This window comes from Heterodontus francisci, chromosome 40, assembly GCF_036365525.1.
Source record: "Heterodontus francisci isolate sHetFra1 chromosome 40, sHetFra1.hap1, whole genome shotgun sequence".
NCBI classification, from domain to species: Eukaryota; Metazoa; Chordata; class Chondrichthyes; order Heterodontiformes; family Heterodontidae; genus Heterodontus; species Heterodontus francisci.
Window position 1 is genome coordinate 21,564,015 of NC_090410.1, and position 72,089 is coordinate 21,636,103.

A 72,089-nucleotide genomic window follows, 5' to 3' on the forward strand; every position below is an offset into this window, starting at 1 on the left:
AGCTCTTTCTTTCTCCCTTTCCTGAAAGTCTAATTCTCGTCTCTGTACCTTAGCGAATGTCACTTGGTCTGTTTCAGATTCTATGCCTGTCTCTAGTTCTTCAGTGTCAATTTTAAAAAGGTTGGCCACAGGTTTTAGGATTTCAGCCTTCCTAGCTTTTGGCCGGATAGTAATCTCTAACTGCTCAGCTACATTCCTCAACTCTTCAACAGATAGGGCTTTTAACCTGGCCCAAGTTACTTCACTCTATTCTAGGAAAGTACTGGCCTTGAACTTGGAACTTTTAGTACTCTAACACTGAAAACCACAAGAAAACCTGAATTGAAGTTTTCAAATTATTGTTTGGGATCAATTTAATTTCCTGCTTCCAATTTCCCATTTGTCCTTGGGTTTGATCCCCAACACTTGAGTCCCCAAATTTCTGTTATGGTCAAGTGAGAGGGGTCAAAGGGCTTCTCTCTTTTCCTTCTCTTGGTTTACAAAGAACAAAGAACAGTACAGCACAGGAACAGGCCATTTGGCCCTCCAAGCCTGCGCCGATCTTTACGCCTGCCTAAACTAAAACCTTCTGCACTTCTGGGGTCCGTATCCCTCTATTCCCATCCTATTCATGTATTTGTCAAGATGCCTCTTAAACATCGCTATCGTACCTGCTTCCACCACCTCCCCCGGCAACAAGTTCCAGGCACTTACCACCCTCTGTGTAAAGAACTTGCCTTGCACATCCCCTCTAAACATCACCCTCTAAAAGGGTGCCCCTTGCACCTTAAACCTATGTCCCCTAGTAACTGACTCTTCCACCCTGGGAAAAAGTTTCTGACTATCCACTCTGTCCATGCTGCTCATAACTTTGCAAACCTCTATCATGTCGCCCCTCCACCTCCGTCGTTCCAGTGAAAACAATCGGAGTTTATCCAACCTCTCCACATAGCTAACACCCTCCAGACCAGGTAACATCCTGGTAAACCTCTTCTGTACTCTCTCCAAAGCCTCCACGTCCTTCTGGTAGTGTGGCGACCAGAATTGCATGCAATACTCTAGCTGTGGCCTAACTAAGGTTCTGTACAGCTGCAGCATGACTTGCCAATTTTTATACTCTATGCCCCGACCGAATAAGGCAAGCATGCCGTATGCCTTCTTGACTACCTTATCCACCTGCGTTGCCACTTTCAGTGACCTGTAGGCCCAGATCTCTCTGCCTGTCAATACTCCTAAGGGTTCTGCCATTTACTGTATACTTCCCACCTGCATTAGACCTTCCAAAATACATTACCTCACATTTGTCCGGATTAAACTCCATCTGCCATTTCTCCGCCCAAGTCTCCAACCGATCTATATCCTGTTGTATCCTCTGACAATCCTCATCATTATCCGCAACTCCACCAACCTTTGCGTCGTCCGCAAAATTACTAATCACACCAGCTACATTTTCCTCCAAATCATTTATATATACTACAAAGAGCAAAGGTCCCAGCACTGATCCCTGCGGAACACCACTAGTCACATCCCTCCGTTCAGAAAAGTACCCTTCCACTGCTACCCTCTGTCTTCCATGACAGAGCCAGTTCTGTATCCATCTTGCCAGCTCACCTCTGATCCTGTGTGACTTCATCTTTTGTACCAGTCTGCCATGAGGGACCTTGTCAAAGGCTTTACTGAAGTCCATATAGATAACATCCACTGCCCTTCCTTCATCAATCATCTTTGTCATTTCCTCAAAAAACTCAATCAAGTTAGTGAGACACGACCTCCCCTTCACAAAACCATGCTGCCTCTCGCTAATAATAATAAGTTTGTTTCCAGATGGGAGTAAATCCTGTCCCGAAGAATCCTCTCCAATAATTTCCCTACCACTGATGTAAGGCTCACCGGCCTATAATTTCCTGGATTATCCTTACCACCCTTCTTAAACAAAGGAACAACATTGGCTATTCTCCATTCCTCTGGGACCTCACCTGTAGCCAATGAGGATGCAAAGATTTCTGTCAAGGCCCCAGCAATTTCTTCCCTTGCCTCCCTCAGTATTCTGGGGTAGATCCCATCAGGCCCAGGGGACTTATCTACCTTAATGCTTTGCAAGACACCCAACACCTCCTCCTTTTTGATAATGAGATGACTGGGACTATCTACACTCCCTTCCCTCGGCTCATCATCCACCAAGTCCTTCTCTTTGGTGAATACTGTTGCAAAGTACTCATATAGTACCTCACCCACTTCCTCTGGCTCCACACATAGATTCCCTTCTCTGTCCTTGAGCGGGCCAACCCTTTCCCTAGTTACCCTCTTGCTCTTTATATACGTATAAAAAGCCTTGGGATTTTCCTTAATCCTGTTTGCCAGTGACTTTTCATGACCCCTTTTTGCCCTCCTGACTCCTTGCTTAAGTTCCTTCCTACTGTCTTTATATTCCTCAAGGGATTTGTCTGTTCCTAGCCTTCCAGCCCTTACGAATGCTTCCTTTTTCTTTTTGACTCGGCTCACAATATCCCGTGTTATCCAAGGTTCCCGAAACTTGCCAAACTTATCCTTCTTCCTCACAGGAACATGCTGGTCCTGAATTCTATTCAACTGGCGTTTGAAAGACTCCCACATGTCAGATGTTGATTTACCCTCAAACAGCCGCCCCCAATCTAAATTCTTCAGTTCCTGCCTAATATTGTTATAATTAGCCTTCCCCCAATTTAGCACCTTCACCCGAGGACTACTCTTATCCTTATCCACAAGTACCTTAAAACTTATGGAATTATGGTCATTGTTCCCAAAATGCTCCCCTACTGAAACTTAGACCACCTGGCCAGGCTCATTCTCCAATACCAGGTCCAGTACGGCCCCATCCCTAGTTGGACTATCTACATATTGTTTCAAGAAGCCCTCCTGGATGCTCCTTACAAATTCTGCCCCATCCAAGCCCCTTGCACTAAGTGAGTCCCAGTCAATATAGGGGAAGTTAAAATCACCCACCCTGTTACCTTTACATCTTTCCAAAATCTGTCTACATATCTGCTCCTCTACCTCCTGCTGGCTGTTGGGAGGCCTGTAGTAAACCCCCAACATCGTGACTTCACCCTTCCTATTCCTGAGCTCCACCCATATTGCCTCGCTGCACGACCCCTACGAGGCGTCCTCCTGCAGTACAACTGTGATATTCTCCTTAACAAGTAATGCAACTCCCCCACCCCTTTAACATCCCCCTCTATCCCGCCTGAAGCTTCTAAATCCTGGAACATTTAGCTGCCAATCCTGTCCTTCCCTCAACCGTCTCTGTAATAGCAACAACATCATAGTTCCAAGTACTAATCCAAGCTCTAAGTTCATCTGTCTTACCTGTTATACTTCTTGCATTGAAACAAATGCACTTCAGACCACCATTCCCGCTGTGCTCTGCAACATCTCCCTGCCTGCTCTTCCTCTTAGTCTTACTGGCCTTATTTACTAGCTCCCCCTCATTTATTTCACTTGCTGTCCTACTGCTCTGGTTCCCACCCCCTGCCACACTAGTTTAAACCCTCCTGAGTGACGCTATCAAACCTCGCAGCCAGGATATTTGTGCCCCTCCAGTTTAGATGCAACCCATCCTTCTTGTACAGGTCCCATCTGTCCCTGAAGAGATCCCAATGGTCCAGATATCTGAAACCCTCCCATCTACACCAGCTGTTCAGCCACTATCTTCCTATTTCTAGCCTCACTGGCACATGGCACAGGGAGTAATCCAGAGATTACAACCCTAGAGGTCCTGTCTTTTAACTTTCTACCTAACTCCCTAAACTCCCCCTGCAGGGCCTCGTCACTCTTCCTGCCTATGACATTGGTACCGATGTGTACCACAACCTCTGGCTGTTCACCCTCCCCCTTCAGAATGCCCCCTGTCCGTTCAGAGACATCCTTGACCCTGGCACCAGGGAGGCAACATACCATCCTGGAGTCTCTTTCACATCCACAGAAGTGCCTATCTGCGCCCCTGACTATAGAGTCTCCTATAACTACTGCTCTTCTGCACTTTGTCCCTCCCTGCTGAACAACAGTGCGAGCCGTGGTGCCACTGCTCTGGCTGCTGCTGTTTTCCCCTGATAGGCCATCCCCCCCAACAATATCCAAAACAGTATGCTTGTTAGAGAGGGGGATAGCCACAGGGGATTCCTGCACTGACTGCCTGCCCCTTCTAGCGGTCACCCATCTATCTGCCTGCACCTTGGGTGTAACCACTTCTCTAAAACTCCTGTCTATGACGCTTTCTGTCACTTGCATGCTCCTAAGTGCATCCAGTTGCCGCTCCAACTGATCGATGTGGTCTGTGAGGAGCTGCAACTGGGTACACTTCCTGCAGATGTAGTCGTCCGGAATGCTGGAAGCGTCACGGACCTTCCACATCTCACAGGTGAAGCACTTCACCCCTCTAACTGACATTTCTGGCACTGATTAATAAATTAATTTAAAATAAATAAATACTTATTAAATCCTTACTAAATTGTTATAATTAACTATATGGTCCCTGGTGCTAGATTCCTACTATAAATATTAAATGGTAACTAAATACAGTAATCTCCTCCCTCTGGTTTAGTTACTCTACTTATTAATTAGTTAATTGGGGTTTTAATCAATTTTTATCAATGTTTTATTTTCAAATTCAGTAAAAAAAATTCCTACCAGCCAATCAGGTCATAGCTTTCCTGTGACGTCACTTTCAGTTTTTTTTACCAGAGGTAAGTTTTTTATACTTACCGGTCTGGAATTCCACCCTCCGAGTCTTCTCCAAGTCAGCTGTGCTCTTTGGAAGCTCTTGGCTCCCCTCACTCTGAGGACAGGTAGGAAATGAAAGGAGCTCCTCGCTCCCTCCTTACCGAACTTCCTCAGTTACCAAACTTCCACTGTAGCACTCTAATGCAACCCAAGTCAGCACTCCAATGCAAACAAAGATGGCTCACTTTTATACTGACTGACTCGAGCCCCTGAAAACTGGTTTAAGCCAATTCTCTAATTAACAAGGTGCAGCTGCAAGCAGAGCCTGAGTGAACCCTGTTTAAAGCTGGTCGAAAACTCACCTTCTCCAACTCTAACAGCAACTGTTAAGTTAATCTGCTAAATAAAAGACAGATTAGATTTAAGATAAAATTAACCCTTAATTATCCTCAGTTGCCAAACTTCCACTCTCGCACTCTAATGTAACCCAAGTCAGCACTCCAGTGCAAAAACAGGTTTGACCAAAACAGGTTTAATTCTTTCTTAAAGAGTAAGTATTGGCCAATTCAGTAGGTGTTTGATTACTTATTTGCCATGATCATAATAACAACCAATCAGACAGGATTTCTTGAGTTTACAAAGAAAGAGGTTAACTTTATTGCACCTAAACCGAACTAATAAAAATAATAAACAACGTGCCAACTTTCACTCACACGCACACTCTGGCTGTTTAGACACACACAAATAGGTTACAGAGTGGGGAAAGGTAGGTTGGTCGAGTTAGAGTCCATAAAAAAGGTTTACATTATCGCCGAATTTGGTGGTCCTGAGGCTTTTAGCTTAAAGAGATATTTGACTGGTTCGGTGTTTCTCTTGGAGACAGTGATGCGGATAATTTCCTCTGACAGGGTTTCTGATTGTAGCCAGAGTATGCAAAGGTGGCCAGTCAACCAGCAGTGTTTGAAAACTTTCAAGTTGGAATGGAGAGAGAGAGACAGACTCCCACCTGGGCCTGCATGTGTCAGAATCCAGATACTTTTCCTTGCTGCTGCAGAGAAACATCAGCTTAAAACTACAGATGGGGAAGGGCTTGTCACATGACAGGCACCCAGTGATTCAAACATAGTAGCAGTATTTCTCTTCTTGCTAAAAAGAACAGGCAGTTCCCTTAAACCTCCTGGGTCTTGGTTCTTGCTGGGATGAGCAGCCAGTTTGTCTCCCTCCTCACAGGCCTTGCAATGTGGGATACACTGTTGCGAATTAGGTGGCCATCTTAAGCTGCTAGCAAATACATTTTTTATCTGTTCTTTTTAAAATTTCTTCAAAAAATATAAATTCAGATCTCCAATCAGTGGATTAAAGAAAATTATCATTCAATAAAGCAAGTTGGCGTAACAATGGGAAGTTTGTTTTTTATCTTCCTGCCCATCAACAGCTCAGAAGGTGATAGTCCACACAACATCGGAGTAGATCGATAGTTAATCAATGCAGTTGGAAGATCTTGGTTCTTTTTCAAAAACGCATTTATGGTTCTTTCTCCGCTTTCGGCCTCACTGTTCGACTGAGGATATCGCGGTAAACCTGTGAGATGTTCAAATCCCCATTTTCTTGTGAATTGTGTGAATTATTCATTTGCAAACTGTGGTCCATTGTCTGACACGACTTCGTCAGGCATTCCATGCGTCGCAAAGATCACCTGCAAATTTCGGTTGACAGATTCTGTTGCTGTTGAGTACTTTTACTTCAATCCATCATGAGAAATGATCAATCATAATTATATAGGATTTTCCGTTGTGCAATAAATAAATCCATCCCTAGCAATGCCCAGGGTCTGGTTGGAAATGTTGCTGTAATAAGCAGATCTCTCTGTTCCAGTCTATGTAGTGCACATACTTGGCAGTTCAGGACCATGCTTTCTATGTCTTTGGATATTTCTGGCCACCACACTAGTGACTGAGCCCATGCTCTACACTTTGTTATGCCCATGTGGCCCTGATGTAGATGTTCTAAGATATCTGATCTGAATGACTAGTCTGTCATTATACACCAACAAATAGTCGATGATTGTGAAGTGCTTTCAGAATTCGTAGAAAGTTTTCATGATCTTACCACTAGGATATTCTTGAGGCCACTGCTGTTTGCAGTATTGATGTATTCCAGTACATTCTTCATGCTGTTTTTGGGCATGACGAATTTCTTGCAGTTTCTGTATACTTGCAGGCCACTGTTGTGCAGTATATTGTGACTATGACTCTATCTCATCCACAAAGTTCACATTATGTTGAGTTGGATGGTCTACTGTTGCTCTTTATAGTGCATCAGTGGAAGCTTGCATCTTTCTCTGAACATATACGGTCTCGTACGTATCGTCTGCTTGAAGGCAACTGTTTGACTTTGGCTGCTTAACTTCATCCAACTTTTTGAGTAGATGTAGGTCTCAGCATGCTTTTCTGCTTAAGAGGGAAAATTATTGTTTTTTTCAGAACATATAGGGTTACCATTATCTGTCTTCCTTTATGCTGGATAGGTGCTTGAAGCTTACCCTTCACCTTCAGTTGGATCCTTCCTGAAAAGACTTGCAGGTTGGTAGGTAAATTGGCTATTATAAATTGCCCCTAGTATAGGTAGGTGGTAGGGAAATATAGGGACAGGTGGGGATGTGGTAGGAATATGGGGATTAGTGTAGGATTAGTATAAAATGGGTGGTTGATGGTCGGCACAGACTCGGTGGGCCGAAGGGCCTGTTTCAGTGCTGTATCTCTAAAAAAAAAACAGTGTGTCCACTGGTTATAAGCGATGTCTCATCAACCATGGATCCCGATGATTGGCCGGCAGCTCAATGAGGCGGGACTTCCTCCCTCAAGCTTGTGGAAGTCCCGCCTCGGAACAATTAAAGCCCGCAGAAATGGGCTTGCCACCCACTTTTACATCTGCCCGATATAAAATCCAGCCCGTTGTCTCAAATAATAACCCTTTCAGGCCTTTACATTACAGGAGCCAGCAGAATACAGAGAGATCGCTTCTACAGGAATCAGGGGGAGACAAAAAGAGCCTGTGGAAGTCATTAGGAGACAGAGAGAGAGAGAGAGCCATTGGGAGTCAGCAGGACAGAGAGAGAGAGAGAGCGAGAAAGAGAGCGAGCCTGTGGGAGTCAGTGGGAGTCATGGAGAGCTTGTGGGAGTCAGTGAGAGACAAAGAGAGAGAGGGAGAGCCTGTGGGAGTCAGTGGGAGTCATGGAGAGCTTGTGGGAGTCAGCGAGAGACAAAGAGAGAGAGAGAGAGCCTGTGGGAGTCAGCGGGAGACAGAGAGCACACTGTAACAATAGATCAACAAACAAAAATCAAGGAGTGACAACACTTGGAAAGCCCGGAGGTAAAGAGTATGGACTTGAAGGAATTGGGGACAGAGCAGCAGAACAGAGTGAGTGAGAGCGTCACAGTAAGAAAAGGTAAAGGTAAAAGAACTAAAACTAAAACTACATCAGAACGAGTGGTGTGAGTATAACAGTAAGTGAATTAATAAGTGTATTAGCACAAAGCAGGTTTAGAAGCATGAATTAAAATTAATAATTTTCACAAGGTACTAACTAGATTCTAAAAGACGGAATAGAGATTTTGAGATCATGGATGGGCAGCTGGACCTGTTGCTTGCAATTCCTGCTCTATGTGGGAACTTCAGGACACCTCATGTGACTTGACGGGGGAGCAGCAGACCATTGCTTCCAGCTGATTGAGCTCGAGTTCAGGGTTTCCGAGTTTGAAGGGCAGCTGGAATCATTGTGGGGCATCAGGAAGGCTGAGAGATTCCTAGATTGTACGTTCCAGGAGGTGGTCTCCCACAGGCAGTGAGAGTTCAGGAAAGTAGGTGGGTGGACATTCGGAAGAGTAGGAAGAGACAGGAAGGGCAGGAGTCTTCGGGTGTGTGCTACTCTCAAACCGGTACAACCGGTACATGGACTGCAGCGGTTCAAGAAGGCAGTTCACCATCACCTTCTCAAGGGCAATTAGGGATGGGCAATAAATGCTGGCCGAGGCAGCGACGCCCACATCCCGTGAAAGAATAAAAAAAAAGCATTGGTGACGACAGAGAATGACAACACCTTGAAGGAATGCAGTTTAGATTTTGGCACCAATGGGGAAGGAACTGCACAGGAGGGAACAGGGAAGAGTAGAAATGCAGTCGTTATAGGAGATTCCATAATTAAAGGGACAGACTAGCATTTCTGTAACCATCATCATGAGTCCCACATGGCATGTTGCCTTCTTGGTGCCAGGGTAAAGAACATCGTAGTGACGGTGCAGAATATTCTGCAGGGGCAAGGGAGTGAGCCAGAAATTGTGGTACATGTCGATACCAATGACATAGAGTGGGCAGGTATTGAGGTCCTGCAGTCAGATTTTCAGGAACTGGGAGAATGTTAAAGAATGGGACCTTGAAAGTTGTAATCTCTGGATTACTCCCAGTGCCACCTGCTAGCAAGAGTAGGAATAGGAAGATAGGGAGGCTCAATGCATGACTTGAGGCATGGTGCAGGAGGGAGGGCTTCAGATTCTTGGGACATTGGGACCTGGTCTAAAACAGGAGGCATCTATTCAAAAAGGACAGTTTGCACCTCAACAGACTGGGACCAATGTCCTCATGGGGAGGTTCACTCGTGTGGTTCGGGAGGGTTTAAACTAAATAGGCAGGGAGATGGGCACTAGCATATAGAAGTAGAGAAGTAGAAAAGAGGAATAGGGTGCACAAAGTTAGAATGTTGGATAGTAGGAGAGAAGGAAGTAGGACTATATTAGATAGGAGCGGAATGAAAAGTACTACAAGGAATACAAAGACAGGTAAACTCACAAAGTGTGGTGAATAAAGCTGATGAGTTGCAAGCACAAATGTCCATGTGGGAATATGATATAGTGGCAATAATAGAAATGTGGCCTAAAATGATGAGAACTGGGTGCTTAATAAGCAAGGATACAAAGTGTTCAGAAGGAACAAAGGTCAGGAAGACATTATAGTGTTGGAAAGAGAGAATTTCCATGATGGCCCGCGGCGCCTCATGGATGCCCAGTTTTGCATTGCTAGATCTGTTTGGAATCTATCCCATTTGGCGCGGCGGTAGTGCCACACAACGTGATGGACGGTATCCTCAATGTGAAGGCGGGTCTTCGTTTCCACAAGGACTGTGCGGTGGACACTCCTACCAATTCAGTCATGGATAGATGCATGTGCGGCAGGCAGATTGGTGAGGACGAGGTCAAGTATGTTTTTCCCTCTTGTTGGTTCCCTCACCGCCTGCCGCAGACCCAGTCTGGCGGCTATGTCCTTTGGGACTCGGCCAGTTCGGTCAGTGGTGGTGCTGCCGAGCCATTCTTGGTGATGGACATTGGAGTCCCCCACCCAGGGTACATTTTGTGCCCTTGCCGCCCTCGGTGCTTCCTCCGGGTGGTGTTCAACATGGAGGAGTACTGGGTCATCAGCTGAGGGGGGGGCGGTGGTTGGTGGTCAGTAGGGGGTTGCCTTTCCCATGTTTGACCTGATGCCATGGGACTTCATGGGGTCCGGAGTCGATTTTGGGGACTCCCGGGGCAACTCCCTCCCTACTGTGTACCACTGTGCCACCACCTCTGGTGGATCTGTTCTGCCGGTGGATTGGGACATACCCGGGGATGGTGATGGCAGTGTCTGGGACATTGTCTGTAGGGTATGATTACGTGAGTATGACTATGTCAGGTTGTTGCTTGACTAGTCTGTTGGACGGCTCTCCCGGCTTTGGCACGGGCCCCCAGTTGTTGGTAAGGAGGACTCTGCAGGGTCGACAGGGTGGGTTTGCCATTTCCAGTGCCTAGGTTGATGCCTGGTGGTCCGTCCGGTTTCATTCCTTTTTTGGAGGTAATATATCGGCTGGGATTGAGGATTGGTTCACAAACAGAAAAATAGAGTAAACTGGTTGTTTTTGGGTTGGCAGGCTGTAACTATCAGGGTACCGCAAGGATCAGCACTTGGACCTCAGCTGTTTACAATCTATATTAATGAGTTAAATGAGGGGCAGAGTGTAACATATGCAAGTTTATTGAGAATACAAAATTAGGAGTGAAAGTAAGCGGTGAGGAGGACACAAAGATAGGCATTATGGTCGGCATGGACACGGTGGGCCGAAGGGCCTGTTTCTATGCTGTACAACTCTCTGACAAAGAACTGCATAGGGATATGGACAGGTTAAGTGAGTAGGCAAGAATGTGGCAGATGGGATTCAATATGGAGAACTGTGAAGTTATCCACATAGGCAGGAAAAATAGTAAAGTAGAATATTTTTTATCTAGTGAGAGACTGGGAAATGTTGGTTTTCAGAGAGACTTGGGTGATGGTGTACATAAATCACATAAATTTAATATGGAGGTACAGCAAGCAATAAGGAAAGCAAATGGTACTGTGTGCAGTTTTGGTTTCCTTATCTAAGGAAGGACATCCTTGCCTTCAAGGGAGTGCAGCCAAAGTTCACTCGACTGATTTCTGGGATGAAGGAGATTGTCCCATGAGGAGAGGGTTAAGTAGACTAGGCCTGTGTTCCCTAGAGTTTAGAAGAATGAGAATGATCTAATTGAACCTATAAAATCCTTACAGAGCTTGACAGGGTAGATGCTTTGAGCATGGGTGGATAAAGATAGACAAAGAGTAAAAGTTTTATATTAGGGAAAGGCCGATGTTACTAAGCTGAGATGTGATTTGGTAAAAGTGGACTGGAAACAGCTACTTGAAAGTAATCTGTGTGAGAGCAGTGGGAGGCATTCAAGGAAGAGATAGAGAGGGTTCAGAACAACTATGTTCTCACAAGGAAAAAGGATGGGACTCACAAATCTGGAGCCCACTGGATGTAAAAGAGCACACAGAATAGAATAAGGCAGTAAAAGAATGCTTATGTCAGATGCCAAGAGCTCAATACACCAGAAAGCTTAGAGGACTATAGCAAGCACAGGGGTGAAATTAGAAAAGAAATTAGGAAAAATATTGGCAAGTGAAATCTGGGAAAATGCAAAGATATCTTAAAAATATATGAAGAGCAAGAATAGGGACAACAAGAGATCAAAAAAGTAACGTGTGTAGAGGTGCAAGATGTGGGCATGGCCGTTAGTGAATACTTTATTTTCACAGAGAGGGACGAAGCAGACATTGTAGTTGAGGAGGCATGTGAATTATTGAATAGGATAAATATAGTGAGGCAGGAAATATTAATGTGTTTAACATTCTTGGCAGTGGATCAGGCCCAGATGAAATGTATCCCAGGCTACTAAGGGAAGCAAGAGAGGAAATAGCAGAGGCTCTGTCCAATATTTTGCAACCCTCTCTGGCTAGAGGTGTAGTGCTAGAGGACTGGAGGACTGCTAACATTGCACTGTTTGAAAGAGAGAAAGGTGGTGGAGGGAATGAATATTTAAGTTGGTGGATGGGGTGCCAGTCAATTGGGTTGCTTTGGCCTGGATAGTGTCGAGCTTCCTGAGTGTTGTTGGAGCTGCACTCATCCAGGCAAATGGAGAGTATTCCATCGCACTTCTGATTTGTGCTTTTTAGAAGGTGGACAAGCTTTGGCGAGTTGGGAGGTGAGTTCCTTGCTGCAGAATTCACAGCCCACGATTTTGAAAAGTGTAGATGAGCAGAGAGTCCTTAGTGTCCACATCCACAAAGTTGATAAGGTAGTTAAAAAAGCATATAGGTGTAGAGGAATATAATATAAATGCAAATAGATCATGCTAGAACTTTATAAATCAGCTGCAGGTGGAGAGTTGTAGACAGTTCTGGAGGCCACACTTCAGGAAAGATGTAAAGGCCTTAGAAAGCTACAGAGGCAGTTTATCTGTATGGATGAGGGACTTCAGTTATGAAGAGCGGTTGGAAAGGTTAGAACTGTTCTCCTTGAAACAGAGGTGTGAATTAGAGATTTCAAGATGTTGAGAGGTTTTGATAAAGTCGACAGATAAAAAATTATTCCCTCTTGCATGTGAGGTACTAGAGTATTGGAGGTCTGTGAATGTTGTACCATTGTTTAAAAAGGGTGCAAGGGATAGGCCAAATAATTGTAGGCAGGTCAGTCTGATCTTAGTGGTGGGTAAATTATTAGAATCAATTCAGAGAGATAGGATAAGCTGCCATTTAGAAGGGCACTGATTAGTCTGGGATAGTCAGCATGGAATTGTCAAGAGAAGGTCGTGTCTTACTACCTTGATTGAATACTTTGAGGAAGTAACAAGGAGGATTGATGAGGGCATTGCAATCGATGTGGACTACATGGATTTTAGTAAGGCATTTGACAATGTCACACATGGCAGACTGGTCAGAAAAGAAAAGCCCATGGGATACAGGGGAATGTGGCAAGTTGGATCCAAAATTGGCTCAGTGACAGGAAACAAAGGGTAGTGGTCAACAGATGTTTTTGCGAATAGAAAGTAGCTTTCCACAGGGCTCAGTGTTGGCTCCCATGCTGTTTGTGGTATATATTAATGATTTGGTCTTCAATGTGGGGGAAATTTGCAGATGACACAAAAATTGGCATGTAGTTGATAGTGAAGAGGATAGCTGTAGACTCCAGAATGATATCAATGGTTTGGTTGCGTGGGCGGAACAGTGGCAAATGGAATGCAATCTGGAGAAGTGTGAAGTCATGCATTTGGGAAGGGCAAACAAAATGAGGGAATGTACAATAAATGGGAGGATGTTAAGAGGGGTGGAAGATGGGAGAGACCTAGGAATGCATGTCCACAAGTCCCTGAAGGTGGCAGGACATGTAGATAGAGTGGTGAAGAAGGCTTATGGAATGCTTTCCTTTATTGGCCGAGGTATAGAATACAGAAGCAGGGATGTAATGCTGGAGCTGTATAAAACTCTGGTTAGGCCACAGCTGGAATGCTGCTTGCAGTTCTGGTCGCCATACTGCAGAAAGAACATAATTGCTGTGGAGAGAGTACCAAGGAGATTTACAAGAATGTTACCAGGGCTTGAAAGTTGCAGCTATGAGGAAAGATTGGATAGGCTAGGGTTGTTTTCCTTGCAACAGAGGAGGCTGAGCAGTGACTTAATTGAACCATCCCTAACACACTCCAGAAACTGGAAAAGAGAGAGGCAGCTACTGGAGGCTAGAAAAAAAGTAGAAAAAGAAAGGAGCCCCTCCCTCACTAGCTCCCACTTTACACTCTGTGCACTCAAAGTAGCTCTCAGTGCAGACAAATTTATTTTCTTAATTAATTTATAATTCCCCTCCTTCCCGAAATTCCTATCTTACCAAACTCCCTTCTTCACACTCTGTGCCCTCCAGCAGCACTCATTACAGACAAACAGCACTGAGAGTCCCCAGAACTGCTGTAGTCCTTCTTGTAAAGGTACACCCACAGTGCTGTTAGGGAAGGAGTTCCAGGATTTTGACCCAGCGACAATGAAGGAAAGGTGATATAGTTCTAGTTCAGGATGGTGTGCAATTTGGAGGGGAACCTGCAGGTGATGATGTTCCCATTTGTTTGCAGCCCTTGTTGTTCTAGGTGGTAGAGATCGCAAGTTTGGAAATTGCTGTCGAAGTAACCTTGCTTAGCTGCTGCAGTGCATCTTGTATATGATATACTCTGCTGCCACTGTGCGTCGGTGGTGGAGGAAGTGAACGCTTAAGCCGGTGCATGGGGTGCTGATCAAGTAGGCTGCTTTGTTCTGGATGGTGTCGAGCTTCTTGAGTGTTGTTGGAGCTGCGCTCATCCAGACAAGTGGAGAGTATTCTATCACACTCCTGAGTTGTGCCTTGTAGATGGTGACAGACTTTGAGGAGACAGGAGGTGAGTTACTCATCGCAGAATTCCCAGCCTCTGACTTGCTCTTTTAGCCACAGTACTTAGGTGGCTGGTCCAATTAAGTTTCTGGTCAATGTTAACCCCCAGGATGTTGATGGTGGAGGATTCAACGATGGTAATGCCATTGAATGTCAAGGGGAGATGGTTAGATTCCCTCTTGTAGGAAATGGTCATGCATCTGCTGCCCTTGCACTTCTCGGTGGTAGAGGTCGCGGGTTTGGTAGGTGCTGTCTAAGGAGCCTTGATGCGTTGCTGCAGTGCATCTTGTAGATGGTACACACTGCTGCCACTCCATCACTGGTGGAGGGAATGAATGTGTGTGAATGGGGTGCCAGTCAAGCGGGCTGCTTTATCCTGGATGGTGTCAAACTTTTTGAGTGTTGTTGGAGCTGCACCATCCAGGCAAGTGGAGAATATTCCATCACACTCCTGACTTGTGCCTTGTAGATGGTGACAGACTTTGAGGAGACAGGTGAGTTACTCATCGCAGAATTCCCAGCCTCTGACCTGCTCTTTTAGCCACAGTACTTAGGTGGCTGGTCCAATTAAATTTCTGGTCGATGTTAACCCCCAGGATGTTGATGGTGGAGGATTCAGTGATGGTAATGGCATTGAATATCAAGGGGAGATTCTTAGATTCTTGTAGGAAATGGTCATTGCCTGGCACTTGTATGGCTTGCACTTCTTAAAGGGGTGGCGCATTCAGGCTACAGCAGCTGGTGGAACTGTGTCAGAAAGTCTTTGAGGGAAGGAAGAAAACTGCCAATGGGGCAGTTGGCCAGAGAGAGAGTTCCCACATTCTCTGATGCTGTGCTGGAGGCCTTAGTCCAGGTAGTCGAGAGGAGGTCATGTTTTCACAGGAAGCCAAGAAGCCCTCAAGGAATAATTTGTGAGGGGAATGGGAGCAGGTGGCCAAGGAGGTGAATTCCTGGTCCCAAGGACTTGACTGCAGTGCCAGAAAAAAATTCAATGACCACACGAGTGTTCAAGGTCAGTGAATGCACCTTCAAATGACATCTATCCACCGCAGCACTAACCTCTCAAGCTGCTCAACGTATCAGCTCCATCACTCACCCATCAGCAATCAGAACTCATGCCTAACATTCAGCTGCTCCACCTCACCCCTACACACTTATCAATGCTGCCAGCCTCATACCCACCTCTCGCAGCTTCCACATACTTCCAGCTATTCAGCTCTGACAGGCACATCGCCCAAACACATTGCAACGCACTCACTGACATTCTTTCTCTGGCAGGACAAGATCACACATAACGTCAGGGAGCAGCAGAGAACCAGTGGGGGATAGGCACACCTGCATCTTCTGAGGCATTTAGAGGAGATGGTGCTCTGCATTATGGGCAGGCAGTGACTGAGGCCGTTGTATCCAGCGTCACTGAGAACATTCAGGATGACGTTATACTCCTGTCTTACGCACCTTCCCAATTCCATTTCACCCTCATCTTGAGATCTGACATGAAATGCAAGCGGCAGATGGTGTGACCATGGTCCTCTTCCATCCCATCCCCTCCCTCACCCCAGCACTCCCTTCTGCGTTTTTGCTTTCAGATACCCAACAACTGCTGCCTGTTTAGCTAGTGCAGCCTCGCCATGAAGGACATGAGGAACAGCAAATCTGGTGAAGATGCACCACCAGCTTAATCTGACACTCGCAGCCACCAGCCCAGATACTGGCACTGTGCAAACTTTAGACAGAGGTACAGATTCAGTATCAGCATGTGTTTAGTCATTGGGCACAAGTGGGCTGCAGCCAGGGCACAGGGAAAGGATAGTGCTAGGTGCCATCTCACTGGAGGGAGAGGTCACAGGTGTGTTGTGCTGCAGAGAACTCAGATGAGGAGCTTAATGTGCACTGAGATGCTTTGTGTATTGACAGTTAAGGTGCATGGAAGCGTCTGGCTCCAACTTGGCACATGGTTTCTTGCAGAGCTTGGAATCCATCCTTTCCAGCATGGAAGTGGAGACCAATTCCATGCCAGTACTTGTGGACCTAACCGTGATGTAGTGTCTGTTGGTCGATATCTCTGCAACACAGGCAGAAGCCACCCAACGTCTCAGGGCTGCAGGAGAAGCTCAGATTGAGCTCACAAAATCTCAGCTTGTTGTGATGCAAGTCCAGCTTATTACCATACAGGCTCAAATTGCTGCCATCATGGCTGCGGATAGCAGTGCTCAAAGAGGCATGCAGGCTCCCACAGCAGCCCAGCAATCTGTGCTCCACAGATTACTAGGGAGTGGCAGGGGCTCCGTGGAGCACAAACCTGCTGTTCCCTCTCAGGGTGACAGCATTTGTGCTGCCACTGCTGCCACTCCCCCAGTGCCCTTTCTGTTGCCTGTCAGCCAGCCCAGACTGCTGTCGCCTATGCTGAGATGGTGCGGTCTGAAGCTGGGCCCTCAAGGCCCAGAGCTGTTCAAGGGCACCCTGCAAGGCCATCTACAGTACCCCCTACTGAAAATCAGCAGCCTTCCACCAGCCATGCTGCAAACACTGGGATAACACTGGGTAGGAGCACTGGACCAGGCAAAGACACCCACAAGACAGGCACAAGAGTGAAAAGGTCAGTTTAGTATGCATTATTGGAAGTGTTGTTGGATAAAGTTTTTATGAAATGTTTTTTGTGGTGTCTATTATTTCAGGATTTTGGCCAAGAGGACGCTGTGATGGTCCGTAGCAGAGGGATGGAAAGGTGGGGAATTGTGGAGCAGCAGTGACATGTTGTTGAGATTTTTTGAGAAACCAGAGCCTGAATAGCTAGCTGGTCATGGACAGCTCATCCTGAGCAAAGGGGTGCCAGATGCTTCCTCCCTTCCTCCTTCTCATCTTCTACATCCCGAGATGCCTGCTAAAGGCCTGGTGGCAAGGGCTGTGCCCTCATGAGAAGAAAGTTGTGGAGAACACAGCAAACCAGCTGTGCTGCTGTAGGTCTGGTTGTAGGGGGTGACCATCTCCTTGGTGAACATAGCCACCTGAGAAACTGCTCCTGCCTGATGTGGAGGTAGGAGAAGTGCTCCTTGAAATCCCTCAGTGGGTACAGCTTTCTATTAAGAGCCCACCTCTTCATCCTCCCTTTGCATACACCCTCCCTCTCTGCTGCCTGTGCTCCATCTCCCTTTCATGCTGCAGCCTAAGAGGACAAAACTATAGCCCCCACTAATGATAGCAGGTTTCTGCTGACAGGTCTTCAAATTCCTCCAAACGCCTTGGTAAAGTCCAGCACCATTCCCTTCTGAATCAAAAGACTTTTCCAACTGCTCCAATAACGCTGAACGCAGTCCTTCCACTCACTCTGCAGCAGCAAAAGAAAGTCAAATGTACCTTACCTGGAAGTCCCATGGTGATCCCTTTAAATAGTGCAAGTGGAAGTCCCTCATACAGTTGAACATAAAGATAGTACATTAACAAGACCGACAAGGTCCAGAATGGTAGGTTGTACGCCAAATCAGCATTAGACCCTCCCTGCGTGATGTATGATCTTCCAAGTCTGCATGCTTCCGGCACATCTGTGCTAACAAAGGAAGTTAAGGATTGCATAAGATTAAAAGAAAAGGCCTATAAAGTTGCCAGAAATAGTAGTAAACCTGAGGATTGGGAAGATTTTAGAATACAGCAAAGGAGGACCAAGAAACTGATAAAGGAAGAATAGAATATGAATGTAAACTTGCAAAAAACATAAAAACAGACTGTAAAAGCTTCTACAGATACATAAAAAGGTAACATTTGGCAGAGTCAGGAGAATTTATGATGGGGAATAGAGAAATGGCAGAGAAGCTAAATGATTACTTTGTTTCTCTCTTCACTGGGGAAGATACAAGAAATCTCCCAGAATAAGAGATCCAAGGAACTAGGGAGAATGAGGAATTGAAGGAAATTAGTATTAGTAAGAAGATTGTATTGGAGAAATTAATGGGGCTGAAGGTTGATAAGTCCCCAGGACCTGATATTCTACATCCCAGAGTATTGAAAGAGGTAGCTATGGAGTAGATGCATTGGTGATCATCTTCCAAAATTCTATAGATTCTGGAACTGTTCCTGCAGATTGGAAGGTAGCAAATATCACCCCACTATTTAAGAAGGGAGAGGGAGAGAAACCAGGGAACTACAGGCCTGTTAGCCTTACGTCAGTAGAATCACAGAATCATTACAGTGCAGAAGGAGGTCATTCGGCCCATCGTGTCCGCATGGGATCTCTGAAAGAGCAATTCCCTCAGTTCCATTCCCCTGCCTTCTCCCCATAACCCTGCACATTCTTCCTTTTCATATAACTGTCCAATTCCATTTTGAATGCTTCAATTGAACCTGCCTCCACCACTTTTTCAGGCAGTGCATGCCAGACCTTAACCACTCGCTGCATGAAAAGGTTTTTCCTCATGTCACTTTTGCTTCTCTTACCAAATACTTTAAATCTGTGCCCTCTCGTTCTCAAACTGTTCATGAGTGGGAACAGTTTCTCTCTATCTGCTCTGTTCAGACCCCTCATGATTTTGAATACCTTTATCAAATCACCTCTCAGCCTTCTCTTCTCCAAGGAAAACAGTCTGAACTTCTCCAATCTATCTTCATAACTGAAATTCCTCATCCTTGGAACCATTCTCGTTAATCTTTTCTGTACTCTCTCCAATGCCCTCACGTCTTCCCTAAAGTGCAGTGCCCAGAACTGGAAGCGATACTCCAGCTGAGGCCGAACTAGTGTCTTATATAAGTTCAACATAACTTCCTTATTCCTGTACTCTGTGCTCCTATTAATAAAGCCCAGGACACTGTTTGCTTTACTGACCGCTCTCTCAACCTGCTCTGCCACCTTCAATGACTTGTGCGCATATACACCCAAGTCCCTCTGCTCCAGCACCTCCTCTAGAATTGTACCCTGTATTCTATATTGTCTTTCCATGTTCTTCCTACCAAAATGAATTACTTCACATTTCTCTGCACTGAACTTCAAGTGCCACCTGTCTGCCTATTCCACCAACTTGTCTATGTCCTTTTGAAGTTCTACACTATCCTCCTCACAGTTCACAATGCTTCCAAGTTTTGTATCATCTGCAAACTTTGAAATTGTGCATTGTACACCAAGGTCTAGATCATTGATATATATCAAGAAAAGCAAGGGTCCCAACACTGATCCCTGGGGAACTCCACTACAAACCTTCCACCAGCCTGAAAAACATCCATTAACCACTGCTCTTTCTTTCCTGTCACTCAGCCAATTTCATATCCATGTTGCTACTGTCCCTTTTATTCCATGAGCTACAAGTTTGCTCACAAGTCTGCTGTGTGGCACTGTATCAAATGCCTTTTGAAAGTTCATGTACATCACATCAACAGCATTGCCCTCATCAACCCTCTCTGTTACCTCCTCAAAAAACTCCAGCAAGTTAATTAAACATGATTTTCCCTTAAGAAATCCATGCTGGCTTTCCTTAAATAACTTGCATTTGTCCATGTGACTATTCATTTTGTCCCGAATTATTTTTTCTGGAAGTTTTCCCACCACCGAAGTTAAACTGACTGGCCTGTAATTGCTGGGCTTATCTTTACACCCTTTTTTGAACAAGGGTGTAACATTTGCAATTCTCCAGTCCTCTGGTACCACCTCCGAGTCTAAGGAAGACTGAAAAATTATGGCAGTACCTCTGCAATTTCCACCCTCACTTCCCTCAGTATCCTTGGATGCATCTCATCTGGTCCGAGTGCTTTATCCACTTTAAGTATAGACAGCCTATCCAATATTTCCTCTTTATCAATTTTAAACCTTTCTAGTGTCTGACCTACCTCTTTCAACATTGCCTGGATTGCATCTTCTTCCTTGGGAAAGCCAGATGCAAAGTATTCATTTAAAATCTCAGCTATGCCCTCTAACTCCATGTGTAAATCTCCTTTCTGGTCCATAATTGGCCCCACTCCTGTTTTTACCACCCTTTTACTATTTATATGCCTATAGAAACTTTAGGATTTCTTTTAATGCTAACTGCCAGTCTCTTTTCATGCTCTCTCTTTGCTTCTCTTATTTGCTTTTTTACTTCCCCTCTGTACCTTCTATATTCAGCCTGGTTCTCAATAGTATTTTCAACCTGGCATCTGTCAAAAGCACACTTTTTCTTCTTTATCCTAATCTCTACCTCTTTGGATTTGTTTGCCCTACTTTTCCCCTTCGAGGGAATACCCCTTGACTGTATCTGAACTATCTCTTCTTTGAAGGTAGTCCATTGTTCATCTACTGGTTTTCCTGCCAGCTTTTGACTCCAATTTATTCGCCCAGTTCCTTTCTTACCCCACTGAAGTTGGCCTTCCCCCAGTTAATTATTCTTACTCTGGATTGCTTTTGTCCTTTTAGGCCAGCCTAAACCTTATGATACAATGATCACTATCCCCTAAATGCTCTTACTGGTACTTGATCCACTTGGCCCACCTCATTCCCAAGAACCAGGTCTAGCAGTGCCTCCTTTCTCATTGGAATAGCAACATACTGTTGTAGAAAATTTTCCTGAACACACTCTGGGAACTCTTGCCCCTCACTGCCCTTTGCACTACTATTATCCCAGCCTATGTTTGGATAATTAAAGTCCTCCATTATAACTACCCTATAATTTTTGCACCTCTCTGTAATTTCCTTGCAAATTTATTCCTCCACATCCTTGCCACTAACTGGTGGCCTATAGACAACACTGAGCAATGTAACTGTACCTTTCTTTATTACTTAGCTGTATCAAATTGATTCTGTCCTCAGCCCCTCTGGGACATTCTTTCTCTCCATCAATGAAATGTTCTCCTTAATCAATACTGCGACCCCTCCCCCTTTTTCCCTTTCCAATCTTTCCTGAACACCTTGTATCCAGGAATATTTAACACCCAGTCCTGCCCTTCTTTGAGCCAGGTCTCTGTTATAGCCACAACATCATATTTCCACATGGCAATCTGTGCCTGTACCTCACCAGTCTTATTCGCCACACACCATGCATTCACAAACATGCACATTAACCCCGATTCAGACTTTATTACTTTCTCCCTTATACTGATCTCACCTAATAACGTACTATTCTCTACTCTCGATTCTGTAGTAGGGAAAATGTTAGAATCTATTGTAAAGGATATGATAAATGAACATTTGGATAATAATGATCTGATTGGGCATAGTCACCATGGATATATGTCGAAATGTGGAGCTTATTCAAGGAGCAGCTACTGCGTGTCCTTGATAAGTATGTACCTGTGAGGCAGGGAGGAAGTTGTCGAGCGAGTGAGCCGTGGTTTACTAAAGAAGTTGAAGCGCTTGTCAAGAGGAAGAAGAAGGCTTATGTTAGGATGAGACGTGAAGGCTCAGTTAGGGCGCTTGAGAGTTACAAGCTAGCCAGGAAGGATCTAAAGGGAGAGCTAAGAAGAGCAAGGAGAGGACACGAGAAGTCATTGGCGGATAGGATCAGGGAAAACCCTAACGCTTTCTATAGGTATATCAGGAATAAAAGAATGACTAGAGTTAGATTAGGGCCAATCAAGGATAGTAGTGGGAAGTTGTGCGTGGAATCAGAGGAGATAGGGGAAGTGTTAAATGAATATTTTGCGTCAGTATTTACAGTAGAGAAAGAAAATGTTGTCGAGGAGAATACTGAGATACAGACTACTAGGCTAGATGGGATTGAGGTTCACAAGGAGGAGGTGTTAGCAATTTTGGAAAGTGTGAAAATAGATAAGTCCCCTGGGCCAGATGGGATTTATCCGAGGATTCTCTGGGAAGCTAGGGAGGAGATTGCAGAGCCTTTGTCCTTGATCTTTATGTCGTCATTATCGACAGGAATAGTGCCGGAAGACTGGAGGATAGCAAATGTTGTCCCCTTGTTCAAGAAGGGGAGTAGAGACAGCCCTGGTAATTATAGACCTGTGAGCCTTACTTCGGTTGTGGGTAAAATGTTGGAAAAGGTTATAAGAGACAGGATTTATAATCATCTTGAAAAGAATAAGTTCATTAGCGATAGTCAGCACGGTTTTGTGATGGGTAGGTTGTGCCTCACAAACCTTATTGAGTTTTTCGAGAAGGTGACCAAACAGGTGGATGAGGGTAAAGCAGTGGATGTGGTGTATATGGATTTCAGTAAGGCGTTTGATAAGGTTCCCCATGGTAGGCTATTGCAGAAAATACGGAAGTATGGGGTTGAAGGTGATTTAGAGCTTTGGATCAGAAATTGGCTAGCTGAAAGAAGACAGAGGGTGGTGGTTGATGGCAAATGTTCATCCTGGAGTTTAGTTACTAGTGGTGTACCGCAAGGATCTGTTTTGGGGCCACTGCTGTTTGTCATTTTTATAAATGACCTGGAAGAGGGTGTAGAAGGGTGGGTTAGTAAATTTGCGGATGACACTAAGGTCGGTGGAGTTGTGGATAGTGCCGAAGGATGTTGTAGGGTACAGAGGGTCATAGATAGGCTGCAGAGCTGGGCTGAGAGATGGCAAATGGAGTTTAATGCGGAAAAGTGCGAGGTGATTCACTTTGGAAGGAGTAACAGGAATGCAGAGTACTGGGCTAATGGGAAGATTCTTGGTAGTGTAGATGAACAGAGAGATCTTGGTGTCCAGGTGCATAAATCCCTAAAGGTTGCTACCCAGGTTAATAAGGCTGTTAAGAAGGCATATGGTGTGTTAGCTTTTATTAGTAGGGGGATCGAGTTTCGGAGCCATGATGTCATGCTGCAGCTGTACAAAACTCTGGTGAGACCGCACCTGGAGTATTGCATGCAGTTCTGGTCACCGCATTATAGGAAGGATGTGGAAGCTTTGGAAAGGGTGCAGAGGAGATTTACTAGGATGTTGCCTGGTATGGAGGGAAGGTCTTACGAGGAAAGGCTGAGGGACTTGAGGTTGTTTTCGTTGGAGAGAAGGAGGAGGAGAGGTGACTTAATAGAGACATATAAGATAATCAGAGGGTTAGATAGGGTGGATAGTGAGAGTCTTTTTCCTCGGCTGGTGATGGCAAACACGAGGGGACATAGCTTTAAGTTGAGGGGTGATAGATATAGGACAGATGTCAGAGGTAGTTTCTTTACTCAGAGAGTAGTAGGGGCGTGGAACGCCCTGCCTGCAAAAGTAGTAGACTCGCCAACTTTAAGGGCATTTAAGTGGTCATTGGATAGACATATGGATGAAAATGGAATAGTGTAGGTCAGATGGTTTCACAGGTCGGCGCAACATCGAGGGCCAAAGGGCCTGTACTGCGCTGTAATGTTCTAATTCTAATTCTAATATGAATGAGAAATCATGCTTGATGAACCTGTTGGAGCTTTTGAGGATGTTACTAATAGAATTGATAAAGGGGAGTGGGTGACTGTAGTATACTTGGATTTTCAGAAGTCTTTTGATAAAGTCCCCCACAGGAGGTTGGTTAGCAAAATTAAAACACATGGGATAGGAGGTAATATACTGGCATGGATTAAAGATTGGTTGACAGACAGTAAAAAGAGAAAAGGAATAAACGGATCATTCTTGCATTGTCAGGCTGGGGTACCGCAATGATCAGTACTTGGGCCCCAGCTGTTCACAATATATATCAATGATTTGGATGTGGGGACCAAACATAATATTTCCATGTTTGCAGATGACACAAAACTAGATAGGAATGTGTGTTGTGAGGAAGATGCAAAACGGCTTCAAGGGATTTGGACAGCCTTGGTGAGTCAACAAGAATGTGGTAGATGGCGTATAATGTGGAAAAATGTGAGGTTATCCATTTTGGTCGGAGGAACAGATGTGCAGAGAATTTCTTAAATGGTATGAGATTAGAAAGATGTACAAAGGGACCTGGGTGTCCTCGTCAATAAGTCACTGAAAGCTAACATGCAGGTGCAGCAAGCAATTAAGAAAACTAATGGTATGTTAGCCTTTATCGCAAGAGGATTTGTGTACAGGAGTAGCAAAGTCTTGCTTCAATTGTATAGAAGCTTGGTTAGACCGTACCTGCAGTACTGTGTGTAGTTTTGGTCCCTGTACCTTAAGAAGGATAGAGGAAGTGCAATGAAGGCTCACCAGAAATAAATACTCAGCAGATCTGGCAGCATCTGTGGAGAGAGAAGCAGAGTTAACGTTTCAGGTCAGTGACCTTTCATCAAGACTGGTAACTTTGCTTCTCTCTCCACAGATGCTGCCAGGCCTGATGAGTATTTCCAGCACTTTTTGGTTTTACTGGATTTCCAGCATCTGCAGTATTTTGCTTTTGTTTTCGAAGGTTCACCAGACTTGTTCTCAGGATGGCCGGAATGTCCTATGAAGAGATACTGGGGAAACCTAGCCTGTATTCTCTAGGGCTTTGAAGAATGAGTGGTGATTTCATCGAAACTTACAAAATACGTAAAGGCATAGACAGGGTAGATGCAGATAAGATGTTTCCCCTGGTTGGGGAGTCTAGAACTGGGGAACACAATTTCATAATAAGGAGGAAGCCACTTAGGAGAGAGATGAGGAGAAATTTCTTTACTCAGATGGTTGTGAGTCTTTGGAATTTTCTACCCCAGAGGGCTGTGGAAGCTCAGTCATTGAGTATATTTAAAGCAGAGATTGACAGATTTCTAAATACCAATGACATAAAGGGATATGGGGATAGTGTGTGGAAAAGGCATTGAAGTGGATGATCAGCCATGATCATATTGAATGGCAGGGCAGACTTGATGGACTGAATGGCCTACGCCTGCTCCTATGTTCCTGTGCTAGCACCCTGAAAATCACGGCACACCACATAGGCATAATTTTTAGCAGTTAACAAATGTGAAAGTTTCAGAAGACATTCAGTAGTTAAAAAAGTTAATCTGTGCTGTTTAATTTCAGTGATGTGTGCCAGTGCTAAAACACTTGCTTTGGCTGTTTTTTTTCATTGCACTTCACTGTTGTAGTGACTAGTTTACTTTGAACATTCTAACTTTTTGTGGAACTGATTGCACGTGAGCAAATCAAGAAGTTAAACTTGCATGGTCTTCCCTGTTTCAATTACTTTACATTCTAAACAAAGAGTTGGAGTATGGTGAGATAGCATGCAATGTGCTCAAGACTGCCAGTTTAGATTTGCAGGGAACAATTTAAATGTTAACAAGAAACGCTGGAAATACTCAGCAGGTGTGGCAGCATCTATGGAGAGAGAAGCAGAGTTAAAGTTTCAGGGTCAGTGACCCTTCTTTAGAACTGGCACATATAAGAAATGTAAAACATTTAAGCAAGTAAAGCAGGGGGTGAGAAAAGAGATAACAAAAGAGGTGTTGATAGGACAAGGTCACAGAATAGCTGACCAGAAGGTCATGAAGCAAAGGCAAACAATATGTTGATGGTGTGCTGAAAGACAAGGCATTAGTACAGATAGGGTGTTAATGGACTGAAAATTGAGCAGCGACAAGCACAAACATGATTAAAAACAGTGGGTAGGCACAGTAGAAACAAACTGAACAAACTAAAATAAAATAAACACAAAAAAGAAAAAAATTCTTATATCTGCCAGTTCTGAAGGGTCACTGACCTGAAACGTTAACTCTGCTTCTCTCTCCACAGATGCTGCCAGACCTGCTGCGTATTTCCAGCATTTCTTGTTTTTATTTCAGATTTCCAGCATCCATAGTATTTTGCTTTTATACAACTTAAATGTAGTTTTGCTGGGCCTTTGAATTTTTTTATTCGTTCATGAGATATGGGTGTCGCTGGCTGAGCCAGCACTTATTGCCCATCCTTAACTGCCCTTGAGAAGGTGGAGGTGAGCTGCCTTCTTGAACTTCTGCAGTTGTGGTATAGGTACACCCACAGTGCTGTTAGGATGTTTTGTTGTAATAATAGACTGCAAACTAAAGGCATGTGTATGTTTATTAAGGGAAGTATTAAAACTGGCCGCAAGTGATTCAGCCGCTATTTTGCGACCAATGTCTTGCTACATTCTTTGAGCATATTAAGCTGGTAATTCATTGTGTATCCTCAGCTGGCATAATTAAATCACAAAAGTCCTTTTGTGTTGTACCACAATGTGTTGTGGTTTAGTCAACACCTGCAGGAGAGAAAGGCTGCAGGGAGGGAGGAGTGGGAAAATTAAAGACAAAAGTAGGTGGGGATCCGACCTCATAATCATTGCACATTGGAAAATTCTAGGGAAGCTTTGTCTATATTAAGCAACATGAATTGTAAAGCTAGTTGAAGGTAGATTAACCCTGCAGTGAAATCATTCATGCAATGTTACACACCTGCTGCCTGTTATAGCTTCCTGACACAGCCTTTTGACAGATTTTAGACTTTGTTCCTTGAAGATACCTTAAGATGCTTAAGTGCTTAAATTATGTTTTTTTTTCATCTTAAATTACTGTTGCACTTTGTTCATAAGACATTGGGTCAAATCTTGCTGCACTGTTATTTATGCACAAATCAACCAGTAAATTCAGGGATTAAGAGATACACTGTGAATTGTGAAGCACCAGAACTTGCTGGTTGATTTACTCTGCCCCACCATTTGCTTTGCAAAAACAGCATCTTGCCCTTAACCTCCCATTTATTTTAAGAACTTGCTTCATTTGCACATTAATTGCTCATTCAACTCAACACCAAAACTTAGGGCTTGTACATAACTATGTAAGTACCCTTTTAATGAGTAGAAACAGGAATTTTAACTTTTAAAATGATGACGGCCTCTCGTTAATTATTCACAAATTGAGAGGAGGCCCCGATGTCTGAAAATGCTGGTGTAAAATTTAAAAGTGCAATTAATTTGGAATTAATAGTAATTAGGCCAAACTCACACAAGTTCCTTCCTTGGCATTTGATAGAGGTATTCAAAATCATGAGGGTCCTGGACAGAGTAGACAGGGAGAAACTGCTCCCACTCGTGAAAGGATCAAGAACGAGAGAATTATGGTAACTGGCAAAAGAAGCAATGGCGACATGAGGAAAAACTTTTTCATGCAACGAGTGGGAAGGATTTGGAATGCACTGCCAGAGAATGTGGTGGAAGCAGGTTCAGTCAAAGCATTCTAAAGCGAATTAGATAGTTACCAGAAAGGAATGTACACGGTTTGGGGAGAAGGCGGATGAATGGCACTAAATGAATTGCTCACTCAAAGAGCCAGTGCAGACACAATGAGCCCAATGGCCTCTTTCTGTGTTGTAACAATTCTGCTGATTCTGTGAAGTAGTGAACCCTCAGGAATAGTGTTGTTTGGTCCACCGCAATATTTGGATTAGCGCACTACACGCCCCGGGAGTTGTGGAGTCTCTCCAAAATCCAGTAGCAACGTAATGCTGAATGTGTTGCTGCTACTGGCACTGCAAAGTCTGGCCCAAGAGCGGATGCAGGAACAGAGACCCGGGAGTGGATGTACTCAGATATTTGACGTGACAGGCCAAGTTTAGAAGGCTGTTAAAAAAGCATATGGCATCCTTGATTTTATTAATATAGGAATAAGTACAAAAACAAGGAAGTTCTGCTAATCATTTATAAACCACTGCTTAGACCACAGCTGGAATATTGTGTTCAGTTCTGGGAACTACACTTTAGGAAGGATGTCAAGGTGAGAATGCAGCTGAACGTGAGAATCCCCTGGGGAAAATACGCCCCTGCACTAAGTATGTCCTATCCGAAACCTGCACGGAACCACCTTCTTTTCTATCGCTGGAGTCTTTGTCAGCTGATGGCAAATTACATAAATACCCGTAGCAGCAGAATACAAGCACTCTCATGTTACAGAAGTTATCTATAACCATCATTAGCATTTGCCTTTGCTTATCTCTACTGAAAGCAGCAGAAACTAAGATGTCCAACAGTGAAAACAGTGGTAAGAAAATGTTTTAAGTCTGCCTCAAATAACACAATTTTTTTTGCATTAGGTTGGTCAGTCAATTTACTGCTGTTGTGATGCAAATGAATTCTCCTTTGTGTGTCTAACTTCAGTAACCGCAAGTTCCTTCAGCTAAAATATTAGCTGTGCAGGTAATTTCATTTTTATCATGTCTCTCACAAATCTAAAATGCTAAAACTTTTACTTTAGATTGTTCCAAATGTGATTATTGTTCATCATTCATCTCCATTCCAGATAGAGTAATGAAAGTGGACGTCATTGAATCATTCAGAATGCTGTAAATGTGGATGAATTAAGAATGGCCTTCCTCATCTGTAATTATTTTGTGATCTTTTGTTGTTGAAGCCACCCAGTATAATCCTACTCTCCTACTCACTCTCCATACCCTTTAATATCCTACCTAGCCTAATCCCACTCTCCTGCTCCCTCCCATACCCTTTATTATTTTACCCAGTCTAATCCCACTCTTCTGCTCACTCCGTATACCGTTCGACATTCCTCATTTTCAAGCAACTAGCTAATTTTCTTTTAGATATACTTATGGATTCTGCTTCAACAACAGTTTTCATTTAGAAACACACAGAGTAACAATGAGATTTCTACTTATGATAATAAAGGTGGAATTACAAGCTAATGTTCTGAAAATGGGTGTTGGTTGAATCAAGTCCATGGCTAGAGGAGAAACTAATGTGGCCACCAGAACTGGGCTCCCTCAAAATCCTGGCTGAGTGTAGTGGGGAGGAGGTCCGAAGAGCCCTGGTGGCAACATTTTGCAGCGCACAGCAGGATGAATCATGAGGGAACAAAAAGGGGATGACCCAGTTATAAGGGTTTTGCTGAACTGCTGGTTAAAAATCAAAATAGGTCAATGAATTACTCCTTTTACTGCATTGATTTTCTCAGGTCAAACAGAGTACGACATTTATGCACGCTGCCTTGGTAAAGCCCTGTGCTACGTTCCCACCCCCATGACAGTAGGGTTATATGCACCCTGGGGATCTGGAATCAATCGCCTTCTGCACAACGTACAAAGTAAGTTCACTCTGTTTTGACGTTTTCACCCAAATCACTGGGACAGAAAGAATAGTTTCAGTAATCTCTTATCCATCTCAAGACTTCAACTTACATACCCAGTCTGTTTGTTTTATAAGAGAGTGATTTATCCTTGTCCTTAATGCAAGTTCGAGGCCTAGGAAACACCGAGATGTCTGATTAATATTCTTTATTTGTCAAATGAGTGCTACAACGCATCACATGCAATGCCCATGAGACTGATACTGGAAGTAACTTGTGCCATGGACTCATTGGGCATCATAAGCGTTCTGAGTAGAACTTATGTGGTTAAGGTTATAACAAAGGGTTGTTACTCCTGACAGAAACAATAACCTCCACTCAGATTCAGGTTTTAAACAACAAGCTTTAATATACATTGATTAATAACAGTATTGTCGTACAGTATTACGTTAAATGGCGAGCAATTGGTTGGTAATGAACTGGAACTCGCTGCCTGCAAGGGTGGTGGAAGCGGAGACAATCAATGACTTCAAAAGGAAATTGGATGGCCACTTGAAGGAATTAAACTTACAGGGCTAGAGGGATCGAGTGGGAAGTGGGACTGACTGGATAGCTCAGTGGAGAGGCAGCATGGACCTGATGGGCTGAATGGCCTCCTTGTGTGCCGTAAATGATTCTATGACTCTAACCTGTTTATTTTGCCACAAGGATTTGTTCAGACTTGTAGGAGGAAAAGTTTGCTTGTGTAGCACCATTTCTAGCAGCACTATACAGATTAATGTCGATTCCCTGGGGGCAGGCAGCACTATGGGCCGCACCACGTTCTCCATTAATATCACTGAAAAACACCGCGCGGACTGCACAGTTATCAGCCTGTGGCACTGCCTACCCCCAGGGAATTGAAGTAGTCTGTGTGTGCAAACAAATTTCTCCCTCTTTGACCTGTAAGAGAAACATGTCCTGCTCTTCCACTATTCGGCTAACTTGTGTCTACACACAACGTATACCTCGCTTCCAATTTTTCACCCTTTATGTCTGTTCGACAAACTTTGTTTTTGATTCTTTAAATGCTTAGGCCAAGTAATCTTGCAGGTTTTTTTCATATGCAGTATGCATTTCGCAACTTCCCCTTATCTTGGTATGGGCTGTCTCTTGGCCTGGATATTTATCATTCTCTGTCTTCTGAGTTTCTAAACTGTCTTTGTTCATTCTTTCCCCTTTCCTCTACGCTAGCTCTCTGGATAAAATGCTAAGGCCATGCATGTTGATACTTGGACCAATGAAACCATTTTAAAATCTTCTAACAAGCATGCTGTCATGACTGCTCACACGAGGCTCAGCATGGCGAGATAGAATCCCTGTGGGGCTCCTGTGTGTGCTAATGGGGTTAATCACATCTCCCTAATATGGCGCTTTTGCATCTAAAATGCACAGATACATTCACTAATCCCTCCACCTTGAAATGTGCCATTCTTCTTATACTGCTTGTGCAATGCCATCAATCTTTGTAGCTTTTCCTATTAATTGAGTTACCATACCAGTCAGACATGGTCTTCTAACTTTTTTGTCGACTTGACATATTTTATGACAGCTCTATTTATGCTTTACACTCCCCTTCTAATATCCAGACTATCTGGTGTCGAGTCAGTTTGTCAACATTCCTTTCCCATTTCTTCATATAAACTATTGTTATATTCCATGTGTTGCAACATCCAGGCAACTGATTAACCCATACAACTACTACAGAGTTAGTTTAATATATATATATATATATATATATATATATATATATATATATATATGCTACATCACTATTTTATCTTGTGTGGCTACTCACGCACACTACTTTCATGTAAAACTTTACTGAAGGCTTGCTGGAAATTTCGGTACACCACGCCATAAGGTGTTTCAGTGTGTACTTGGGCTTCTACTTCCTCAAAAAAGCCAAGAGGTTGGTCAAGTACATTACCCCCTTCTGAAACCATGTTGGATGCCACTTACTGTACAGAGATAATCCCAAAATTTATTCCTGATTCTCAATACCATTTTACATAGAAAATAGGAGCAGGAGCAGGCCATTCAGCCCTTTGAGCCTGCTCCGCCATTCATTATGATCATGGCTGATCATCCAACTCAGTAACCTGTTCCCGCTTTCGCCCCATACCCTTTGATCCCTTTAGACCCAAGAGCTATATCTAACTCCTTCTTGAAAACATACAATGTTTTGGCCTCAACTGCTTTCTGTGGTAGTGAATTCCACAGGCTCACCACTCTCTGGGTGAAGAGATTTCTCTTCATCTCAGTCCTGAAAGGTTTACCCCATATCCTTAGACTATGACCCCTGGTTCTGGACTCCCCCACCATCGGGAACATCCTTCTTGCATCTACCCTGTCAAGCCCCGTTAGAATTTTATAGGTTTCTATGAGATCCCCCCTCACTCTTCTGAACTCGAGCAAATGTAATCCTGACTGACATAATCTCTCCTTATACGTCAGTCCCGCCATCCCAGGAATCAGTCTGGTAGACCTTCGCTGCACTCCCACTGTAGCAAGAACATCCTTCCTCAGATAAGGAGACCAAAACTGCACACAATATTCCAGGTGTGGCCTCACCAAGGCCTTGAAAATTGCAGCAAGACATCCCTGCTCCTGTACTCGAATCCTCTCGCTATGAAGGCCAACATACCATTTGCCTTTTTTATCGCCTGTTGCACCTGCATGCTTGTCTTCAGCGACTGGTGTACGAGAACACTCAGATCTCACTGCATATTTCCCCCTCTCAGTTTATAGCTGTTCAGATAATAATCTGCCTTCCTGTTTTTGCTACCAAAGTGGATAACCTCACATTTATCCACATTATACTGCATCTGCCATGCATTAGCCCACTCACTCAACTTGTCCAAATCACCCTGAAGCCTCTCTGCTTCCTCCTCACAACTCTCCCTCCCATCCAGTTTTGTGTCATCTGCAAATCTGGAGATATTACATTTAGTTCCCTCATCTAAATTATTAATGTATATTGTGAATAGCTGGGGTCCTAGCACCGATCCCTGCGGTACCCCACTAGTCACTGCCTGCCATTCGGAAAAAGACTCATTTATCCCGACTGTTCGTTTCCTGTCTGCTAACCAATTTTCTACCCATTGCAATACACGATCCCCAATCCCATGCGCCTTAATTTTACATGCTAATCTCTTATGTGGGACTTTGTCTAAAGCCTTCTGAAAGTCCAAATAAACCACATCCACTGGGTCGCCCTCATCAACTCTACTAGTTACATCCTCAAAGAATTCTAGTAGATTTTTCCAGCATGATTTCCCTTTTGTAAATCCATGCTGACTGCTCGATTCTATCACTGTTCTCTAAGTGCTCTGCTATAAAATCTTTGATAATGGACTCTAGAATTTTCCCCACTACTGACGTCAAGCTGACTTGTCTATAATTCCCTGCTTTTCTCTACCTCCCTTTTTAAATAGTGGGGTTATATTAGCTACCCTCCAATCTGCAGGAACTATTCCAGAGTCTACAGAATCTTGGAAGATGACCACCAATGCATCCACTACTTCTAGGGCCACTTCCTTAAGTACTCTGGGATGCATACCATCAGCCCCTGGGGATTTATCAGCCTTCAGTCCCATCAATTTCCCCAACACCATTTCTCTACTAATACTGATTTCTTTCAGTTTCATCCCTCACTAAGCCCTGTGTTCCCCAACATTTCTGGTATGATATTTGTGTCCTCCTTTGTGAAGACAGAACCAAAGTACGTATTTAGTTGGTCTGCCATTTCTTTGTTCCCCATAATAAATTCCCCCGTTTCTGACTGTAAGGAGCCTACATTTGTCTTCACCAATCTTTTTCTCTTCACATACCTATATAAACTTTTAGAGTCAGTTTTTATGTTCCCCGCAAGCTTGCTCTCATACTCTATTTTCCCTTTCTTAATCAATCCCATGGTCCTCCTTGGCTGAATTCGAAACTGCTCCCAATCTTCAGGTCCGTTGTTTTTTCTGAAAAATTTATATGCCTCTTCCTTGGATCGAGTGCTATCTCTAATTTCCCTTGTAAGCCTTGGTTTGGCTACCTTTCCCGTTGTACTTTGGTGCCAGACAGGGATAAACAATTGCTGCAGTTCATCCATGCGCTCTTTAAATGTTTGCCATTGCCTATGCACCGTCATCCCTTTAAGTAACGTTTCCCAATCCGTCATGGCCAACTCGCGCCTCATACCATCGTAGTTTCCTTTACTAAGATTCAGGACCCTAGTCTCAGAATCAACTACGTCACTCTCCATCTTGATAAAGAATTCTATCATATTATGGTTGCTCGTCCCCAAGGGGTCTCGCACCACTAGAATGTCAATTATTCCTCTCTCATTACACAATACCCAGTCTAGGATGGCCTGTTCTCTAGTTGGTTCCTCAACGTATTGGTCCAGAAAACCATCCCGTTTCCACTCCAAGAATTCCTCCTCTACGGTACTGTGACTAATTTGATTTGCCCAATCTATATGCAGATTAAAGTCACCCATATCGCATGCATCTCTAATTTCTTGTTTAATGCCATTCCCAATATTACCACTACAGTTACCAACAACTTATATTTATACAGAGCCTTTAATGTAATGAAACGTTCCAAGGTACTTTCCAGGAGCATTATACTAAGTATGACATTGAGTCACAAAAGTAGTTATTAGGTTAGATGACCAAAAGCTTGGTCAAAGAGGTAGATTTTAAGGAGCATCTTAAAGGAGGAAGAGAGGTGTCGGGATGGTATTCCAGAGCTTGAGGTCTGAGGCAGCTGAAGGTGTGGCCACCAATGGTGAAATGATTAAAATCAGAGATACACCAGAAGCCAGAATTACAGTAGCACAGATATTTCAGAGCATTGTGTGGCTGGAGGAGATTACAGAGATAGGGAGGGACGAGACTACGGGGGGGCGGGGTGGGATTTGAAAACAAGGTTGAGAAATTTAAAATCAAGACTTTGCTTGACCAGAAGCCAATGTAGGTCAGTGAACACAGGGATGGGACCTAGTGTGAGTTAAGATAGGGAGAGCAGAGTTTTGGATGATGTCAAGTTTACGGAGAGTAGAATGTGGGAGACAAGCCAGGAATGCGTGAGGTAGTCAAGTCTAGAGGTAACGAAAGCATGAATGAGGCTTTCAGCAGCAGATGTGCTGAGACGGGCAACGTCAGGTGATATTTCAGAGGTGGAAATAGGCAGTCTTAGCGAATGCACAAATATGAAGTAGGAAGCTCATCTCGGGGTCAAATGTGACACCATGGTTGCGAACAGACTGGCTTAATCTCAGATTGTTGCCAGGGAGAGGGATGGAGTTGGTAGCTAGGGAATGGAGTTTTGAATGGGAACCAAAAACAATGGTTTCAGTCTTGCCAATATTTAATTGGAAGAAATTTTTTGCTCATTCAGTCTTCTTCTTCGGCAGTCCCTCGGGATCGAGGATGACTTGCCTCCACTCCAATTCGATGGATTCAGAGATGGCTGATAAGTCCAATGCATGATCTGCCACATGAGGGGCAGGTGGTGCTTAAAGGGTCAGTTAGATGAGTAGTTTGGAGGTTTGTGCATTCCCTCCGATGCCTCAACTTCACCTCCACATGTTCCCAGCAAAGTCCCTCGAAGCGTATGATGCATTCTGGAATGAGCTTTCTCCATCTAGGACAGTCATGAGTCGGACTCCCAAGAGTCGACATGTTTGATCTCTTCAGGAGTGCTTTGAGGACATCTCTAAAGCCTTTCTGCTGTCCTCCTGGGAGTCTCCTGTTGCGACCAAGTTCTCAGTAGAACAACTGCTTTGGGAGTCTGGTGTCAGGCATACGACCCAGTCGGATCAGGGCACAAATTTTATGTCCAGTATTTTTCAAAAGATCATGGGTAATGTGGGCATAACCCAGCTAAAGTCCTCAGCCTACCATCCACAGTCACAAAGGGCTTTGGAGCAGTACCACCAGACCCTAAAGACAATGATCAGGGCAAACTGCTATGAGTGCCCCCATGACTGGGGGACAAAGGGCTGGGATTTCTTCTGTTTGCCACCAGAGACTCACCTAATGAGTCCACTGGCTTTAGTCCCTTTGAATTAGTGAGAGATCCTCTAAAACTAATCAAGAAGAGGAATCAGGCAAGCCCTCTAACTGCTAAGAATGAGGAAAATTAATTTTTCCACATGAACATTGATTTTAAACTGTTGTTGAAGAAAGAACTTATTTTAAAAAACAATTGGAGACATTGGCTCGAGAGAGACAATCGCATATCAACAGACAGTATAGATAGGGCAGCACAGTGGCGCAGTGGTTAGCACCGCATTGCTCCAGCAACCCAGGTTCAGTTCTGGGTACTACCTGTGTGGAGTTTGCAAGTTCTCCCTGCGACCGCATGGGTTTCCTTTGGGTGCTCCGGTTTCCTCCCACAGCCAAAGACTTGCAGGTTGATAGGTAAATTGCCCCTAGTGTAGGTAGGTGGAAGGAGAATAGTGGGAATGTGGTAGGGAATATGGGATTAATGTAGGATTAGTATAAATGGGTGGTTGTTGGTCAGCACAGACTCGGTGGGCCGAAGGGCCTGTTTCAGTGCTGTATCTCTCTATGACTCTACTTCAAGGACAAAGGGGCTATTCCCTGCTCCAATTTAATCCACAATGGACTTTTGATTACCAGACATTGAAGCATTCCAGGTTTACTATTAAGATGGCCAAATACACAAACAGACGTGGTCAGACCAGTTTAGTCACATGACTGGCTGACTGTAGGAGTTTTTTGAATTTGAACTAGCCATAGGGTTAAAACTCATAAATCTGTTTGCTCCTCGACTGAGAACATCTCTCTCCTGTCTGCTCCCATCTCTTTCTCATGGAACAAAAGACCCACTGAAGACAAGTGTGCTCAAAGAGAGAAAAGTCTCCTACATGAACAAGGTTTAAGAAGAATACTCGGCCTCAACGAATGTATTCAGGACAGTTTGCCAGAAAAATATGTTATAGAACCAGCAAGATAACAAGCCGTACTGGATTTAGTGGTGAACCAGAATTAGTTAATAATTTGACAGTAAGAGAGCAGCTTGCAAATAGTCACTACAATATGATTTAACTTGATATTAGGTTTAAGAGGGGAATAGAAAGAAAAATTAAGCCAAACTTTGAAGGGGTGAGAAATAAATTGACCACAAGAAACTGGGCCAAGCTGTTAATGATTAAACCTACAAACAAACAGTGGAAGGTATTCAAAGAAGTAGTTAATACAATACAAAACCAGTACATACCCCGAAAAGGCAAAGGCTCCACTTGTGCATTTAGGGAAACATGGTCAACATATTAGGTTAGAAACTGAAAAGTCTTACACATATCCAAGGAAAAGTGGAAATCCAGTGGACTGGGAGAGCTATAAAAGTAGCAACGAAAATAATGAGAGGTGCAAAAGGAATATGGAAAAAATTGCAAGGGATATTAAAGCTTTCAGCAAAAGTTTTTATAAATATATTAAGAGAAAGAGAGAGGCAAATGGGAATGTGGGTCTATTTAAGATGGATACAATGAGACTATAATGGATAAGTAAATGACAAAGTTGTTAAATGAGTACTTTGTATCTGTTTTCATAATGGAAGAAGACCAGTAAATCATAGAATCATAGAAATTCACAGCACAGAAGGAAGACATTTGGCTCATCATGTCCGCACTGGCCAATAAGCTGCCATCCAGCTTAATCCCACTTTCTAGCTCTGGGTGCGTAGCCTTATAGGTTGCAGCGGTTAAAGTGCATATCCAGTAATTTATAAATGTTTTGAGGGTTTCTGCCTCTCCACCCTTTCAGGCAGTGAGTTCCAGATCCCCACCACTCTCTGGGTGAAAAAAAGTTCCTCAAATCCCGTCTAAATCTCCTACCCCTTATCCTAAATCTATGCCCCCCGCCACCCCCCCCCCCCGGTTATGGACTCCTCAACCAAGGGGAATAGGGTTTTCCTATCCACTCTATCTACATCCCGCATAATTTTATACATTTCAATTAGGTTTCACCTCAGCCTTCCCTGTTCCGAAGAAAACAACCTTAGTCTATCCAATCTTTCCTCATAACTAAAATTCTCCAGTCCAGCCAACATCCTCGTAAATCTCCTCTCTACCCTCTCCTGTGAAATCATATCTTTCCGACAGTGCAGTGATCAGAACTGCACGCAGTACTCCAGCTGTGACCTAACTAATATCTCAGACAGTTCAGCATAACTACCCAGCTCCTATATTCTATGCCTCGGCTAATAAAGGCAAGTGCCCATTATGCCTTCTTGACAACCTTATCTACCTGTCCTATGACCTTCAGGGATCTGTGGACAGGCACTCCAAGGTCCCGCTGTTTTACTACACTTCTCAGTATCCTACCATATATTGGGTAGACCCTTGCTTTGTTAGCCTTCACAGAATCACAGAATAATAGTGCAGAAGAGGCCCTTCAGCCCATCGAGTCTGCACCAATGCATTAAAGACACCTGACCTGTCTACCTAATCTCATTTGCCAGCACTTGGCCCATAGCCTTGAATGTTATGATGGGCCAAGTGCTCATCCAGGTACTTTTTAAAGGATGTGAGAAAACCCGCCTCTACCACCCTCCCAGGCAGGGCATTCCAGACCGTCACCACCCTCTGGGTAAAAAGGTTCTTCCTCAAATCCCCCTTAAACCTCCTGCCCCTCACCTTAAACTTGTGTCCCCTCGTAACTGACCCTTCAACTAAGGGGAACAGCTGCTCCCTGTCCACCCTGTCCATGCCCCTCAATCTGTACACCTCAATCAGGTCACCCCTCAGTCTTCTCTGCTCCAGCGAAAACAACCTCTATTCATAGCTTAAATGTTCCATCCCAGGCAACATCCTGGTGAATCGCCTCTGCACCCCCTCCAATGCAATCACAACCTTCCTATAATGTGGCGACCAGAATTGCACACAGTACTCCAGCTGTGGCCTTACCAAAGGTCTATACAACTCCAACATGACCTCCCTGTTTTTGTAATCTATACCTCGATTGATAAAGGCAAGTGTCCCATATGCCTTTTTCACTACCCTATTAACCTGCCTTTCTGCCTTCAGAGATCTATGGACAAACACGCCAAGGTCCCTTTGTTCCTCGGAACTTCCCAGTGTCAGGCCATTCATTGAATACTACATTGAAGCCTTGTCCAAATGCATTACCTCACACTTCTCTGGATTGAACTCCATTTACCATTGTTCTGCCCACCTGACTAGTCCATTGATATCTTCCTACAGTCTACAGCTTTCTTATCAAACACACAGCCAATTTTTGTATTGTCTGCAAACTTTTTACTTATACACACTACATTCAGTGCTATGAGGGAACATAGAAATAAACCAAGGGGAGGAACTTAGTGGATTTCAAATAAGTTTTAGAAAATGTTAATTGCGAAAACCACCCCAGGGTAGTAAAAGAAAATCGGTGAGGAAATTGCCGATGAAATAGTCATAATTTTCCAAAGCTCTCTAGATTCAGGAATTATGCCTTTTGATTTGAAAATTGCAAATGCCACTATTATTTAAGAAGGGAGGGAGGGTAACTACAGATCCATCAATTTAACATTAATTGTTGGGAGGTTACTGGAATGTACCATTAGGGAGAGAGTGACAGACTACTTGAACAAACATGAATGTTCCTGTGTTCAAGTTCTTCCCTCATTAGTCCATTTACCTGGGTGTTGACTTTTGCAATTGGACATTGCCAGATGATGTGATATTTAATATTATTGTCACCATCACCCAGCAGTGCCAAGATCTCATTCAATTGTGAAGCAGACGTGAAGAGCTGAATGGCCTGTTCCTACATATAGCCATTTCAGAGAAATATAAAATTGGCATGCCTCAAAAAAACACAGAAGAATAGGAGAGATGTTTTCCACACATACCACTATATTGTGGAATAGATACTGATAAAAGCTGCCTTATGCCTCTGAGCTGCTGATCTCAGCTACTGGGATGTCCCGGGTTTGTGAAAGATACTGTATAAATGGAAGTTCTTTCTTTCTACAGAATATTATAGATGTTAGCAAATGGAAGGACATTTTAAGCATTAATAGTACAGAAAGTTCAATTTATTCTTAGTGTTATGACCAGGTGAGAAAGAGGTCTAGGGTTCCCTTTCAGCCTTCACCTGGTCTTACTGTAACAGGGTTTACTCTTCAAACACACAGTGTTTTTAGCTTCCCCTTGGTGAATCCTTGTTCACAGCTTTCCAATTATAAGGCAAAGAAACCAGCACAAACAGGGTTTCTCAGGTTTAAAGAAGAGAAGCTGACATTTACTAAACTTACACCTCAACTCTAATTCTGTTAATGCCTACGGATACACAACGTGCCCACACTAGCATGCATACACAATACACACATGCAAATAGAGATAGAAAAGAGAAGAAAAATCAAGTGGAAAAGTTTGAGGCAATATCTGAAGAGCTGTTATTATGGTTTTTCAAGCTCACTGTAGAGTCCTTGATTGTAGGTAGATCTTGCTTTTCGTTGGGGCCCAGCATTCTTCTTAAACCTTGTTCACTGTAGGAGACTTTTGTCTCTTGGGGTTCATGTGTCTTCAGTGGGTTTTGGAGTTCCGTGAGAAAGAGATGGGAGCAGCCAGGAGAGGCCTTTTCAATCTAGGAGCAAACAGCTTTATTTTTTTAATTTTTATTTAGAGATACAGCACTGAAACAGGCCCTTCGGCCCACCGAGTCTGTGCCGACCAACAACCACCCATTTATATTAACCCTACAGTAATCCCATATTCCCTACCACCTACCTACACTAGGGGCAATTTACAACAGCCAATTTACCTATCACCTGCAAGTCTTTGGCTGTGGGAGAAAACTGGAGCACCCGGTGAAAACCCATGTGCTCACAGGGAGAATTTGCAAACTCCGCACAGGCAGTACCCAGAATCGAACCCGGGTCCCAGAATTGAACCACTGCGCCACTGTGCCACCCTTTCTGCAGACTCTCAGTTCAAACTGTACAATTCAGAAACCCCCAAGTGGCCAAGCAGGTTAATCATGTGACTCTGTGTATTGTATCATCTTAGCAGGAAATGGAATGCGCTTTCCTGCCTTCAATGTCTGTTAGTATGTAAAAGTTTTTTTTCCAGCCAAGGTCTGGCAGTTCTTGTAACAGGCCTTCTCTTCTTCTGACCAACAATGTGAAATTAATGTTCATGTGGCAAAATCAATATGCCTCATTCTTGGAAGGTGGGGGCCTGCATGACACCTCCACACTCAGGGGAATGGAATGCAATTTGAGAAAAGCGCATTTCATTAAAAGGGTTAGAACCATAGAAAAATTATGGTACAGAAGGAGGCCGTTTAGCCCATCGTGTCGGTGCTGGCTGAGAAGAAAAAAAAGAAACTAGCTGGTTGAGAGAAAATATGCTACAGAAAAAAAACAGGCATTTCTCTCATTTATTCATAAATCCTAAAGCTTATTAAAATTGTCTGTTTTTTCTTGGTGTCAGTCTGCTTTAATTGCCCCCTTTTTGGCATCCCAGTAAACATGTGGTTCTTTGGGGAAGTTTTTCTTCAGTTTGTCCATTGCCATGATTGCCTAGGGTCTTTGTTCCTGTTGAGGTCTGCTAAGTGAGGGGAAGGAGAAGGGGTCGAGTTAGATTTAATTAGCTCTAAATTGGAATTTTTTCCAAGAGAGTCAGTAGTGGGCGGGTCCATCCTGAACTCTCTTTCAGTGCTTTGCTGAGTCATGCAAAGGCTTTTGACTTCAGGGGATGGGTGGTTCCCTTTTCCTCTGACTGTGGGGGAGGATTCTTTGTTAATCTTTCCTTTGTTCTCTGGGACACTCCTGCCTGCAGGTATTTGTGCAGACTCTACTGCACTCCCCTATGGCACTTCGATTAGGTGGGGCATCACCCTCACAGTTTCTCTGTCCCCTAGATTGATTTCTTTGTCTCTGTAGGTTCCTGAAAATGTGGTTAGCAACGCTTGTGGGTGCTTCTAGAGTCTACATTTATGTAGGGGGCCGTGGGGTCTAATTTTTCACATTTCTCGGGGTTGGCTGACTGGACAGGAGGGGTTTTCATCGAGATCCCTCCTGAACTTCCTTTAACTTGCCCTCTTGGTCACTTTTTGCCCTTCCCTGTCTAACATTTTGCCAGCCTTCTGCCTGCCTGTCCCTTTTTGTTCTTGGTGGGGGTCCCTTACAGTTCACCAGTTCTCTGCTGGAGGTTCCTCCTAACACCGATACAGGACTTAGGGGTACAAATTTCACTGTAGGTTGGGGCTTCCCCTCAATCTGGCACATATGGAAACTCCTGCAGTACTCCACCACATTTTTGTGGAGTTTTGGCCAGTCAAACTACTGTCTAATGCTGGCTTTGTACCAGCATGTACAGCCACTGTAGTCTTGTGGGCTCTAAATATTTCTCTCCGGTGCCATGTGGCACCACTAACTGGTGAACTACTGTCCACTCCTTGCTCTCAGGTCTGTGAGGAGAACTCCATTTCCTCATCAGTACCCCATTCTTTGAATAGTAGCAATCAGGGACTCCCTCTTCTTGACTTTCAGACTGGGCAGCCTGTGCTGACTCTTGCAATACTGGGTCAGCTCGCTGAGCCTCAGCTGGGGAAAATCCATTTAATTCATTCCCTGGGTCTCTTAACTTTCCAAAGAAAGTCTCGGGCAGTCAGATGTAATGGTCATCTGCCTGCAATACCAATGCAGTCTCCTCTGGGGGAGCGAGTTTGATCATGGCCTGATCCACTACACATTCAGGAAAACTGTAGGGGTCCGTCTCCCACCACTGCCCTGTCTCTCTGATCTCCTGCGGTCACTACTGGGGGGGGCTACCATCTTCACCCCCGTCAGATCATTACCTAGGGGCAGGTCAACCCTGCCCACAGGCAAACTCGGGACAATCCCTACAGTCACCGGTCCTGAAACTAGGTCCCATTCCAGGTGCACCCGGTGTACAGGTACAGGCATACAGGTACAGGCATACAGGGGTGGCACAGTGGCGCAGTGGTTAGCACAGCTCCAGTGACCCGGGTTCAATTCTGGGTACTACCTGTGTGGAGTTTGCAAGTTCTCCCTGTGTCTGCGTGGGTTTCCTCCGGGAGCTCCGGTTTCCTCCCACAAGCCAAAGACTTGCAGGTTGGTAGGTAAATTGGCCATTATAAATTGCCCCTAGTATAGGTAGGTGGTAGGGAAATATAGGGATAGGTGGGGATGTGGTAGGAATATGGGATTAGTGTAGGATTAGTATAAATGGGTGGTTGATGGTCGGCACAGACTCGGTGGGCCGAAGGGCCTGTTTCAGTGCTGTATCTCTAAACTAAACTGCCCTCCAGTACCATTCACCACCATTCTGGTATTCACTGTACTCTCTGGGGGAAAGGTCAGGCCTTTTCCCAGTAAAAGGGATCTAGTGGCCCCTGTGTCCCTGAGAATCACTATGGGCTTGTTTGCCCCACTCGAGGGTAGGGGTTACTTTCCCTTCTGACACAAAACCTTGATAACTCTCAGGAATCCTATTAAATTTTCCTGCACTTGCAGCCGTAAGCTTCTTGGGTCTCACTCTTACTGCAGTTAAAGCCTCAGCTTATTCTGCTGCGCTTTCCATCAGGTTCCCTTCTTCACTGAGTGGGTGTGCCCTGATTAACCCTACCAGTTTTCCCTTTAGTTTCCAGCAGCCAGCTCTTAAATGCCCTGCTTTATTATAATGGAAGCACACAGGTCTCCGGGTCTCACTCTTTCTCAGAGCACCTTCCTTTTTGGCTAGAGGAGGGTCCACTGTGTGTCCTGCTTTCCTTTCTCTCCCAGGACTGCTTGGGCTCCTATAACCTTCACACCCTTTGTCCTTTTCAGATTTAAGGGGGTGATTAGGAATGTTACTCCCCTGGGAAACCGACTTAGAAATTAAAGCAAACTCATCGGTCAGAATGACCGCTTGCCGGGCTCTCTGGGCCTGCCGCTCCTCTACACGGGTCTTTATGGAGAGGGAGAGAGTATTTAAATTCCTCTAGCAGAATTACTTCCCCGAGATCCTCATAGCTGAGCTGTACTTTAAGAGCCCTCAGCCATTGGTCAAAAGCCAGCTGCTTACTTCTTTCAAACTGCAGATAAGTTTGATTAGCTTGCTTCTTGAGGGTTCTAAACTTTTGGCAATAGGCTTTGGATACTAATTCATATGCCCCGAGGATAGAATTTTTGATCAGTTCATAAGTTGATGAACTCTCATCTGGCAACAGGGAATAAACCTCATGGGCTATTCCAGTTCGCTTGCTTTGCAGTAAAACAGGCCAGATCTCAGTTGGCCATTTTAGCTGCCTTGCCAGTTTCTCAAAGGACACAAAAAATACTTCTACATCTTCCTCATTGAATTTTGGAATTAATTGAGCTAGTTTTAATAATTCTGTACCCAGCCCTGAATTACACTCCTCCATATTGGCCATGCTTTCACTGGGGTTACTCTGTCGCCCCCTAGTTAACTCAAGCCTCTTCAACTATTTTTCTTCCCATTCTTTCTGGAATATTCTTTCTCTCTCTATCTCCTGCTTTTTATTTTCTTCACGTTCCTTCTGGAAGGCTCTTTCTTTCTCCCTCTCCTGTCTCTTTCTTTCTCTTTCCCTGTTTGCTAATTCAAGTTTCCTTTGTTCCAATTGTATCTTTGCTTACAGTACCCTGTCTGGGTCTGCTTCTAACCCTGTTTCTGCTTCTTCAGATTCAAGGGAAAAATGGCCACGAGCCTTAGGAGTTCAGACTTCCTCGCCTTGCCATGTACAAGTGATTCCACACTGCTCAGCTGTTTTTCTCAGCTCCTCCATAGACAATGTTTTTAACTTATCTCAAGTTACTTCACCCTGGCTTGGGGAACCACTAGCTTCAGTTGCAGACATGCTAGCACACACAACCACAAGAAAACCTGTATTGAAATCTTGCTCTTTTTGATCGGGAACAATTTGGCTTTCCGCTTCCAATTTCTCTTGTTTGTCTGTGGGTACAATTCTGGATGCTAGCACCCACATTTCTGTTATGACCAGGTGAGAAAGAGGTCTAGGGTTCCCTTTCAGCCTTCATCTGGTCTTACTGTAACAGGGTTTAATTTTTAAACACACCGTGTTTTTAGCTCCCCCTTTGTGAATCCTTGATCACCGCTTTCCAAATATAAGGCAAACAAACCAGCACAAATAAGGTTTCTCAGGTTTAAAGAAGAAAAGCTGAAATTTATTAAACTTAAACCCAAACTCTAATTTGGTTAACACCTACGGATACACGACGCACCCATGCGAGCATGCATACGTGATACACACATGCAAATAGCAGAAAAGAGCAGAAGAAAAATCAAGTGGAAAGGTTTGAGGCAATATCTGAAGAGTTGTTGTTACGGTTCTTCGAGCTCACTGTAGAGTCCTTGATTGTAGGTAGATTGTGTGTTTTATTGGGGCCCAGTATTCTTCTTAAACCTTGTTCACTGTAGGAGACTTTTGTCTCTTGGGGTTCATGTGTCTTCAGTGGGTTTTGGAGTTTTGTGAGAAAGAGATGGGAGCAGACAGGAGAGGCAGTGGCGAGCCAGAAAGGAGAGGTCTTTTCAATCCAGGAGCAAACAGCTTTCTACAGACTCTCAGTTCAAACTGTAAAATTCAGAAACCCCCAGGTTGCCAAGCAGGTTAGTCATGTGACTAACTGTCTGACCACGTCTTGGCTCTGTGTATTGTATCATCTTAGCAGGGAATGGAATGCGCTTCCCTGCCTTCAATGTCTGTTAGTATGTAAATGTTCTTTTTCCAGCCAAGTCTGGCAGTCCTTGTAACAGGCCTTCTCTTCTTTTGAGCAACAATTTGAAATTTAGTGTCCATGTGGCGAAATCAATATGCCTCATTCTTGGCACGTAGGGGCCTGCATGACATTAGTTTGATTAGTTTTGCTTGGATTGACACATATTGATCAGAAACTGTGAATCAAAGATGGTGCACATTCTTAGCTGAGGTTTATAAATGTCACCCTAAACACGAAGAGTTAAATTTATGTTTGAAAAGTTAACATGTGTGTTGACAATGTCATCCTTTTATAGAACAAATGATAATAGAAGTGCTTAGCAGAGAGAAGAAGGAATTTTTGAGGACCAAGGAGAAGCCTCGGCCAGCTACTGGTCTTGGATTTGTTTCCCTTTTGTGCCATTTGGTTTTCCTCCAGCCTCAACTGACAGAACGGCATGAAAAGCGGAAAAATGTCAGATTCATATTCATTCAATTCAGTGCGTGGGAGTTTGCAGGCAGTGAAAAGTTGTGGGCTGGGCTCATAACCACATTGTGTGATAACATTAAAAACCAGTTTGGATGCATTCCAACCAGCATTGTTAGGGCTCTTGGCCATCAAAGCACTGTTCAAAAAAGTGACTCAAACTGTGAGTGGGTGCCTAAAAAACTCCTGGGAATTCCAGTATGGCTTATTTTCAGTTTTCTTCTATTGCTGGCTCTGGTACTAGCACTAGTCGTCTGTTTGTATGGCTTTTCCATTGGTGAGATGGGGAATGATTACATGGCAGCCGTTGAAGGAGTTGGTTTTGGATTAATTGGATGTTCTGCTCTCTTTACAATGAAAAGTTCCATCATGGTGGGCAAGAATATTTTAGTCAGCCAAAAGGACAAAATGGAAAGCCTGATGAATAAAACAGACTTCAGCGCTCAGCTGGGGTTCATGCACGATGTTAAGCAAGAAGTTAAAGTTCTTACAAACTTCATTCATTACCTGGAAGTCTTTGAACGAAGGAAGATTCGAGTGGTGCTGGAAATTATGAGCCTTGACAGGTGCACTCCAGATAAAGTTGTCGGAGTCTTAGATGCTATGAACATTCTTCTTTCAGATGCAGACGCTCCTTTTATTTCAGTGCTGGCTGTTGATCCTAGCATCATTGTAGCCTGCGTGGAGAAATCTAGTACTCTCAAAGGTATCGCAGACAATGGCTATGAGTTCCTTGACAGGATTGTGACACTACCATTTTCTGTCCCAAAAATGGACATTCAGACCAAACTCAACTTTATTCGGCAAGTAGTGGAAGGCAAGAGTGCTCTCATGGAAGACAGCCCCCAGCTGCCTAAACAACTTGAAGTGAACAGGTTTCAGGAAAGGTCGGAAATCATGCCACTGATTAATGTTTCTAGTGGACACAACCAACCTTCTAAGAAAGGAAATGGGAAAATTAACTCAGGTCATCTGATCCGAGAGGCCTATCAGTGCTTAATGGACAGAAATAGCAATCTCCATGAGTACATTGAAGAGAACTTCCTGCAGATGAGGAGGATAATAAACATAATCCCAATTACGGTGAGGCTCATGATGGGAAATAATGTTTCAATGAGCTCCTTTCCTCCTCAGCGAATTGCTGCCTGGGTTATTTTAGCCAGCTGCTGGCCATGCCGTCTCAGTTGGATCTGGCAATGCTTGGAAGATGCTGAGCAAAGGAAAGAGTTAAGTGAAGAAAAGGGTATTAACGACGAGATGTCATTGTGGACCATTTATGAAAACTCCTCAGATGGGTTGATGTTAGTACAATCCAGTATCGAAAAATTATTGACACTGGATGGAGATCCCGAAATCTTTCAGAAGTTTTTATCAATCAGTTACAAATTTACCGTTAAAGATGCAAAAACTATCCTGCCGCATACAATTAATCTAGATTATTCCTTAAAGAGGAAGATGGAATTACTTCTTGGAAGCAGATTGTTGGGGGCCAGAGGGAAAAATGCAATCACATCTCCTGCCAACGAAAGGTCATAGAGCAGGAAAGTAATGATTTTAAAAAAATCAACACACGAGTTTAATCCTCTACAGGTTATTGATACCTCAAGTATACCACCCCTGACTGTTGAACCATACTGACCCAAACATACAATAATGATCAAGGATTTGAGGCAGGCAAGAATGCATTTTCCTATGAACTGATCATTTGGAGATTACCTAAATCATAACACCAGCAACAAGAAAGTACACTTTGTTACATTAATAAGTACACATGTGAAGAACCTCCAGCATTAGTTGATGAATTAAATTTCACTGCTTTTTGTACAGGTTTCATCAAAATTCACACCTTGATAAGTGATTGGTTAAATTGCCTAAACTAATGCCTTAAAGCATTGACGCTAGCCACAGCTCAGTGGGTAACATTCTCACCTCTGAGTCACAAGGTTGTAGAGTCAAGTTTCATTCCAGAAACGTCAGCACAAAAGATCTAAGCTGATACTCGCAGTGCAGAAATGAGGGAGTGTTGTACTATTGGCGATTCCGTCATTTGAATGAGACATTAACCAAGGCCCTGTCTGCCCTCGCAAGTGGACATAAAAGATTCCGTGGCACCATTTTGAAGAAGTTCCTCCCGGTGCCCTGGCCAGTATTTATCCCTCAATCAACATCATTAAAAAAGATTATATTGTCATGGTCCTGTATTTTTTTTCAGAATATGCGGGTTGCCTTTAAGGCTTGCAAGGGATAACTATTGCTTTAAGAACCAGCAAGTCTCAGGAGTTATAGGAAGGTGCATTTTCATGGCCTTAGAAACAGCCATCTGGAGACTGCGCTTCAAAGGGTGCATTCTCATGTCCATAGAAACAGCCACTGAGAGTGAGTCTCATGTGATACATTTGTTACAATTCAGTTTTGAACTGGTTTTTAATTGAAGACAGTTTGTTCTAAAACGCAGACACAGAGACATACAGACACAGCTGGTGGGGGCACCTGAAGAAACAGCTCTCAACCATTTAAACTGAAGAAAGAGGATTTTAGTCTGTTTGTGATTATCCCTCAAAATTCTAAAAAATTTTTTAGCCAAAACAGAGATCTCTGGTAATTTAAATTGAAGAAAGGGAAGTTAGACCGTGACAATCTTTTATCCCTCAAAAACTCCAAAGTCAGATTGATTCTATTGAAAGTGTTTGCAAGTTGTTAATTGTTGAAATTTGCTAGAGATGGAAAGCATCACTGACTGCTGAAGTTAGGCTATGGATTGTTCTACTGTGGAAGAACCTTTTTTCCTGCATCGGATGACTGTGAGGACTTCAAGCAACATTTTGTGAGGACTTCAAGCAACATTGGCCTGTAAATTTGCAAGGACTCTAATTTTTCTTTTTTAAATGTTGTTTATATCTTCATAGTGTTTAAGAATTTAGTTCTTCTAATTAAAGAGTTAATTTGTTGATTTAAAGACATCTGGTTTGGTTAGCCTCATTCAGGGGTTAATAGATGATACAATTTGGCTGGGTCTTTTTTTAATTTGGAAAGTTTTAAATGATGTTAGCTGATCGGTGGAGCGACGGGATTGAATTAACAGTGTGTTGGTCCCACCACAATCAGAATCATATATTTTGATTGGGGGCTTTGACAGGAGCGGTCGGTCGTAACAATATGCTCATTATCACATTGCTGTTTGTGGGATCTGCTGTGAGAAAATTGGGTGCACCCACCCCTCCCCCCCGCCCCACCCCACCCTTGCTGGGGCTGGCCTGACTGGCCCCGGCAATGCCCGACCTCACTTACCTTGCTGTAAGGGAGATGCCCAACACTGCATCTCTCGGTTGGGTACAGTCCCAGCAGTGGCCACCACTCCCAGCATTGGCGGGCAATTCTTGAAGGTGGGCTCTCATCTCTCAACAGGACAGGAACCATAATGGCAACTCATTAGCTGCACGATGGGCCTACAATCCAGTCAGGGCGGACCCAAACGGCTGAGGCGGGGTTGGCCTGACTTTTCGGCCTGATGAAACAAAAAAAGAGGTTGTATGGTGCATGTCATGTGAATTCTTCAAGCGAGAACCAGGCCAAATACAATAAATTAAGAGGGGAAGTGAAGAGGAAAATACGACTTGTAAGATTAATAGGTTACTAACCAGAATACTGATAGCTTATAAGATTTTAACAAACAACTAATATTATAAACTAGCATTTAATTTTATTAGAACCCTTCTTTGTGGTATGGTAAGTGGGAATACTTAGGAAATAGGGCACAGTATGGACGAGATGTCAAGGTAAAGGGATTCTGGGATTTTATGTCAAGTTTTAAAAAGCTTACTTACAGCAAAATGATGAAACCTTGAAGTCAGTCAGTGAGAGCAGCTTCTATAAGAATAAAATCTAGATTTGTTTCCCAATGAGATAAGGAACCATAGAATGTAAAAGCATGGAGATATAGTAGTCAACACAAAGGGCATTACCTACGTAAATCCAAAAGATTAGCAGCAGTCACAAAATAATCCTTGTTGGTTAGGAAAAGCATACTTTAACACGAGGCTAAAGATGATTGGCAAAAGGGAGGGGGTTAATTGGAAAGCAGCAAGGATAAAAGATGCCTTGTCTTTGTCTTTGTACGGCTGAGAGAATTTTTGAACAAACAAGACGAAAGAGAGAGAGAGAGAGAGAAGCTTAAAGACCAAATCTTGAAGACCAAAAGCTGCAACAGAAACCAGTCGTGTGCTCCACCGTCCAGCTCCTGACATGGGCAGTATAATCCGTGTTAGGTTGTTAATCACTGCCTGAGTTTGTGGCTATAGTTCATCTGAAAACTAAAATTGTTCTTACTTTGTCTCAATAAAGTTGATTCACAGCAAAGCTTTGCTGCCAAATCTGTCCCTGCCTTAGAAGGCGGCATAAAGAGAATATGTTTTTGATAGAGTGGATCAGGAGAATAGAATAGCAGCTAACATAAAAGGGAACCCAAAAATCTTCTACTGGTATGTAAATGGTAAATGAGTAGTAACAGGTTGGGTGGGACCTATTTGGGACAAAGATGGTGATTATATGCTTAGAGGCGCAGGGCAAGGCTAGAATACATAATAAGTACTTTTTATCGGTGTTTACTAAAGAAGAGAATGCTCACAAAATACCAGTAGAAGCAGAGATGGTAATGGATGAGGTGAAAATTGATAGGCAGGATGTACTGGAAAGGTTATGCCTAGGGTGCATACGTTGCCTGGTCTGGATGGCTTGGATCCCAGGTTGCTAAAGGAAGTGGGAGTGGACACAGCGGAAGGGCCTGCCATCATCTTTCAATCTTCTCTGGAGGCGCCAGAGGACTGGAAAGTGGCAATTGTGACACTCTTATTCAAGAAAGGGTGTAAGGACATCCCTAGTTACTACAGGCTGGTCAGTTTAACATCTGTGGTGGGTAAGGTTTTAGAAACAATAATCAGGGAAAAAATCAACAGGAGAGGTTTGGGTTAATTAGGGAGAGCCAACAAGGATTTGTAAAAGGCAGATCATGCTTGACTAATTGATTTTTTTGATGAAGTAACAGAGAAGGTTGATGAAGGGAAAGCAATGGGTGTTTTCTATATGAATTTTAAGAAAGGCTTTGAGAAAGTACCACATAAAAGGCTAGTTACAAATTTGAGGTTCATAGAATAGGATTGTCAGTGTCAGCTTGGATAAACAATTGGCTTAAGGACAAAAAACAGCGAGTCATGGTAAATGGCTGTTTTTCAGACTGGAGGATGGTAGACAGTGGTGTTCCCCAAGGTTCAGTGCTAGAACCACTGCTTTTTTGATGTACATAAAATGACTTGAATATTGGAACACAGAGTAAAATTTCAAAATTTGCCAATGATACCAAACTTCGAGGTGTGGCAGACAGTAAGGATGAAACCAATCTATTGCAACAGGACATAGATAGGCTATCAGAATGGACAGACAAGTGGCAGATTCAATTTAATACAGAGACATGTGACATGATGCATTTTGGCAAAAGGGATAGGGAGAGGTAGTATAGACTAAATGGTAGTTCTAAAGAGTGTACAGGAGGGACAGAGGGACCTGGGGGTTCATGTGCATAGATCTTTAAAGGTGGCAGGACACATTGAGAGAGCAATTAGCAAAGCATATGGGATCTTGGGCTTCATAAATAGAGGTATTGAGTACCAAAGAAGGGAGATTATGCTGAACTTTTATAAAGCTCTGGTCAGGCAACAACTAGAGTTCTGGTCACCACACTTTAGGAAGAATACAAACATATACAAACATATGAATTAAGAGCAGGAGTAGGCCATTCGGCCCCTCGAGCCTGCTCCACTGTTCAATAAAATCATGGCTGATCTGATTGTAACCTCGACTACACATTCCCACCTACCCCCGATAACCTTTCACCACCCCCCATCAAGAATCTATCTACCTCTGTTGTAAAAATATTTAAAGATTCTGCTTCCACTGCCTTTTGAGGAAGAGAGTTCAAACGACTCACGACCCTCTGAGTGAAAAAATTTGTGAGGGTTCTGGAGAGGGTGCAGAGGACATTTACCAGAATGGTTCCAAGGATGAGGGATTTTAGCTGCAAGCTTAGGTTGGAAAAGCTAGGGTCATTCTCCTTGGAGCAAAGGGGATTGAGGGGAAATTTTATAGAGATGTACAAGATTCTAACAGGTTTGGATAGGTAGGCAAAGAAAAAGCTATTCACATTAGCTGAGTGTACAAGGAAGAGGGGACACAGATTGAAGGTTTTGGGCAAGAGATGAAGGGGGGAATGTGAGGAAGAACGTTTTTATGCAGCCAGTGGTAATGGCCTGAAACCCGCTGCCTCCAAGGGTGGTGGAGCAGAGATGATGAATAATTTCAAAAGGAAATTGGATGGGTTCTTGAAGGAAATAAACTTACAGGGCTATGGGGATAAAGCCGGGAAATGGGACCGATTGGATTGCTCTGCAGAGAGCTGGCATGGACTCAATGGGCTGAATAGCCTCCTTCTGTGCCATTATGACTCCATGACTCTAATTAATCCAATAAGGAATTCAGGAGAAACTTCTTTACCCAGAGACTGGTTAAATGTGGAACTTTCTACAAGGAGTTGCTCAGGCCAATAGTATCAGGATGCATTTAAGGGGAAGCTAAGCAAGTACGAGGGAGAAAGGAACAGAATAATATGTTGAAAGGGTGAGATAATGTAAGGTGGGAGGAGGCCCTTGAGGAGCATATAAACACTGGCACAGATCAATTGGGCCAAATGCCTGTTTTGCTGCTGTAAATTCTGTGCAACTTTGCTAAACTTCTACTGTAATCTTGTAAATTAAATGTTACAAATAATTTATGCTGATCGGAACACCCATCTAAGGCTACGTTATTGTAATTCAAAAACTGTTTGCAGGCATTATGTTGATAGTGATATTATTCTTACATGCTTAAGAGTGGAATAAAGTGGCTGTTAATGTTACCTTGAATTGTGTCTGATCCAGTTCTTGATCTTTCCGAGCTGAGCCAAAAGGTAAATGGTGTTCTTACCATTCTGGCATTTCGTCCATGCTAATCACCAAGTGGTGAGATATATACGCAATGAAGTATCCTTTATACTGCTCCAACATTGCACTTTCAACCCAAACTCACATGAACGTTACAATGACATGATTGTGGTGCTTCCACTTCATGTACCAACCAAACTTAGAACTAAAGTTAAGGTAGTTTGGAGCCACAGACCTACCTCCACCAGTAATTAAATTGAATGGCTTGGTCCACTGATTTGCCAGTCTCTGCCATACAGCAGAGATAACTCCACAGTATTAAAGGCAATGTTTTCACCCACTCAAGTTCTCAGGGGAGCTCTCCCAAGACCTTCGGGCAGCAGATATCACTCATGCAATCACAGTGTTCTTGATAACCTTGCTTACTAACACTTTGGAATGTGAAAGGAAGGGTAAGACTGAAAAGGTTTGGACTCTTTTCTCCAGAAAATAGAGGCTGAGGGTGACCTGATAGAGGTCCTTAAAATTATAAAAAGATTTGATAAAGCAGACGGAGAAGATGTTTCCATTTTCACTTCTACTGGGAGACTAGAGCTAGGGCCATAAATATACGATAGTCACTAATAAATCCAATAGGGAATTCAGGAGAAACTTCTTTACCAAAAAGGGTGGTGAGAATGTGGAACCTGCTACCATAAGGAGTAGATGAGGCGACTGGTATAAATGCATTAAAGGAAAGTGAGATAAACATGAAGGGGAAAGGCATAAAATGTTGATGGGGTTAGATGAAGAAGGATGGGAAGAGTGTGGAACTGGCATGGATCTGCTTCTATGCTGTAAATACTCAAACGATGTAAAAAGAGAACCCAAGTAACCGAGGTAGGAGGTAGATATGATGTTAATGTTGTATCTCAAAGTTTTATGCAGAATGTTATAAATGTAACCGTTGTATTTTAACATCTTTTACTCCTTGTACTACAGCTTCGCTTACAACCGTAATAAAACCTGTAGGGGAAAAATTGGACTTGGCCAGAAACAAGCGCAGGGATCACAGTGAACAATTACCTGCGCCTGTTCTTAGCAATGCAGGCAGTAAGCAAACTTCATGCTACTTGTTAATTATAGGTGTACAGGCCATCGAACATTAACCACACTGTAGGATGGGGTATAAAGGAAGGAATAATGGCAGCTTGTCAGAAAGGTACAGTGATAATAATGGGGGATTTTAACCTACATATAGACTGGAAAAATCAAATGGGCAGAAGTAGCCTAGATGAGGAGTACACAGAATGTTTTCAGGATAATTTCTTGAAACAATATGTTCTGGAGCCAACCAGACAGCAGGCTATGCGAGACCTAGTAGTGTGCAATGAGATAAGATTAATTAATGACCTCATAGTTAAGGTGCCCCTAGGTACCAGCGATCATAATATGCTTAAATTTTACATTCGTTTTGAGGGAGGGAAGAGTGGGTCCAAGACTAGCAGTTTAAACTTAACTAAGGGTAATTATGAGGGCATGAAAGCAGTGCTAGCTAAAGTGAACTGGCAAATCAGGTTAAGGGATAGGTCAATAGAGATGCAGTGGCAGACATTTAAGGGGATATTTCAGAATACACAGAATAGAGTCATTTCAACAAGAAAGAAAAAATCCAAGGGTGGAACCTGCCATCCGTGGTTAACGAAAACAGTTAAAGATTGTATCAAACGTTTAAAAAAAGCCGATAATTGCACAAAGAATGACTAAAAGATTGATAAGGAAGGTAAAATTAGAGTACGAGAGAAAGTTAGCTAGGAATATAAAGACAGATAGTAAGAGTTTCTATAGATATTTTAAAAAGAAAAGTTAACAAAGTGAGCATTGGTCCTATAAAAAGTGAGTCTGGGGAATTAATAATGGATAATAAACTGATGGCAGATGAACTGAACAGATATTTTGCATCAGTCTTCACGATTTGAGGATATAAGTAACATTCCAGTATTAGCTGTAAGACAGGAAATGGAAGGGAGGGAGGAACTCAGGAAAATTACAATCACCAGGGAAGTGGTACTGAACAAATTGTTGGAGCTGCGGGCTTGCAAGTCCCCGGGTCCTGATGAACTTCATCCTAGGGTGTTAAAAGAAGTGGCTAGTGAGATAGTTGATGTGTTAGTTTTAATTTTCCAAAATTCTCTAGATTCGGGGATGGTTCCGTTAGATTGGAAAATAGCGAATGTAACTCCTTTATTCAAAAAGGGAGGAAGACAGAAAACAGGAAACTACAGGCCAGTTAGCTTAACATCTGTTTTAGGGAAAATGCTAGAAACTATTATTAAAGATGTTATAGCAGGGCATTGAGAAAAATTCAAGGTAACCAGGCAAATTCAACATGGCTTTGCGAAAGGGACATCATGTTTAACCAGTTTATTGGAGTTCTTTGAGGCCGTTACATGTGCTGTGGATGAAGGGGGATGTATTGTACTTAGATTTCCAGAAGGCACTTGATAAGGTGCCACATCAAAGGTTATTGCAAAAAATAAAAGCTCATGGTGTAGGGGGTAACAGATTGGCATGGATAGAAGTTTGGTTAACTAACAGGGAACAAAGAGTCCGCATTAATAGGTCATTTTCTGGTCGGCAAGATACAATGAGTGGTGTGCCACAGGGATCTGTGCTGGCGCCTCAAATTTTTACAATTTATATAAATGACTTAGGTGAAGGGACCGAAGGTATGGTTGCTAAATTTGCTGATGACACAAAGATAGGTAGGAAAGTAAGTTGTGAAAAGGACATAAGGAGGCTACAAAGGATATAGAGATAGGTTAAATGAGTGTGCAAGGACCTGGAAAATGGAGTATAATGTGGGAAAATGTCCACTTCGGCAAGAAGAATAAAAAAGCATATTATCTAAATGATGAGAGATTGCAGAGCTCGGAGATGCAGAGGGATCTGGGTGTCCTTCTGCATGAATCGCAAAAGCTTAGTAGGCAGGTACAGCATGTAATTAGGAAAGCTAATAGAATGTTATCGTTTATCAAAAGAACAAAGAACAAAGAAAATTACAGCACAGGAACAGGCCCTTCGGCCCTCCAAGCCTACGCCGATCCAGATCCTCTATCTAAACATGTTGCCTATTTTCTAAGGGTCTGTATCTCTTTGCTTCCTGCCCATTCATGTATCTGTCTAGATACATCTTAAAAGACGCTATCGTGCCCGCGTCTACCACCTCTGCTGGCAACGCGTTCCAGGCACCCACCACCCTCTGCGTAAAGAACTTTCCACGCATATCCCCCCTAAACCTTTCCCCTCTCACTTTGAACTCGTGACCCCGAGTAATTGAATCCCCCACTCTGGGAAAAAGCTTCTTGCTATCCACCCTGTCTATACCTCTCATGATTTTGCACACCTCAATCAGGTCCCCCTTCAATCTCCGCCTTTCTAATGAAAATAATCCTAATCTGCTCAACCTCTCTTCATAGCTAGCGCCCTTCATACCAGGCAACATCCTGGTGAACCTCCTCTGCACCCTCTCCAAAGCATCTACATCCTTTTGGTAATGTGGCGACCAGAACTGCACGCAGTATTCCAAATGTGGCCGAACCAAAGTCTTATACAACTGTAACATGACCTGCCAACCCTTGTACTCAATACCCCGTCCGATGAAGGAAAGCATGCCGTATGCATTCTTGACCACTCTACTGACCTGCGTTGCCACCTTCAGGGAACAATGGACCTGAGCACCCAAATCTCTCTGTACATCAATTTTCCCCAGGACTTTTCCATTTACTGTATAGTTCACTCTTGAATTGGATCTTCCAAAATGCATCACCTCGCATTTGCCCTGATTGAACTCCATCTGCCATTTCTCTGCCCAACTCTCCAATCTATCTATATTCTGCTGTATTCTCTGACAGTCCCCTTCACTATCTGCTACTCCACCAATCTTCGTGTCGTCTGCAAACTTGCTATTCAGACCACCTATACTTTCCTCCAAATCATTTATGTATATCACAAACAACAGTGGTCCCAGCACGGATCCCTGTGGAACACCACTGGTCACACGTCTCCATTTTGAGAAACTCCCTTCCACTGCTACTCTCTGTCTCCTGTTGCCCAGCCAGTTCTTTATCCATCTAGCTAGTACACCCTGGACCCCATGCGCCTTCACTTTCTCCATCAGCCTACCATGGGGAACCTTATCAACCGCCTTACGGAAGTCCATGTATATGACATCTACAGCCCTTACCTCATCAATCAACTTTGTCACTTCCTCAAAGAATTCTATTAAGTTGGTAAGACATGACCTTCCCTGCACAAAACCATGTTGCCTATCACTGATAAGCCCATTTTCTTCCAAATGGGAATAGATCCTATCCCTCAGTATCTTCTCCAGCAGCTTCCCTACCACTGACGTCAGGCTCACCAGTCTATAATTACCTGGATTATCCCTGCTACCCTTCTTAAACAAGGGGACAACATTAGCAATTCTCCAGTCCTCCGGGACCTCACCCGTGTTTAAGGATGCTGCAAAGATATCTGTTAAGGCCCCAGCTATTTCCTCTCTCGCTTCCCTCAGTAACCTGGGATAGATCCCATCCGGACCTGGGGACTTGTCCACCTTAATGCCTTTTAGAATACCCAACACTTCCTTCCTTCTTATGCCGACTTGACCTAGAGTAATCAAACATCTGTCCCTAACCTCAACATCCGTCATGTCCCTCTCCTCGGTGAATACCGATGCAAAGTACTCGTTTAGAATCTCACCCATTTTCTCTGACTCCACGCATAACTTTCCTCCTTTGTCCTTGAGTGGGCCAATCCTTTCTCTAGTTACCCTCTTGCTCCTTATATATGAATAAAAGGCTTTGGGATTTTCCTTAACCTTGTTTGCTAAAGATATTTCATGACCCCTTTTAGCCCTCTTAATTCCTCGTTTCAGATTGGTCCTACATTCCCGATATTCTTTCAAAGCTTCGTCTTTCTTCAGCCTCCTAGACCTTATGTATGCTTCCTTTTTCCTCTTAGCTAGTCTCACAATTTCACCTGTCATCCATGGTTCCCTAATCTTACCATTTCTTCCATGGTTCCCTAATCTTGCCATTTCTATCGTGAGGGGAATTGAATACAAAAGTAGGGAGGTTATGCTTCAGCTCTACAGGGCATTAGTGAGACCACATTAGGAGTACTGTGTACAGTACTGATCTTCTTATTTAAGGAAGGATGTAAATGTGTCGGAGGCAGTGCAGAGAAGGTTTACTTGACTAATACCTGGAATGGGCTGGCTGTCTTATGAGAAAAGACTGGACAGGCTAGGCTTGTATCCGCTGGAATTTAGAAGAGTAAGAGGCAACTTGATTGAAACATATAAGATCCTGAGGAGTCTTGACAGGGTGGATGTGGAAAGGATGCTTCCCCTTGTGGAAGAATCTAGAACTAGGGGCCACTGTTTAAAAATAAGGGGTCGCCCATTTAAGACAGAGATGAGAACATTTTTCTCTCAGAGGGTTGTGGAATTTGGAATTCTCTTCCTCAAAAGGCGGTGGAAGCAGAGTCTTTGAATATTTTTAAGGGAAGCAAAGGGATGGAAGATTATCGGGGGTCGGTGGAAATGTGGAGTAATCAGTTCAGCCATGATCTTATTGAATGGTGGAGCAGGCTCGAAGGGCCAAGTGGCCTACTCCTGCTCCTAATGAAAGTGGTGTGCAGCTCAATGCTAAACACGCTAGCAGGTATTTGAGGTGAGTCCAGTACACTCTGTGCTTCTTTGTCTGGTAGGCTGTTGGCACTCCCCTCTGCGTACTTCACTGGCATATATTTCAGCTTTCGCAATGAAATGTGTTCAGATACTGAAATATGTATTTTCAAAGTGTTTTTTTTCTGGCTGGAGATTTTGCTAAATTTGCCAGTTTCTGGTTTCTGGAATCGGGTGGCATCTTGTATCAACAGCTCTTTAATTATCATTACACAATAACGTTGAAATGTCAAAATATTTTGCAGTTGAGCAATTTGCTGATGGCGCAGAAATAATTTTTTGTGTTATTTGCCAGAGTCTTAGATCTGTACTGTGGTGAACAAAAAACCATTCCATTCTTGTGTATTCTGAAATATCGATGTGCCATATCATCCCTATCAACAGTATAACCTTTTCTAGATAAAGCTGCAACTTCTTGGGGATTGAACGTTCACAACTCGTCTCTGCCTAAAAAGCCTATCTCGCCGAAGGTTTCATTTTCTTCTCCCTTCCTTGGGCTTAACTTTCCACTGCAAAATCTTCTAATAACTGGTGAGCTTGCAAAGTCATCCATCAGGAGTGGCAAATTTTGCATGACAAGAAACTTATATACCACCTGCAAGATAATTCCTCTATACCCTTTCAGCTGCTGCTTGATTCGCCAATTGCATGCCTCAAAGGGAAAACATGAATGGGTCCACAAGGGCCCCACATGAGCACACTTTTGTGAAGATGTGTCAGTAAGTGCACATTAAATGTCATGATACCATCATTGTGCAGAATTTGCAACCTGCTGACGAATGAATACATCAAAGCATTACACTTGCGTACCTCATCGGGCAACTGCATGTGCATCCTATATCAACGAGCATAGCATTATGTTACAATCAAGACTTGCTGCTTTGCCACCATACTTCACCTTTTCTGACAGCGCTTTGACAGATTGCCCATCTTTGTTCTTGGAACAAGGTATCACAGATCAATAGAATTGAATAGCTTCTATTTTGTTGTGTTCACCCAAGTAAGGGTTGGACATTAAAAGTTACCTAGCCTAGGTATAATCTGCATTATTGAATGAAACTTAATTTGTACAAACTATGAATTTCAGTCAGTCAACCACAAGGAAGCCTAGGCAGACCACCCTTTAAATCATGCAATGGAACCTTTCCCCAATTTGCAATTAAAAAATACCTGATTTGAACTGTGCTTTTACCTCCGACTGAAGGAAGCAATACTGAGGCTCCAAGTAACATCAAGAGCAATAAAAGTCGAAAGCCATGACCTGTATCTATAGTCTCACAGAATGGGCTGGATTTTATGAGCCCGCCACCGAGCTCAGAAAATGGCGGCCCGCAACAAAGAGCTGCCGTGATCTTTAGCATGGCAACTCATTTAAATAGCCAGGGCACCCACCCTCCCCAAAATCATGTGGAGGGGGCTGTCTGTTGCTGGCCATGGTGTCAGCTGCCTGTGCGCAGGCGCCATTTTAAAAGGGCAGCTAGCCCTGCTGTCATATTGAAATTTTTAAAGAAAAATCCCCCCCAAAAGTAAATAAATTTCTTATGCCCCTTTCTCAAACCCCCAATAACAATATTTGCCTTTTACCCCCCCAAAATACTTTTACATCTGACCTTTCCCCTCCTAAAGCTGCACAAAGTTTAAGGTTCAACCCTTCCCACCATCCCCTACACCCATTATGCAGATTCAACCCTATCCCCTCCACTCCCACACAGATAAACTTACCTCCTCCTCCCCGCCCACCAGTGTGGCGCCTCATTTCCCCAGATGGGGATCTGAAGGTGCGGGAGCACTGGCTGCCGCAGTGGCCCTCAAGATCTCAGGCAAGTTTATTTTATTTTAGTCGTTCACTAGCTAGGCCAGCATTTATTGCCCAACCCTAATTGCCCTTGGGAAGGTGGTGGTGAGCTGCCTTCTTGCACTGCTGCAGTCCATGTGGGGTAGGTACATCAACAGTGCTGTTTGGAAGGGAGTTCCAGGATTTTGACTGAGCCACAGTGAAGGAACGGCAGTACAGTTCCAAGTCATGATGGTGTGTGGCTTGGAGGGGAACTTACAGGTGGTGGTGTTCCCATGCATCTGCTGCCCTTGTCCTTCTAGGTGGTAGAGTTTGCGGGTTTGGAAGGTGCTAAGGAGCCTTGGTGCATTGCTACAATGCATCTTGTAGATGGTACACACTGCTGCCACTGTGCGTCGGTGGTGGAGGGAGTGAATGTTTGTGCAGGGGGTGCCAATCAAGCGGGCTGCTTTGTCCTGGATGGTGTCGAGCTTCTTGAGTGTTGTTGGAGCTGCACCCATCCAGACAAGTGGAGAGTATTCCATCACACTCCTGACCTGTGCCTTGTAGATGGTGGATCGGTTTTGGGGAGTCAGGAGGTGACTAGCCTCTGACCTGTTCTTGTAGCCACGGTATTTATATAGCTACTCCAGTTCAGTTTCTGGTCAATGGTAATCTCCAGGATATTGATAGTGGGGGATTTAGCGATTGTAATGCCATTGAATGTCAAGGGGGGATGATTAGAATCTCTCTTGTTGGAGATGGTCATTGCCTGACACTTGTGTGGCGCGAATGTTACTTGCCACTTATCAGCCTAAGCCTGGATATTGTCCAGGTCTTGCTGCATTTTTACATGGACTGCTTATTAATTTTATTGATTTGCATATGTTAATTGTGGTCCCATTGCCCAGTGGCAGTGGGGGGTTGGGGGGGTGTGCCGCCATGCAGTCTTGCCACCGCCGGGAGGATCAAACTGGGCCCACATGGTGTCGAAGTCAGTGGCGGTTCTCATCCGGAGCCATCATCAGACCCGACACCCACCCCCCACCCCTCACCGCCATGGATCATGACGACGAGGGCTTGATTAAATCCAGCCCATTTAATGTGTCAGTGTGAAAGGATTCTGCTAGTCGAATCAAACCCAAATACAAGCAGCTGCGCTGATACCTCTTTCTTCCAGACGTCATGGAGGGGATGCAGTTTCTTGAGTGAGACATTTGCCAGAGTGAATTTGGAAATTTGGTGTCTGTGGGAATTCGGTGCAGAGAAAGAGGGGCTCCTTTTCCTATCTTTTTCAGCCTTTGGTGAGTCTTCTTCCTTTGACTCCAAGGGTGAGTGCTTTCCATTACTTCAGCTTGAATTATTAACTAATTGACTAATTAAATAAAAGGTTGTACAGAGATGGCAGGGCTGGTTGCAACTGCAGCATGTGGGAATCTGTGGAATGCACTGCAATCCCAGACAACCATGTCTGCAGGAAGTGTCTGCAGCTTGCACGACTTCTGCTAAGAATTGCTGAGGTGGAGACTGAATTGCTGGCATTGCAGAGCATCAGGGAGGGGGAGAGTTACCTGGACACTTTGTTCCAGGAGGCAGTCACACCCCATGTAGTAGGGAGGCCATCAGAGATGGCCAATGGTCAGGGACAGGAGGGTGTGACTGTGAGTGAGTACGAGGTCCTTGCTACCTGTGTGGATGAAGAGAAAGACTGCAAGGTGGATGTGTGGACCATGGTGAAAGATGCCATTCCAGAGGGGGGAGTGAAGAGGAATGTGGTAGTGATAGGAGACAGTATAGTTAGGGGGATAGATACTGTTCTCTGTAGCCGTGACTGGGTGCTCGCTGCTCGGTGCCAGGGTTAAGGACATCTCCTTGTGGCAGGAGAGGAACCTGGAGTGTGAGGGGGAGGATCCAGTTGTCCTGGTCCATGTGGGAACTAATGACATAGGTAGAAGCAGAAATGTTGTTCTGCTTAGAGGATTTGAGGCGTTAGGGTCTAAACTAAAACGCAGAACATCAAAGGTAATCATCTCCGGATTGTTACCTGAAACACGTGCAAATTGGCACAGGGTCAAGCAGATTAGAGAACGAAACACATGGCTCAAAGAGTGCTGTAGGAAGAAGGGATTTTGATTCTTGGAGCATTGGCATCAGTACTCAGGGAAGAGGGAGCTATTCCGTTGGGATGGTCTTCACTTGAACCGGGCTGGGATCAGTGTCCCGGCCAATCGCATAACTAGGGCTGTGGACAGGGCTTTAAACTAAGGGGGGTGGTGGTGGGGGGTAGGGCTTGGATGAAGGAAAATGTAGAAATCCAAAGAGAGAGGTCAGGGCATTGGAACAGGATAGTAATGTGAGTAACTCACAACAGAATGGGACATGAAGGGACAGAGAGTTTAACAAGAATTGTACATTGGCAAATAAGGTCACTGCAGGGAATAAAGGTAAAAAAAATGAAACTGAAGTTCTTTTATCTGAATGCACGAAGCATCTGTAGTAAGATAGAAGAATTAGTGGCATGAATAGAGGTTGATTTTGATCTAATTGCCATTACCGAGTCATGGTTACAAGGAGATCAAGGTTGGGAAATAAATATTCCAGGGTGCACAATATTTCGGAGAGACAGGCAGAATGGCAAAAGAGGAGGGATAAAGGAAGACATAAGGACAGTAATAAGAAGTGATCTGGCCTCAGAAGATCATGAAATAGAATCAGTTTGGGTGGAAATTTGGAATAGCACAAGTCAGAAAACACTGGTGGCAGTAGTTTACAGGCCCCCTAACAGTAGTTATAGTATTGGACAGAACATTAAACATTATTGGAGCATGTGAAAAAGGTAATGTATTAATTGTGGGAGGCTTTAATCTGCATATAGACTGGGACAATCAAATTGGCAACAGTGGTCTAGACGATGAATTTGTAGAATGTTTTCGTGACAGTTTCTTGGAGCAATACATTGTAGAACTGACTAAGGATAAAGCTATCTTAGATTTTGTATGTGTAATGAAGCAGTGTTGATAAGCAATGTCATAGTAAAAGATCCATTGGGAAATAGTGATCATAATACCATTGAATTTCATGTTAAGTTTGAAAGTGACACATTTCAATCACAACAAGAACCTTAAACTTAAAGCCAATTTCAATCAGAAACAAGAATCTTAAACTTAAACAAAGCTAATTACGAAGGTATGAGAGGAGAACTGGCTAAGGTCAATTGGGTAAATAGACTGGAAGGTATGGCGGTAAATGAACAGTGGGAGACATTTAAAGAAAGAATTCAAAGGATTCAACAAAAGCACATTCCATTCAAAAACAAAAACTCATCAAGGAAGACCCATCCATGGCTCACTCAGCAAGTTAAGGAGAGCGTTAGACTAAAAGAAGAGGCTTACAATGTTGCAAAAAATAATAGTAAGTCTGAGGATTGGGAGTGTTTTAGAAACCAGCAAAGGGCCACCAAAAAGTTGATAAAAAAGGAAAAAATAGAATGAGAGTAAACTAGCCATAAATATAAAAACAGATTGTAACAGCTTTTATAAGTACATAAAAAGGAAGACAGTAGCTAAAGTAGACGCTGGTCCCTTAGAGGTAGAGACAGGAGAAATCATCATGGGGAATGAGGAAATGGCAGAGGCATTGAACAAATATTTTGTGTCTGTCTTCACAGTACAAGACACAAGTTCCATACCAGAAACAGGCAGTAATCTAGGGGCTAAAAAGAGTGAGGAAATTAAGGACATTGACTAAAATCTGACAAGTCCCTGGGACCAGATGGCCCACACCCTAGGGTTCTAAAAGAGATAGCTGCAGAGATAGTGGATGCACTGGCTATGATTTTCCAGAATTCCTAAGATTCAGGAATGATCCCATCAGAATGGAAGTTGCAAATGTTATGCTGCTTTTCAAGAAAGGAGGTAGAGAGAAAACAGGGAAATACAAGCCAGTTAGCCTAACATCAGTCATTGGGAAGATGCTGGAAACTATTATTAAAGAAGTCTTAACATTGCACTTGGAAAAGCAGAGTATGATTAGAATAAGTAAGCATGGTTTTACAAAAGGGAGATCCTGTTTGACAAATTTATTAGAATTTTTTTAGGATGTAACTGGTAGGATAGATAAAGGGGAACCAATAGATGTACTATACCTGGATTTCCAAAAGGCATTCGCTAAGTTTTTTTTAACCTTTATTCATTCATGGGATGTGGGTGTCGCTGGCTCGGCCAGCATTTATGGCCCATCCCTAATTGTCCTTGAGAAGGTGGTCGTGAGCCGCCTTCTTGAACCACTGCAGTCCGTGTGGGGTAGCTACTACCACAGTACTATTCCTTATTGACTTTGTAGCAGTTTTATACAACTGAGTGTCATGCTAAGCTATTCCAGGGTGAATTTAAGAGTCAACCACATTGCTGTGGGTCTGTAGTCACATGTAGGCCAGACCAGGTAAAGACAGCAGATTTCCTTCCCTAAAGGACATTAGTGAATCAGATGGGTTTTTTACAACAATCGACAGTGGTTTCATGGATTTATGAGTTGAATTCAAATTTCACCTTCTGCCATGGTGGGAGTCAAATCCATGTCCCCAGAGCAATACCCTGGGTCTCTGGGTTACTAGCCCAGTGACAATACCACTACACTACCGCCTCCCCTGATTCAATCAGGTGCCACATAAAAGATTAATAGGCAAGATAAGGGCTCACGGTGTTGGGGGCAAGATATTAGTGTGGATAGAGGATTGGTTAACAGACAGGAAGCAGAGAGTGGGCATAAATGGGGCCCAAAGAAGGTTTCAGGTAACCAGACAGTAGGGTCATCTGAATGCAGTGCCAGTTCAGTCTCTTCTGATGGAGCTGATTTGGCCATGGACTGAGTCACCACACAGTCAGGGGAAATTCTGGGGACCTTCTCCTGTAACTGTTCTGTCTTCCTGACCTCTTTCGGTCTCTCTAAAACTACTGGGGAAGCTACCACTATCGCCCTGCCAGATCATTACCCTGTCCAGAGGCAAACTAGGGACGATCACCACGGTCACTGGTCCCAAAACGAGGTCGCACTCTAAGTGCACCCGATATAAAGGTATGGGTATACATCGCCCTCCGATACTATTCACTAGCACCCTCGCATTCACTATACTCTCTGGGGGAAAGGTCACGTCTTTTCCCAGCAGAAGGGATCTGGTGACCCCAATACCCCTGAATATGACAATGGGCTTACTTACCTCACTCGAGGGGTATAGGGTCACTTTTCCTTGGGATACAAATTCCTGATAACCTTCAGGGATTTTGTTAAATTTTCCCGCACTCACTGCAGTTTATTGGGCTTTACTGCTACAGTTAAAGCCACAGCCTGTTCTGCTGTCCTTTCCATCAGGGCCCCTTCTACTGCACGGGTCATGTGTGCCCTGACTAATCCTACAGGTTTTCCCTGTAGTTTCCAGCAGTCAGCTTGAAGGTGACCCTACCTTGTTACAGTAGAAACACACAGGTCTTTGGGTCTCACTCCTACTCTCAGCACCATATTTTTTGGCTTGAGGAGGGCCCCCTGCGTGTCCAGCTTTCCCTTCTCACCCAGGGCTGCTCGGGCTCCTATCACCCTCCCACTTTTATCCTTTTTGGGTTTGTGGGGTGACTAGGGAAGAGTTTGCCTTGGGTTAAGGACTTAAGCACGAGAGTAAATTCATCAGCCAGAATTGCGGCCTGCCTGGCTTTTGAACCTTTTGTTCCTCCATGTGGGTTTTAATAGAAAAGGGAAGGGAGTTTTTAAACTCCCCAAGGAGAATTACCTCTCTGAGGTTTTCATAAGTGAATATGTACATTAAGTGCCTTATCCATTGGTCAAAAGCAAGTTGCTTAACTCTTTCAAACTCAAGGTAAGTTTAGTCAGGCTGCTTCCAGAGGGTTCAGAACTTCTGGTAGTATGCTTTTGGTACTAGCTCATACACCTCCCAGGATAGCATTTTTAGTCATCTCATAATTTGATAAACATTCATCTGGCAACAGTGAATAAACCTCATGGATTTTTCCTGTTAGCTTGCTTTGTAACAACAGGGTCCAGCTCTCGGCAACATTTCAGTCACCTTGCAAGCTTTTCAAAAGTGACACAAAATGCTTCCACATACCCCTCTTGAACTTTGGAATCAACTGAGAAAACTTTAAGAGCTCAGCACACAGTCCTGAGCTAGGGGTAGCTTCCTCACTAGCCAAACTTCCACTGAAGTATTGTGTCACCCCCTAGTTAATTCAAGTTGACTTACAAGAACACAAGAAATAGGAGAAGTAAACCATATGGTCCATCGAGCCTGCTCCGTTATTCAATACGATCATGGCTGATCTTGGGCTTCAATTCCACTTTCCTGCCCACTCCCCATATCCCTTGATTCCCTGTGAGACCAAAAATCTATCAATCCCAGCCTTAAATGTATTCAACGATGGAACATCCACAATCCTCTGGGGTAGATAATCCCAAAGATTCACAACTCTTTGAGTGTAGTAATTCCTCCTCATCTCAGTCCGGAATGATCGGCCCCTTATACTGAGACTGTGCCCCCGCGTTCTCTATTTCCTGATCAGCAGAAACAATCTCTCAGCTTCTACCCTATCCAGCCCTTTCACAATTTTGTATGTCTTAATTAGATCACCTCTCTTTCTTCTGAACTCCAGAGAATTTAGGTCCAATTTACTCTGCCTCTCCTCATAGGACAACCCCCTCATCCCAGGGACAAATTTAGTAGATCTTCGCTGCACTGCCTCCAGTGCAAGTATATCCTTTCTTAAATGTGGAGACCAAAACTGCACACAGTATTCCAGGTGCAGTCTCACCAAAGCCCTGTACAATTTTAGTAAGACTTCTTTATTCTTGTACTCCAATCCCCTTGCAATAAAGGCCAGCATGCCATTTGCCTTCCGAATAGCCTGCTGCAGCTGCATGTTAACTTTATGCATTTCCTGCACGAGTACCCCCCATGTCTCTCTGAATAGTTAAGGCTCAGCAAGCCAACCCAGTATTGAAGAATTTAGCACAGACTGCCCAATTTGAAACTGAAGCAGAGGGAGTCCCTCAGTGCTACTATTTAAAGAATGCGATGCTGTTGCAGAAGTGGAGACCTCCTCATAAACCTGGGGACAAAGTATGGACAGTGATTCACCATGTAGTGGTGCTGCCCAGGTACCGTCAAGAAGTATTAAGAATTGCCCACGAGCTTCCAATAGCTGGACATGTCGGTGTATGAAAAACCCAAGCCCGCATAAGACAGCATTTTGACTGGCCAAAACTCCACAAAGATGTGGTGGAGTTCTGTGAAACTTGCTACACATGCCAGGTTGTGGGGAAACCCCAACCTGCAATAAAATCTGCACCCCTAATTCCCATACCAACTTTTCGGAACCCTCCAGCAGAGGACTGGTGGATTGTGTGCGACCCCTGCCGAAAACAAAAGGGGACGGGCAAGCACAGGTCTATCAGACAGTTAGGGAGGAAGGGGACGAAAAGGGCAGTGATGACAGGTTTAAGGAGGGCAAGGAGGATTCCCAAATGAAACCCCCTACTGTCCAGTTAGCTAATACTGAAATACCAGAAAAATTAGACCCCACACCCTCCTACGTAAATGCAGACCAAAAAAGCACCCAACCAAGGATGCTATCAGCATTTACAGAAACTTGCAGGGACAAGGAAAGGTCCCAAAAATGCAAACCAACAGTGAGGGCAATGCCTCACCTAGCTGAAGTGCCACAGGGGACTGCAGTGAAAACTGGACAGATACCTGCGAGCAGGAATGTCCCAGAGGACATGGGGCAGATTAGCAAAGAGACCCTCCCCACAGTAAAGGGAAAAGGGAAACAAAAATGCCCTGAAGTGAACAGCATTTGTGTGACTCACGAGAACACTAAGAGTGAGGTCAGGGTGGATTTATCCACTGAAAAACCCAATGATCAAAGCCCAAACCCATAACTAATCAAACACAACAATTTCAATTCCGAATTCAGCAAGAACAAAGGCCCACAGGAAATTTCAGACACCTCACAGGGGCTGAAAACCAATTTATTACCCACTGCCACTATAGGGAGAAATATTGTCAAGGTACTGGAACCTGAATAGTTAAAGACAACTGTTGCAAAAAACAGCAGTTGAGGGATTAAAGCTTGTACATACAGGAGAACTTGCCTTAGACAATCATGAAAATTTGCAGACCCCAAGCTTCACCAACAATCACATGTTTATTGAGATGCACATCCCCAGAGTATTACAAATTAATACCAAAGAAACCTTAACCCCATTTGACAACACGTTACCACCCTAGACAAAACTCCAAAAAATTAAATCAGCATTGCTGTTGCAAAGAAAAAGAAACTGCAGAAGTTCTAAGATTAATGAGTGAATTTGGGGAGTGAATGAGAATGGTTATGTGTTTTCCTCTTTTTCTTTTCTACCCCTTTAATGAAATGCTCCCATCGTCACATTTCATTCTATATGGTACAGAGGTGTGAGGAAAACCCTATATGCCAAATGATCATACCTTATATTCTCATCTAAATCATTAATGTACATTACAAATAGCAAGGGTCCCGGCACCCTGCGGTACATCACTGGTCACAGGCTTCCAATTGCAAAAACAACCCTCGACCATCACCCTCTGCCTCCTGCCACTAAGCCAATTTTGGAACAAATTTGCCAAATTGCCCTGGATCCCATGGGCTCTTACCTTCTTGACCAATGTGGGACCTTATCAAAAGCCTTACTGAAGTCCATGCAGACTACATCAGCTGCTTTACCTTCATCTACACATCTAGTCACCTCCTCAAAAAATTCAATCAAATTTAGACATGATCTCCCCCTGACAAAGCTATGCTGACTATCCTTGATTAATACCTACCTCTCCAGGTGGAGATTAATCCTGTCCCTCAGAATTTTTTCCAATAGTTTCCCTACCACTGATGTTAGACTCACTGGCCTGTAATTACCTGGTTTATCCCTACTACGCTTCTTGAATAATGGTACCACATTCGCCGTCCTCCAGCACTTCTCCTGTGGCCAGAGAGGATTTGAAAATTTATGTCCCATCGCATCTGGGCCTGGGAATTTATCCACTTTTAAGCCCGCTATAACCGCTAATACCTCCTGCCTTTCAATGCTGATTTGTTCAAGTATATCACAATCTCCCTCCCTGATCTCTACACCTATATCCTTCTCCATAGTGAGCACAGATGAAAAGTAATCATTTAAAACCTCAGCTCGCCTACGTCCTCCGGCTCCACATACAGATTGCCACTTTGGTCCTTAATGGGCCCTAATCTTTCCCCCAGACATTGGGGAGCCAGAGGGTGGGTTACTTATCACAGAATTCCCAGCCTCTGATCTTCTCTTGTAGCTACAGTATTTACATGGCTGGTCTAGTTAATGTTCTGGTCAAATATAACCCCCAGGATGTTGATGGGATTCAGCAATGGTAATGCCATTGAATGTCAAGGGCAGATGGCTGGATTCTCTCTTATTGGAGATGGTCATTGCCTGGCACTTATGTGATGCAAATGTTACTTGCCCACTTATTAGCCCAAGCCTGAATGTTGTCCAGATCGTACTGCATGTGGGCACGGTTTGTTTCACTATCTCAGAAGTTGTGAATGGTACTGAACATTATGCAACCATCAGCGAACATTTCCACTTCTGACCTTATGATGGAGGGAAGGTCACTGATGAAGCAGCTGAAAGTGGTTGGGGCTAGGATACTACCCTGAGCAACTACTGCAGCAATATTCCAGGCCTGAGATGATTGGCCTCCAACAACTACAACCATCTTGTTTTGTGTTAGGTACGACTCCAACCAACGGAGAGTTTTCCACGATTCCCATTGACTTCAATTTTGCGATGGGTTCCTTGATGTCACACTCGGTCAACTGTTTCCTTGATATCAAGGGCAGTACCTCACCTCTGGAATTCAGCTCTTTTATCCATATTTGGACCCAGCCTGTAATGAGGTCTAGAGCTGAGTGGCCCTGGTGGAAGCCAAACTGAGCATCAGTGAACAGGTTATTGCTGAGAAAGTGTGCTTGATAGGATTGGCGACGGCACCTTCCATCACTTTGCTGATCATTGAGAGTAGACTGATGGCATGGGAATTGACTGGATGCAGGACACTGCTATAATTAAAAGTGTAGCAAAGGATTTCATAGTCAATAGGCGCAATTCACATGAGAATTGTCATGTCACCTTGGGGGGGTTTGGTTTTTGCATGGATGCTGCAATTACTGTGCCAATGCAAACTGAACATAACATCAGGATTCGATTAGACAGTGAAGCCAAGTGGCAGTCTGCTGGTTATGGTGCTAGATTAGTAACTTGGAGCCTGAGAACCCACATTACACCATGGCAAGAAAGTGAATTCAATAAATTAAAACCCAAAGCAAAACACTGCAGATGCTGGAAATCTGCAGTACAAACTGCAAGTACTGAAAATACCGAACAGGTCAGGCAGCATCTGTGGAGAGAGAAACAGTTATGCATGAAAAATCACCAACTGGAAATGTTTCTCTCTCCACGGATGCTGCCTAATGTGCTGAGTGTTTCCAGAATTTGTAGTTTAGATTTCAATAAATCATTAATTTACACTGTGTGATTGGCTTTTAATGCTATCAGGGAAACAAGGAAGGGAACTGAATGCTGTCTTGCCAGCAACATCCAACATCAAATATTAAAGTTGTCACGTTGCAGCCCAGTCACAAAGAGGCCCGTGAAAACTACAAGTACTGAAAGAAAAGGGTTTGTAGTGGCAGCATTAACTTTATAAATAAAGTTTTATTTCAGAAGCACTAAATTGTCTAAAGAAAAAGTTCAAAAAAAGTGTTTTACTGGTACTTTGAGAATCTTATTATAAACATGTATATAAGGCAGTTATAGTCTATCTCATGACATCAAAGTTCACATGCATCACAACAATATGAATTCTGGATCTCAGTGGCTATCTGCTTTTACTCTCTCATATTGTGATAAATTAGTCTAGGACTTGACAGCATTTAATCTTCCCTTCTGTGGTTACGGAGCTGCCTCGAGCATTACAGTAAAACACAATAGTGAGGGTGTTAACTTTGCCATCTTGAACTGTAAAAGTTAATACCCAGAGGTGTAATTACAGGTGCTGTCTCAAACAGAGAGTGCTCTGAAATGTAAAACACTCAGATAATTACTAGTGTGCTGGTAGTGTGAGCAATTTGAGGCAATGAGTTGAGAGCATATGAGATACTTATCGGATAACTCTGAAGTGTACTGGAGATTTTTCTTCCTTTGGTGTGGTAGTATGAATATAGCAAATTAGCCCACTGATAACACTGGTATAAATTAACTCGACATTATACTTGCAAAGTTTGAGAATTCTACCACTCGTGGGCGATTCACACGATCGACTCTGTCCGCCAGTGGCAGGTAACAAGACAATGCAAATTAAATTCTAACAGAACTCCTGAGCTCAGCTGAAAACAAAACCTCCCAAAATGCTTGTGGCATGGGTCTAAACCACTTTAACAATCAGTTGAAATGCAGTAATCAAAAGTAGTCAGAGCTTTCTCGAAACACTCTGCTCTTTAGAAGACCATGGGACACCAATCAGTAATATGACTTTACCTATCTGTACAAACAAGCTCAGACCTGTGCTAGACTTGCTGCCGCAGGGGGAATCTGGATGTCAGGAAGTAAGTTGCAGCTCGTGATTATGTCCATTTTCTCCGTCACTGATTTCAAATCGTCTAAAATTAACCGGATGCTATGTGACGCATTAATGATCCCGTTCTGGGAGTTGCTGAGGCGGCTGGTGGCCGTTCGGATTTCCCTGGTGGCACTCTCATACATCTGCTTCACGGCGTGCTCCACATTCTGGTGAAGGCGCCCGTTGCTCTCCCTCAGCTTCTGCTGCAGCAGGGTACTGAAACGCCCCTGGTGGCGAAACGTCACAGCCGGTTTCTCCTCCACCGCCGTCAGGATGTCCGACTGCTCGTCACGGATTACGATCAGCGGTGGCAGACCGTGCTGAATGGCCTGCTGGATGTCCCGCGCTGCTGTTGCACATTCCGCG

At 43.7% G+C, this 72,089-nt stretch overlaps 2 protein-coding genes across 3 annotated transcripts in view; one reads left to right on the plus strand and one right to left on the minus strand.

Moving 5' to 3' along the window:
* The first annotated feature begins 24,131 nt into the window (after nt 1-24,131).
* nkpd1 (NTPase, KAP family P-loop domain containing 1) lies at nt 24,132-47,097 on the plus strand. The gene is made up of 5 exons (XM_068019229.1): nt 24,132-24,166; nt 27,909-28,038; nt 28,167-28,284; nt 29,212-29,340; nt 45,392-47,097. Exons 1-5 carry the CDS (start codon nt 24,132-24,134, stop codon nt 47,095-47,097), a joined length of 2,118 nt encoding a protein of 705 aa, XP_067875330.1.
* A 23,752-nt stretch (nt 47,098-70,849) lies between these two features.
* The window catches only part of bloc1s3 (biogenesis of lysosomal organelles complex-1, subunit 3), a 5,649-nt gene continuing 4,409 nt past the window's right edge, over nt 70,850-72,089 (minus strand). For both annotated transcript variants that reach the window (XM_068019188.1, XM_068019189.1), the window contains exon 2: nt 70,850-72,089. This exon is cut by the window's right edge and continues 165 nt beyond it. In XM_068019188.1, the coding sequence (XP_067875289.1) occupies nt 71,660-72,089 (430 nt within the window). In that variant the 3' untranslated portion in view covers nt 70,850-71,659.

Bases quoted from the DNA above. Each gene is read 5' to 3' on its own strand.
- nkpd1 (XM_068019229.1), top strand. From the start codon at position 24,132: ATGCAAAACGGCTTCAAGGGATTTGGACAGCCTTG. The intron at 24,167-27,908 runs GTGAGTCAACAA...TTATTAATATAG, and splicing joins AAGGGATTTGGACAGCCTTG to GAATAAGTACAAAAACAAGG. The intron at 29,341-45,391 runs GTAAGTTCACTC...ATCCTTTTATAG, and splicing joins CCTTCTGCACAACGTACAAA to AACAAATGATAATAGAAGTG.